This window comes from Pezoporus flaviventris, unplaced genomic scaffold (genome assembly GCF_033815535.1).
Source record: "Pezoporus flaviventris isolate CSIRO_AGI_PZ_B2104156 unplaced genomic scaffold, CSIRO_AGI_Pfla_v1 ptg000002l, whole genome shotgun sequence".
Classification (NCBI taxonomy): Eukaryota; Metazoa; Chordata; class Aves; order Psittaciformes; family Psittacidae; genus Pezoporus; species Pezoporus flaviventris.
In genome coordinates, this window is record NW_026892550.1 from 75,254,782 (window position 1) to 75,324,818 (window position 70,037).

General features: G+C 44.0%; 5 protein-coding genes across 7 annotated transcripts; 1 reads left to right on the forward strand and 4 right to left on the reverse strand.

Annotated features, from left to right (window-relative positions):
* The first annotated feature begins 2,051 nt into the window (after nt 1-2,051).
* On the forward strand, nt 2,052-12,879 carry LOC133274534 (alpha-fetoprotein-like). The gene is made up of 14 exons (XM_061463879.1): nt 2,052-2,166; nt 3,593-3,653; nt 3,885-4,023; nt 4,615-4,817; nt 5,354-5,501; nt 6,354-6,451; nt 7,023-7,152; nt 7,543-7,757; nt 8,448-8,580; nt 8,697-8,794; nt 9,589-9,727; nt 10,892-11,115; nt 11,650-11,782; nt 12,754-12,879. Exons 1-14 carry the CDS (start codon nt 2,082-2,084, stop codon nt 12,796-12,798), a joined length of 1,851 nt encoding a protein of 616 aa, XP_061319863.1. The 5' UTR covers nt 2,052-2,081; the 3' UTR covers nt 12,799-12,879.
* Nucleotides 12,880-13,794: 915 nt separating this feature from the next.
* On the reverse strand, nt 13,795-33,223 carry RASSF6 (Ras association domain family member 6). 3 transcript variants are annotated; one of them, XM_061463596.1, is made up of 11 exons: nt 33,021-33,223; nt 28,421-28,510; nt 22,118-22,196; nt 21,536-21,687; nt 20,248-20,339; nt 19,744-19,928; nt 18,920-19,021; nt 18,187-18,238; nt 17,261-17,379; nt 17,078-17,175; nt 13,795-16,334 (listed from the first exon to the last, which is right to left on the reverse strand). In XM_061463596.1, exons 2-11 carry the CDS (start codon nt 28,489-28,491, stop codon nt 16,259-16,261), a joined length of 1,026 nt encoding a protein of 341 aa, XP_061319580.1. In that variant the 5' UTR covers nt 28,492-28,510; nt 33,021-33,223; the 3' UTR covers nt 13,795-16,258. The 3 variants fall into 3 exon arrangements, with proteins under 3 accessions (XP_061319580.1, XP_061319563.1, XP_061319572.1); XM_061463579.1 differs by having other exon boundaries at nt 13,795-17,175; nt 33,066-33,215; XM_061463588.1 differs by lacking the exon at nt 33,021-33,223 and adding an exon at nt 29,236-29,365 and having other exon boundaries at nt 13,795-17,175.
* A 12,146-nt stretch (nt 33,224-45,369) lies between these two features.
* Nucleotides 45,370-48,406, reverse strand: LOC133264079 (interleukin-8-like). Its single transcript, XM_061443991.1, is given in 5 exon segments — nt 45,370-45,871; nt 46,426-46,509; nt 47,248-47,383; nt 48,142-48,211; nt 48,213-48,406. Coding segments are annotated over 5 exon segments (402 nt in total). The 5' UTR covers nt 48,294-48,406; the 3' UTR covers nt 45,370-45,840.
* Nucleotides 48,407-54,440: 6,034 nt separating this feature from the next.
* Nucleotides 54,441-57,910, reverse strand: LOC133264984 (interleukin-8-like). The gene is made up of 5 exons (XM_061445179.1): nt 57,881-57,910; nt 57,071-57,176; nt 56,185-56,323; nt 55,109-55,192; nt 54,441-54,516 (listed from the first exon to the last, which is right to left on the reverse strand). The coding sequence occupies exons 1-5, from the start codon at nt 57,908-57,910 to the stop codon at nt 54,441-54,443; spliced, it is 435 nt and encodes a 144-aa protein (XP_061301163.1).
* A 1,280-nt stretch (nt 57,911-59,190) lies between these two features.
* On the reverse strand, nt 59,191-62,321 carry LOC133275799 (interleukin-8-like). The gene is made up of 4 exons (XM_061465984.1): nt 61,796-62,321; nt 61,319-61,454; nt 60,447-60,530; nt 59,191-59,878 (listed from the first exon to the last, which is right to left on the reverse strand). Exons 1-4 carry the CDS (start codon nt 61,857-61,859, stop codon nt 59,848-59,850), a joined length of 315 nt encoding a protein of 104 aa, XP_061321968.1. The 5' UTR covers nt 61,860-62,321; the 3' UTR covers nt 59,191-59,847.
* Between the last annotated feature and the right edge of the window lie 7,716 nt (nt 62,322-70,037).

Genomic DNA, 70,037 nt, shown 5'->3' on the forward strand with positions numbered 1-70,037 from the left:
ATTTATAAAGCCCTTTAAAAATATCAATGTCCAGATTACATATACAGTCAAAAAAAGACTGCACTTTTGGCAAAATACACCCACTCAGGACATCATCTTCAGGTCAAACTGAAGTTTATAAAGGATTTTGGTATAATTAGCCATTTGCAGGGGCTGAAAAGAGTAATTCTTGCCATCAGGTTTCCCAGCATAGTCATATACTGTTAAATCAACTGCAGCAATGAAGTGAACAACTTGGATTTCCTCCTTGTGTTGCCTCCAGGCTATTATGCTGGAAAAGATGTGCTGACTATACAGGTAATAGAGTTTTGTATAGTCCCAAGCCACACCTTCAATTCTGAGGCACAGATTCAGCAACAAGTGCCAATACTGTCAGAGGTCATCTTAAGACAAAACCTTCCACTCTCTTCACTGAGCTTCTAAGTAGACCCTAAAAGCCAAATACAAGACTCTGATCTGTTTCTGTAAGCCTCCCATTGCAGCACTCCAGCCAAAGGCTCCCAGGTGAATTTGGCTGGGTCGAGCCCATACTGCCCTGCTATGTGTGGTAAACTCAGCATAATTTAACAAGAGGAGCCGAGCATATTCCGAGTTCAAGAGCAGTAGGAGATGTGTGTGAATAGGATTCCAGGAGGGCAGAGGACTGTTCTTGATTTTTGAGCTAAATATTTCGAGCAGGAGAGACTCAAATATGCTCTATGAAAGTGAGTTTTCTTAGGGAATCTGCTATTAACTAACCAAATAACATGGAAATCTGAAATGGTTTTGGCTTCCAGGGGAAAATTCCATGTGTACAACCACAAAGCAATTGCTGGAAGACAAGGAGGAAAGCAAGCAGAGTTTTCAATGAAAAATGAAAACTAAACAAAGCAAACCTGCAAAAATGAACCAGTCCTTTTTTTTTTTTTTTTTTTTTGGCATATAAAACAATACTTCCAATCTTTTATTTTTAAATCTATTCATTACAATTTCTTGTTCTTCAAAACAAGGAATTATTCCTTATTTCCAAAAAGGCAGAAGATTCTGCAGATAGGGCAGAAGAGCTGCCACCCCCATCCTAAGAGAACTCTGCTAAACACAGACAGTGACAGGCTCAGTCCCACAAAGACAGAGCTAAGTTATGGATAAAGCCTTAATGAGCAGTGTGTCATCCTCAATGCATATGGTTTCCCCTTAGATTTCAGGTGTGGCCTGGTGATCATGCTCCCATCTTCTCGCCCAGAATCCTTTTCCATTTGATACCATCTCATGTGATCGCAAGTAACCCTCGTGTTCCGCCAGCAGCGCAGAACAAGCAGCTATTGCCATTTTCTCTGGAAACAAATGAAAGCTCTGTCTTTGCCCCTTCCTTCAGACTAAATACACATATCCTTCCCCACCTACCACTGTGTTACACATACCTGTGGCTCTCTAAAGCCATTCTGTCTTCAAAAATCTGACATTTTTTGTCATGCATCCTATTCCAAAAGTAAATAAAATAACTGTATTAAGTGGAATTATTCCCTTCATTTTACAGTTTGAGAGTTGATTTTGTTTCAAAATTTGGAGACTTTTGATGCTGCAAAATATCTTATAGGGGATACTTAATTCAGCCTTTTGACCATGACACCTTGGAGCAAGAGACAGCTTGTGCAGCAAGGAGGGATGAAAAGCTGAATTTGGGGTTTTTCCATCAACAGCGTGTTACAAAGACATCTTCTTTGCAGCAATCACCTTTGAACAAATTTGCAAGTAGACAAGATCCACGTGCACAGTAAAAAGCCCAAGGAGTGTTTAAACTTCTTATTTGAAGTCTGATAACTTAAAAATGTCTATTTGTCTAAATCTTAAGGGGAAAAAAAGGGATCTCCAAGGTCCACCCTTTGCAACAAGCTGGTGTATTCATCCTCCTGAGCAAATAATGGGATGTCTAAATATTGTGAGAATATTCCAAACTGGCTAATGTTACATGTGACAGTAAAAGGGTTTTGATTAACCAGAAATCGTTTGGGAGAGTATAAAAGTAACTGTTTCCCATTACTTCTTTCTGCCTTACCCAGGTGAACCAAGCTCACCCCAAGCCCCTGCCAAAAACTGACAGGATGAACTGCAGAACAGTAATTTACGTGATTTTACTGGTGAGCCTCCCCATAGTCATAGCCCTGCCTGGAAGTTATCGGGACATAGGTAAGAATGTATCTTATTTTTTTACTCTATCTTTTTGTATAATGCTGATGGCTGCAGCTTCTCACACATGGTTACTTGGTATCTTGCTTTGCCTCTGCTAGTTCTATGCTGGTGTTTTCTATGGGTCAAAGGTATACAACAAACCTCAATCTGTACAACTTACTGGTGATCAGCCTCAGATGTGTGGCTTCTTAAATGCTTGAGAATCTATTTAGTGTGCAGGACAGCCAGTGGTTACTGAGAGGAAGCCTTGCTGAAGGGGAATTCCATCCACAGGAATGCGGTTGTACCACTGGTTTTAGGTACTCCAAAACTTGTTGAAGTGAAGCCTGTGGCCTTCTGGGCTCCCTCTGCAGTGCATCAGGAAGTGAGATAGAGGAGGCCCAAGAGGGATGCTGCCTCCATCGCTGGTGGCTGTTGAGAGTAGCTAAGTTATGCTATTGCTCTGTGTTTTCCTTTGGAGGGGGTCTTATTCTCTCTTCATTGACTCCTGAGAGAGCTTACAATGACCAAATTTCTCACTAAGGCCTAAAAATGGGGCCTAAAATAAGGCGCTTCTTTCCCATTACATATTGTCTTCATTAGTCAGCTCTTTTTTCACCCGTATAAATTCCACATGCACAAAATGGCCCTACATGGTACCACAGACCTGATGTTTGTGTTATTTTTCTCATGTTTTCGTCGCAGTTGACACCCCTGTGTTACTCAGAGGGATAAGCTGGCTTGTTTCTTTGATTTATTTGATCTTTTTACACTGATCTCAGCCCTACTGATGCGAGGGTGAAACAGTAACACCTTGATTTGGGAGCAGGCCCCTTATTTTAAAATTAATTTCTGCGTATTCTCAAACAGACAAGGACCTTGATAATTCATGACATTTAGATTTGCCCATTAATAAAGGTGCAGTGGCAAAGGAAGAATATTTGCACAGGATTTTCACATAGATGGGACACATACTTTCCTCTGAGACAGTTCGTAGCATGGACAGAAGAATGCAGCTCTGTGGATTTTGGAGGAGCTTTGTGTGCCATTGTAGTTCTAATTTTATCCCATGTTTTCTGCACGGAAAATCCTTCATCAGTAGCTAGAGTGGTCAAGTGCACTTTAAGATAGCTAAGGCAAGGTTAAAAGATGTTTTTAAGGTGCTTCTTTAATCATGTGCAGCATCAAAGTAGCTGAACACCCCCAGGTTTTAGTGTGTTCCTCCCCACAACATTTGTGCTAGGCAGGGAAATTATATTGGCCCTAATGTATTATAGGTCAGAAACAAGTAGATGGGAAATTACATCTCAGGCCTCGGTGCTCCCACTTCTACTACCCCAGGCACTGAATCATCTTTCTCCTAGCCTCCATTACCAAAAAAAGAGAAGGTATTTGATGTAGTATTTAGCAAACATTTTTTTACTCAAATACTCTTGTTTTTCAGAGGGAAAAAACAGCATTGGCCAACGCTTTTTACAGCTGCAGAAGAATAATTTTAAAGCCATGTAAGTCATCCAGATAAAGCTTCTACTTGCAAATTAGCTGCCACTGCACAGCCTTGCACTGTTTGGAACACACAGCAAGTCAAATGCTCACCAGTTCTGCCAGCCCAGAATGCGTTTGTGCCAACTCAGCCCCAGTGACATGAATCCTCTTACTGTCTCACATGTAAAAGTTACAGAATTAGTTTCTTAGGTAGCCAGCAACAGGTTTAATGCTGTGTGTTCTTCTCCTAGGGCCCTGGTCATGTTTGCTCAGTACGTGCAAGGAGGCACATTTGGCAGAGCAGTTAAAATGGCTGAGGATGTCACAGACCTCGCCGAAAGGTGTGCTGCTGCTGCAGCCAGGGACAATCCAGACTGCCTGAAGCCCTTGGTAAGCACATTTACGTTCCTAATCTGGCAACTGTTTTCAGAAGTGACTTGTCATGTCAGAGCCCTGATATGTGTATTCCCAGAGAGGCATGTTAGGAGACTTCCCTAGGTATGTGTGTTTGGCCTTAACTGACTCTTTGGTTCTCCAGGCTCCCATCTACAAAGTGTCTCAAGATCGGTGAAGGAAAACAAAGGCCCTCTCCTCCCTCCATCCTGAATAGCACAGCATCTGTACCGGCAGCCATGACCTGCATTTCAGGAAAAGATATTCAGAAAGATGTGCCTTTATGGCTGGGGTAATCAAGAAAAAGAGTCTGAATAATGTTGTAAGGTCAGACTGTTTAACAACCATTCCACTTGGAAGCATGTCTTGGCATAACAATAGGTACCAGAGTTCAAGAAATCATCACCCAGGTTTTAGAGTTCAGTTTTAGAGGTCAGTCTGATTTTCACTGAAGTTAAAGTAGGAAGGAATTAAGAAAGAAACAGCTTATGCAAGTTGGGGCTTGTTGGCTTGAAGTAGCCTCCTTGCAAAGCTCAGAGGAGTAAAATGGAATCCTCACTCAAGTTAACTTTTTCCTAATTTTCATAGGACAAGATCTTCCTTGACACAATATGCCAGGAGGAAAATCTTACCGGGTTTACTGACTGCTGTGCTAAAAAGGATCCTGAAAGAAATGACTGCTTCCTCACTCTAAAAAATTCATCGAGAGGGTTCATTTCTCCTTTTGAAAGGCCAAATGCAGAAGCTGCCTGTAAAAATCATTCACAGAATCAACATCTATTAACGGAACAGTAAGTCATAAATTCATTGCCTAGATAAGACAGTTATGAACCTTCAGACAGCAAACACAGTTTTCAATGCAGCTGTCAAGTTCTATCTAAGATTCTCTGTAATCCTGTGCTAGTTCTTCTTCCTAATATGAATTATTTACATAATTCATCCAGCTGTAACGGTCATTCTGCAAAGCCTGTTCTGCCATCTCCTGCTTTGGATACAAGTCTATATGTCAAACAATCTGCCCTGGTTTATTGTAGTGCATGTAAAGGCCTTACCTGAAACCAGGAGCCTCTGTTTAGTCCTTAAAAGCCAAGCAGAAGTTGTGCTGCTTCTGAACCAGAACTGGCAGAACTTGAGATTTCCAGGAAACTGGCCACACCATCAGCAGTTTCCAAGATAAACACCACACTATGTGGCTCGTCGTTATGACAGTAAAACAATCAATTTTAGCTGCTACCATTTTAATTTCTGGCAGAGGCAGCTATACCACTGCTGCTCCTGCATGTAGGGGCTTACTGGGAAACTAAAGATGTTTTTCCCTGGGTTTCAGTTTTATTTATGAGGTGGCCAGAAGGCATCCTTTCCTCTATGCCCCCACCATCCTTTCTGTTGCACTCCGATATGACGAGATGATGAAAAACTGCTGCAGAAGCTCTGAAGACCTCACTTATAACCTGGAGGAATGCTTTCAGAGACAGGTATTCCATCACAGGCTACAGATAGCAGCCACTTCTTCAGAGAATCATAGAAGGATAGAATGGTTTGTGTTAGAAGGGACCTTAAAGTTCATCCAGTTCCAACCCTGCTGCCATGGGCAGGGACACCTTCCACTAGACCAGGTTGCTCCAAGCCCCGTCCAGCCTGGCCTTGAACACTGCCAAGGATGGGGCAGTCACAGCTTCTCTGGGCAACCTGTGCCAGGGCCTCACCACCCTCACAGGTGAGTTCTTAGGAAGAGTTCATCTAAATCTCCCCTCTGTCAGGTTAAAGCCATTCCTCCTTGTCCTTTGCCTACATGCCCTTGTAAAAAGTCCCTCTCCAGCTTTCCTGGAGGCCCCATTAGGTATTTTAACACTGTTATAAGGTCTCCCAATGTGGGGTGTTGGGCAGCTGAAGTTTTACAGTGAGAGGTCAAGGCAATCCCCATGCCCTGTGACAGCATCGCTGTCCTCCCAGCTCTGCTCAGAGAGGACGAGGTGCTACACAGCGTACAAAAGCCTGATTTGTTTCCCTGTTAATAGCACCTCGATACAGCTCCTGCTTGTCTGGGTATCTGCACTGCAGAGACATGCCCCACACATAACGCATGTTAGAAATTCAGAGCACACTACCTGTCACAGTGGAAGACAAGGATTAAGAGCATGGAACACTTGTTTAATAAATTCAGCAACTAAATAGCGAGCACAACAGTTCATATTGCAGCTTGGACAACGTTTTTCTTTCACTATTAAAAGGTCCTTTTTTAAAAAACAATCACAGCAGTAGTTTTAGTGCAAAGCATTGCCTTGTCTTTTTATCCTCTTTCACAGTCTGCATCTTCTTTCTACCAGGCACCAAAGGTGGTGAAGCCAATAAAAGAAGATGGCCTAAGGCAAGAACACACATGTGGAATCTTGCACAAGTTTGGAGAAAGGACCTTGAAGGCTCTGTGAGTGTTCCCCATGTCCATCTTATTTTGAAACGAAGCACGGATGTTGTGTGTTAGCTGTGGGCAGCTCCACACCTGCACACAGCACAGTGACTCAAATACCAGCAGTGTCCTTCTCATATGCAGCTCAAAAGCAGCATCTAACAAGGAAGACAGATTAGAAATACAAATTTAGACATGACAGCTGTCATTGTTTCCTTAAAAACTGCCATTACCTTTCAAAATCTAAACCCAAAGTCTGAAAGGAATACAGCTCTCTGGAACGAAAGTTGGAGCGATTGTGAGCAAAATACAACTCATCTCTCTTACCTAGTTTTGACACGAGGTTGCTCCTGTGATTTTTTTTGCGCCCACCTACCACATTTCCTTCCACCATCTCACTGTGAAAGTCGCCTGGGGTCCTAAGACAACCCTGACAATCTCAGCTCTTGCCTTCAAGGAACATTTATTAACGTAAGCAGGGAAGAGACCATTCCTGAGCAGTTTGGATACCCCCTGCACAATAAAATGAGAGGAGCTATCACAGCCTCACACTGTGATTTGAAACAATAACTGTTTTTCTTTGTTGTAGGAAACTTGCTCAGATAAGCCAAAAATTCCCTAAAGCTGATTTTGTTACTGTTAGCAAACTTGTGATGGATGTTGCTAACATGCACAAGGACTGCTGCCGCGGAGACATGCTGGACTGCATGCATGATAGGGTAAACCTCATTTAACATTTGAGTGTTTGCTGAAATGTAATGCTATTTTTGTGTTGGTTTCAGATTTTTCTTCCTCCTGTGCTTCACTGATTGCTCTCTGAAACTGGAGATTAGCTCTGCAGTCTAAAAACCTGCTTGATTTTCCCATTTGACTTTTTAACCCAGGAGGACCTTTTGCACAGCAAGCAAGAGGTTGCACCAAATCGATCAACAGGGCTTGAGTTTTCTTCCCTGTTGTACCAGATTTGCGTGGCACAGCTTTGATCAGCCGCCTCTTCTTTTTGGGAGTCACCCCCTCTGTCTGGAAAATGCAGATAAAAACACTGATCAAAAAACCCTACAAAGACCAAAATCTGGCAAAATTTCCTTCATTTCTTTTCTGCTTTACAGGAAGAGCTTCTGCACTACGTCTGCACCAACCAAGACATCCTATCAAGCAAAATAAAGCAGTGCTGTGAAAAGCCTCTGTTACAAAGAAGTGAATGCATAGTTAATACAGAAAACAATGACAGACCTGCAGACCTGTCCCCCCACGTCAGGGAGTTTATAGAGGACAAGGGAATATGTGAACGTTTTGCCCAGGAAAAGGACACACACTTAGCCAGGTAACTTCAGTCTTCCTCAGCTCTTCTATTTTCTTGTTTCAATACTCTGGCCGCAAGATGACACTTTGGGCATAAAAGTTCAGCTTATCAGCCTCAGATTTGTCTGCTCTGGGAGCATGTAGGCTTGGGGTACTGGGCAAGTCGATCTTAGTGAACCGCCACTTACTCCTAGAAGGTGTGAATGCAGAGCAAATGCATTCTGCAAATTTGGAGCAGAGCACGACTGTTATTTCAGAGGCAAAATTGAAGAAATGCCTGTAAAATTTAGGAGCCAACAGTTCTGATTTCAGGTGCCAGCTACAGCTTTGATACACTCCTCAGTGTTGAATTCAAAACACTTAAGTCAGACTCATGCCTCGATTCAAACGGGATCAGCTGGTTTCTGTTCTAGACATGTTCCTTTGTGCGATGAAGCCCTGATCCTACCTGTAGTAAATGTAGGCACAAATGCTCCATGATGCAACAGACACAGCATCAAGTCCCAAAGACAGAGAATTAACTTCAAATAACATACATCAGGTCTAGTTATGAAAATATATTGGGTTCAAACTGCTGTGTAGAGTAACTGCTGAAGCAGAACTCATCTTTTCATTGCCTACTGAGAACTGAGTCTGTTACTGCAAATTATTTCACAACCATTAGGGAGCTCTTTTGGCTCATCTCTAATTCCTGGTACTCCACATATTGCAGGTTTCTGTACGAATATTCCAGGAGACACCCTGAGTTTTCTGCCCAAATGCTTTTAAGAATTGGTAAAGGATATGAGGACCTACTGCACGAGTGCTGCAAGCCTGGAGCTCCAGAGGACTGCTGCAGCAGAGGGGTGGGTGCTGTCAGCCTGCACACCGCATACTGATGTCCAGGCTTTATCTGGAGGGAGTGGGGCATTCTGCATTCCCCCTGCTACAACAACTCCACAAATTAACTTCTGTTTTTCAGGAGGAGGAGCTGAAGAAACATATTTACGAAACTGAAAGTGTGATGAAGACGAGCTGTGACATTTACAGGGAGAAAGGAGATTACTATTTCCAAAACGAGTAAGACTTTTTTACATGCTTGCATTACTCTAATTACAGTAGGCAGAGCAAACCCAGAGTAGCTGAACCATATACTGTGCACAAACACAACATGCAGGCACAAGCCTCCTGCAGGAACTTTGGGCCTGATTTGCATGTTAACAAGCGCATGCCTAACAAAGTATGTACACAAACTTAACGAAACCTTTAAGCTGCTCTCATAGAGTTAGGCTTCAGCTGGCCTGCTCTGGGGAGACACACTGAGCTTTTTGCCCTCCTGTGTGTGTTCAATCTTTAAAAGACGCTGGAATTACAGGCTTCCAACAAGCCTGATGGGCTCCTTCTGCCTGTTCCATCACTGAAGGCTTTCCTGGCCACAGTGGTTAGTAAGCACAGTTTTTGAAAAGAAAAAAAACAAGTAAACTTCTTTGAGCTTATCTTCTGCCCCCATCTAGTGTGCCAAGAAGACACTCAAATCCAATTTTGCTCTTAGACAAGCTCCCTATGCTCCCAGAGAAAAAAATAACAAGGGGAAGACATAGCTACCATCTCATAAAAGGGCCCACTAACACGTAACTGGCAATTCTGCTGCTAATTCTATTTGTTTAATCTGGTAAGAAACTGGTCAGAGAAAGGAGAGAGGTCAAACAAATAAAGCAGGCTTGTGAGGTTCTACACACCAGGCTTAGTCCTGCTGTTGCACTACTGAGTGTTCCCTGCGGTTTGGCTGGAGCTTTGAACATGTGAAGGCAGAGGCTTGCTCACTACTGCCTCATGAAACAACATCACTGACTTCAGAAAAATTACCTTTTCAGGCTCCTCATGAGCTTCACCAAGAAGATGCCTCAACTGACATCTGCAGAGCTGATCAAGTTCACCAAGCAGATGACTACGATTGGCTCCAAATGCTGCCAGTTAAGCCTGGACAAGCTGCTGCCTTGTGCCGAGGAAAACGTGAGTATTGCTCCTCTGGATCTCAGTCATACTTCTGGAAACCCTGTCACAAATTCTGCTGCCAGCAAGGTCCAAGAGTAAAGGTAAGTGAAAAGAATGTTCACTGAGCTGCTGAGTTGACCTGAAGGTGTACTTCCATGCCTGAAGGAAGCATAACTCCATCTCATTGAAGTTAAGGCTGGAATTGAACTACATAAAAAAGGTTCAGTCCATCCTCCAGACACCCATCTTCTTCACCATCCCCTTAACAAGAGCAGCCACACAGACCCACAGGTGCCCTGCTGAAGACAGCAAGTCCATGCAAGTGTGCTTTATGAAGAAATCTGTCCTCAGTTCAGCTGTAGCAGTCATTTTTCTCCTCCTTAGTAGCTGGTGCAGTGCTGCATTTTTGACTTTCAGCCTGGGAACAATGCTGGTAACACACCGATGTTTTTCTGTTGCTAAGTAGCGCTTACTCTGACCAAGGACTTTCTGAGTCTCATGCTTTGCCAGGGAGGAGGGGAAGCCGGGAGGAAGCAGAGACAGGACACCTGACCCAAACTAACCAAAGAGGTATTCCATACCACAGCACGTCATGCCCAGTATAGAAACTGCAGGGAGTCACCCGTAAAGGCCCAGATGGCTGCCGGGTAGGGCCGGGTATCCTCTGGCAGGTGGCGAGTGGTTGTATCGAGCATGACTTGTGTTTATTGTTTTCCTTTTCTCCTTTTAGTTTTATATTCTGCCCCTCTGTTATTTCCCTTATCATTATTATTATTGGTGGCAGCAGTAGTGATTTGTGTTATACCTTAGTTACTGGGCTGTTCTTATCTCAACCCATGGGGTTCACATTCTTTAGATTCTCCTCCCCATCCCTCTGGGAGCTGGGGTGAAGAGAGGGAGGAAAGCGAGTGGCTACGTGGATCTGAGTTACCGTCTGGGCTTAAACCACAACAAAATCACTTGGTTTCTGTGCGCAAAGGACAGTCCCTGGAACCACAGAGACATACTTCTGAAAAATTATTTCACTGACAAAAGCCAGCATTCAGTCAAAAATAAACTATTACCTACGTTACAAAGTTTAATTTAAGCTCTCTGTTATTCTTTATAACTTCAAGAGCAGTCTGTATTTTTGACCATAAAAAATTTAAATAATTTTTTTTTTTTCCACTTCTCTTGGTAAAGCTGGATCTTGTGCTTGGAGAAATATGCAGAAGACACCTGAGGGACCCTATAAACCCAGGCGTGTGCCACTGCTGCAGCAGCTCCTATGCTCTCAGGAGACCATGCATAGGGAAACTGGAAATGGATGAGCATTACATGCCCTTATCACTGACTCCAGGGCTGTTCACTTTCCATGAAGACTTGTGTACAACTGAGGAGGAGAAGCTACAGCACAAGAAGCAAGAGTAAGGCGTGCCTCTTCTAGCCTGTTACCTTCCTGTTTCTTATTTTTACCCTGGCCATTAACTTGTGCTGGGGTGAGCCCAAACTTCCTGGACCCTCTGGCGTGATGCACAACACAGACAACACCTGCCACTTAATTCATGGGTAATCATAGAATCACAGGCTTGTTTGGGTTCGAAGGGACCTTAAAGCTCATCCAGTTCCAACACCTTCTACTAGACCAGGTTGCTCCAAGCTCTGTCCAGCCTGGTCTTGAACACTGCAAGGGATGGGGCAGCCACAGCTTCTCTGAGGTGGACCAATGCTAAAACCCTTCAGATATTTTATTTCCCAGGGGAACTGGGCATGTCTTTGCTTCCTACTGCAAATACCTACCTGGGTGGGGAATAAAAATGAAAAAGCTGTAGAAAGAAAGTGGGCAGTAGCAGAGGGACTTTGCAGGACTAGGGTTGGAGAAATGCACCATAAGCCGTGTGCTTTGGAGAAATGTACCATAAGCCATGTGCTTCCTCTGCTTTGCTCTGCTTTCCTTGCAGAATGCTCATCAACCTCATCAAATACAAGCCCCAGATCACACAGGAGCAGCTGACAGCCATCACGGCTGCCTTCACCACCATGAGAGAGCAGTGCTGCAGAGGAGGCAACCCCCAGGCCTGCTTTGCCAAAGAGGTGTCCTTTCTGCTTCATCTGACCCACAATGGAAACAGGGAGTATATGCAGAAGGAGGAATTTCTCCTTTAAACAGCCAAACCAAGTCTGGCTAGCCAGAATTCCTGCAGTTCTGTTTCCAAAAGCAAATCGGATTGCCTGCACATTAGATATCAGCACCAGTTAATTCATCACTAGATGACTTACCTAATTAGTCTTGTGTTTACATGCAGTAATTGATAGATACAGAGCTCAGCTCCATCTGTTTCCTCTGGGGAGCTCCTGGGACTGGGCCTGTGAAGGACATGGACAAAGGTCTTTCCCTGGCTAACAGCTCTGAAACGAACTCTTAATTTTTTAATTCTTAGTTCTGAACTGGATTTCACTTGAAAAGTTCCTCAGCAGTAGAGAGAGAAAGCATGTAGTCACCTTTTAGGGTCAAAGTATTTTCCCTGTTTGTATTCCCTACCACTGTTTTCCTCTTCTCTTGGCTATGTTCTTGTAGCTCATTGACCCTCACACTGCAGAGCTACTTCAGCTTCTCTTCACCCTCCAGCAAATCTGCTTTTGTCTACTTCACATCTCTCTCTCTGATGTATTCCTTCACTAAGCTTAAACCCTCCACAACCCTTAAGCCTGGCTCTCTGTTTTCCTCAGCCTTCGCCTTGCTTTAAATGACAAAATACGAAAAAAGTCTCTCCTGTGATTTCCACCTCTGAACACACCAAGCCAGCCACACACCTGCAAAGAAGCATTCTGCTACCTCCTCCCAAACATCACATCTCCAAAGGCAGCCTGAGCTGAACAGGAAAAACAACATGTTTATTAAACATAGTGGTAAACATATCTTTACTCTGTAGAACATGGTGTGTACACAGCTTGCAAACACAACAAAACACTACCCACTGCTGCCACAGTGGGTAGTGGCAGCTTGCTTGTTCACAAACACATCACCTTTCTGACTAGCTCATAGATATTTTGCTCTTTTCCAGGGTCCAGAACTTATAAAGAGAAGTGAAAAAATGTTGTCAGCATGAAGAGCTCCCGCAGTGCATTGGACAACACTTGCCAACCTAACAGCAAGCATATATTTTCTGATGTTCATGAAGCATAAACAGGAGCATGTGATTTGTCAGAGTGCACAAAACTACCTTGTGGCTCTTTACTCACAAATCTAGGAAAGTCTAGATGGTTTTACACCAGCTACAGTTCATCTGCTGCTGCAAACAAGGGACAAGAGGCATCTCAATAAACCATATTTTCCATAGGACCTGCTGGGCTGGGGAACTGCTTTTCAGTCATATGGGGAAGAACCCACATACGAACCTCAGCTCTGGTTCCTGTCACAGTGATCCAGAATTGTCAAGGAGATGTAAAATTTAAACCAAAGCAAGTAACTTAAAGCCAGCTAAATTTCTTAGTTGTTCAGGATCCTTAAACATACAAGCCTTAAGTGCAAAGAGAAGGCTCATCACCTTGAGGAAATCTGCTGAAAGAATAAGTTAAACGGATGGAAATTGTCATTAACAACATAAATCAGACCAAAACCCATTTGTTAGGTTTGTGGCTGACAGCAAGGTGGAGCCAACCTGTTGCAAACCCCTTTACAATTCTTAAATGTCAAAATCACCTTGGCAAATTAGAGAGACAACCAAGAGGAAACCAACTCTATTCTACCAGGACACATTTCACGCATGACACAGGAACAATTAAGCAGCTGTACCATTTCACTACAGGAGAAGTACTCACTGGGGAGCTGTGCAGGTCACCATGTGGTTATAATGAACCACAGGCCAAGAGCCATCAACAGCTGGCTGCTGATTCAGGTCTAACTTATTGCTCATATACTGGCGGCATAAGCAGAGCAACAGCTAAAGCAGAACAAGGCTTTACCCAGGTATCAGTGGTGGTTTTGATATCCAACCAATGATCAGATGGGCATCTTGGGCTTCTCCAAGCACTGCAGTTTAGAGATGCAGATTGACATCAGTCCTCTGTAATCTGGGGTGGTTTGGGGGCTTTGTCTCTTCTTCTTTTTATTTTAAATCAGTGATGACTTGAGATTTTCCTCAAGGGGAAGCTCAGTCATACAAATACAAGTAAGAGACAGATTCTCACTGCTGTCTGTATGGTTAATGGCTTAGGCTCCCCATCCAAAAGCAAGGCCCCTTGCCCCTGTCCCCTCTGCTTTTCACTGCTGTGTTACCTGCAATATCCAGTAAACCTTTGGAATAAATTTTCTGCCTGTTCTCACCTGTATTTGTCAGAAATTATTCCTTGTATCCAGCAGAGCAAGGCTAAAGCTTTATTGCAGTAGCTCTTCAAACCCAGCAGGCTCCAGTTGGTCTACGCATTGTCCCATAGTCATTTCCCAGCATACTTCTGTCCCTGTCCAGCCGGACAAGTGAAATGAAAGTATTTCAGCACCAGAAGGTGGCACAAATGGCTCGGTTTAGGAATTGCGCTCACGCACAGAGGACTGAAAAGCCTGCTTGAAAACATTTTTTCTCTTTTCCATATGGTCTGAGCATTGATTTATCTTTTAAATTCCTTGCAGACCAAGGAATTATTAATATTTCATATTCCAATGTTCTCATAACTTCACCTTCACACAATTACTCAAGCATTTAGGAAAATAAATATGTAATAGAAACACCCTGTTCTGAATGAAAATACTCCAATACCCTTTCCTGGTTCAAATGAGAAAGATGCTACAGCACAGGCCAAGATCTCTGTAGCACTTGCCCTTTCTCAGTGAGTTCAGACAAGCTATGTCCCTGCTCCTGAATTTGATCTAACTGAACATTGCTTTGCAAACAGGTTCCAACTTGCCTTTACAGAAATTTAGGTGGAACCAAGCACAGAGATCCACACAACACTCTATGTCTGCTCTAGCACCTTTTCCATGGTGCATTGCTATTGCACCTGGTGCTCAAATCTCACCTGGCCTTAGAGGAACAAAATCATCCACCCATGACATGGCTGAAACAGCCACTTCTGCTTGGGTTTGGCTGAGAACTTGGCCATGGTCTTCTTCAGACTGCACAGAGATCTGACATTTCATGACCTCTGATGGTTTAGGGTAAGTTTCACGCCTCCAACAGCTTGGGTAACAGGTACTTGAGTGGGCCGTGGGGACATGTCCATGATGCCTGCATACACGCTTCTGGTGCTTCAAGGAACTTAGATTTGCACCTGTAAGGCAACTATTACTTAAAAATATGCATCTTAACTGCTGAATTACCTTTATTTCTCCCCTCTGTGCTCCCTTGCCCATAATTATTTTCTAGGCAAGACTATAATAGACTGCATCAAAAAAACCCTTGGCCCAAACCACAATATCTTCAATTATGACTTTCAGTTACTGTCATTTTTAAATCACCATCATCTCAGACAATGTCATTTTCCATGTTTGATTTATTCTATAAGATTCAGAGGCACCATTTCTTGTATGGTGATTCTTTTCTTCTAACAGTGTTTATCTCACTATCTGCATCAGGTAGCTGATGCAAAGCACAGATACCATGTAATAGAGACAAACTAACACAGGAGGGCAATTCCTCGGGCACAAGTCAGATTTTATTTACATTGCTACAGTTTGAGCTTTAGTATTAAGCAGGACCCATTTGGAGAAGACCCAGCACTCTGCACAAGGGTAGACTGCACACACTGCACTGAGGCCATGAAGTCTACCCCTCACAGACCACTTATTTACATCTTTAGATTAAAAAAATCTAAGGAATTAACTTGGAATCTTTTGTTTCAGCAACAAAAAAATCTGAGGTGCCTCCCAGGACCCCATAAGCAAATTCAAGTGTTTAGTTTGAGCTCTTAGTTGGCAGTTCAAGGGATATTGCAGACATAAGTTCATCCTTTTGTTGAGGAACTGAGAAGCTATTAGGTGGGAAGGTTTCCATTTGTATTTTTCTAATCACAGCTCAAAGCTTAACCAAGTTGAACATCTGCTGTTCTGAAGCCGGAGGGATTTCAGTCTCTTGCACAGATATTTTGGGGGGTTTTAATTTAAGTGAAAAGCTTAACTGCAACCTTAGATACATAAATATCATTTGCCATTTACCTCTACTTCTAACGTAATTCAACATTTCTCTAATAGAAGTAAACCCATATATATAATTCTCCTATTTCCTGTACAATTAACACACTGGCTATTGAAGGGGTTTTGTCAGATGCCAGATTTTTCATAATGGTCTATAAATTCATAGGTTTTAAAGCCTTATGCTTTTCATAGCAATTTTCCCCTTATCTTAAGCTATATTAAGTCTTTTGGGGGATCTACTGCATCTTCTGGGGTAGTTCCCAACTCATGTCCAGAGCTGCAGGGGAGCAGGCTCAGTTTCAGGTGCATAATTATGAAGAGAAGCTTCAGCACATAGAACCCCCCTGTACTGTCAGGGCTCTGAGGTCCCATCCTGCTCACTCCAGTGTGCTGACCTTCCTTAGGCAGGAGTGTGGGGCGTTCACAACAGGCCCTTCAACTCAAACTGTGGTCTCTGTTCTTCGAGCACTTCGACTGTGAAGGTGCTGACATATCAATCTCTTCTCTCTCAGGTACCTGAGATGGAGAGAGAAAGAGAGAGAAAAGGCATTTCAGCAACACAATCTTGCAAAACTTCAATCCAAACTCTAACAAGGCAAGTTGAATGGCTGAAAAACATTGTCATGAAAGCTTTTCCCATAGCAACTGCCATTCTCTATTTTTTTTCTATATATTTCCTGGCCACTTTGATTCAAAAAGAGATTATCACACAGTCAGTTCCTAACAGATCCACGGCTGGTGCAGGCTCCCACTGCTTTTGTGCTCAAGACCCATATACCTGTTCAGAAACACCACTGTGTTTCTAATGTGTACTGGTTGTGCATTTTGAGCTACGACCACAAGAACTTGCAACATTTATCACAAGTCAGGTTTTAAAGAGACACTGAGAAATTAGCACTAAGCTCCCTTAAATGCTGTGCTGCCCAAGTCCAGGGAAATACACAGCAGCAAGTAGAAACCAAGGAACCAGTGTGAGGCTCAGAAAATAAACCAAGTAAAAATAAAAGTGACACTGAAAGCCAGAATCTGCTGGAACAATCACCCCTTAAATGGGTGGTCAGTATTTATTCTTCAGTCTTTAACAGCAGCACCTCATCTGGTTATGAAGAATATGTAAAAGAGGATAAATCCCACCAAGCCTCACTTAAGTAATTGCAGCACTGTGACTCTGCTACAGAAACCCATTCCCTTCTCGAGCCAACCCCTAATTGTGAATATTCTCCCAGCTTCAAAGTGACCCCACTTTTCCTTCTATTTGCCTTGAAATTGTCTGTTGAATCTCCTGTTGTTCTTCTTCATTTATTCTATGCAGAATCGATTCCAAAAAGGGAAGATGAAACTGAATATATTGAGCAACCTAGCAAGAAGACAAGAAATGCACGTTAGCAACCACACTAACTGGGAAAAATGCTGGGAGCTACTAGAAGTGGTGGGATACGTACATCACTGCTGATCTCTTCTACATCTCTGTCCATGAGGAAGAACTTGGCAATCTTCTCTGAGGGACCCTGCAGCAGTCTGTGCAGTAAGGGGACATCCCCACTCCTCAGTTGCTTCTTCTCTGGGATTCAAGAGAAACATGGTGATGCACAGAACACACAACAGCACCTCACACAACCAGTAGCCTTTTTTCTTGACAAAGGCCCTGAATTCAATCGACGTGCAATTATTAGATAACAAACAAGGCTCCAACACATGTTAGGAGGAGGATGCGGCACCTCACTTATGCTATGCATGGTCAAAGAAATAGGTAGATATACAACAGAAAGGACCTGTGATTCAGGTAGCCACGTAAGCATGATCCAGGCCCACCAGCTTGACCCAAACTCCCTAAAACAAAACTGACTTCACATATTTCAAACATAATTTCAGCTTCATATTCTGACATCTAAGATACATGCCCATCAGTTCTTTCTCTCATTCTTTCAGGCATTCCTTTTAATAAGGATCAAATTTCCTAAAGCAAGAGTATGTTGCAGAAGTAAACATTTTCCATCAAAAAAAAGGTCATTTTAAGTAGACATCCAAAACTATCCACTAAAGTATCCCACATGCCATGGCTGTCACTGTTCAGAACAATGGTTACGGCAGCAAAGCTTTTTAACATGGCCTTGAGAATACCAAAGGCCTGTTTAGCCTTCCATAACCAACTACACCAGCCCACAGTTACTCAGATTCTCCCCTCCACCGGAAGGCCACACATCCCTAAGGGGTCTCCAGAAGAGCCATGATGCCACACAGCTTTCACACTGTCCAAAATAGGACAGATACCCGGGATGAACCCTGTTACTCCAAGTCCAGCCATCCGCACACACACACATGAAGGGTCACTAGAGATGAAGGGATCGCGCAGCAGTGTCCATCTTACCTCCAGACGCGTGGATAATATAAAGTGCAAATTCATGGGGGCTGTTTTCTATCTGTGAAACAGAAAGAGATGAGATCTTAGGAAGTTCTTCGTTGTGAGTGTGGTGAGGCACTGGCATGGGTTGTCCAGAGGAGCTGTGGCTGCCCCATCCCTGGCAGTGTTCACACTGACCCATTTCACTGTCAGCAGACACTCTGTGCTTCTCAACTCAGGTATTTAAACCAAAACCCTGGGATCCACTTGCCCATACAACCACATTCAGCAAAAGGCAGCCCTTTTGAACAATTACTTTTCAACTAATCTCTTCAACTTCACAATCTGCTCTGTAATTCCATTCCTTGTGTTATTATTCAGAGAAGTCAACTTCTCTTTTTAGTATCACACCACAAAGTCTTACTAAATGTATGAAGCCATTCTGTCACAGCAAAGTGTTCACGCAGGTTATAATAAAACAAGGTAGTTTCATACAGCCTGGCACTCATCTTGAGCACAACTTTTAACTCTGACTGTCTGGAGCTTTCCATGTGCCCAGATCTAACAGGGCCCATCTCTCAGACCCTTGGGGTTAGAGCAGAATTCCCAGCTGTTTTGAGCACAACACAATGGGCAGGGCCTGTCACTAGAGGGAAGCATGGCCATGGGCATTACACAAACCCATCTGTGCTAGGAAAGGCTCCAAGTGCAGCTGGGTTTTCCTCTCCTGGGCCTCAGTTCAGAGAGAAGTGGCTCTTACCTTAAACTTCTGAAGCAGTTGTTCTATTACTTGTCTTGTTCTCATCTGGCTGTTGATTCTTATTTTGGTTTCTGATCCAAAAGCTGGAGTAAAAACTGACGTCTAGGAACAAAACCAGCAGCAAAAGGGCATGAGCATGAGGGCCGCTGAACACAGCGGCACGGACCACAAAGGATGTGAACCAGCACAGCTCTGAGACAAAGCAGGCTGTCAAGTGTGGCTGAGTGAGCTGGGCTTGTTCAGCCTGGAGAAGAGAAGGCTCTGGGGAGACTTAGAGCAGCTCCCAGTGCCTAAAGGGGCTACAAGAAACCTGGAGAGTGGCTTTTGACAAGGGCCTGTAGGGACAGGACAAGGGGGAATGGCTTTAACCTGACAGAGGGGAGACTGAGACGAGATCTTAGGAAGGAGTTCTTCCCTGTGAGGGTGCCGAGGCCCTGGCACAGGTTGCCCAGAGAAGCTGTGGCTGCCCCATCCCTGGCAGTGCTCAAAGCCAGGTTGGACAGGGCTTGGAGCAACCTGGTCTAGCGGAAGACCTAGTGGAACTCCCGTGGCAAGGAGCTGGAACTGTGGGAGTTTAAAAGTCCCTTCCAACCACTCTGTGATCCTATGACAAAGCACAGGTCATGCTCAGGAGAGCACCCTTGGTACCAGGACTACTGTGGACCCCATCATTCAGGGTTGAGTTCAGAGCCCACCAACACCATCCGGGCCATACATGGGGCCGTTGGAGAAGTGCCCATCAGCTTAGGGGCCTCCAGCCACTTGCGGGGAATTTTGAGCTGTCCCGGTACCCAACCTCAGGTGATGGCAGCAAGGATTTGTACCTCATGATTATAGAAGTGGCCATTAATTGAAAACCTGTGAGTTTCTGCTTCTGCCCTGGCAATGGCAGGTAGCCAGGTCCTGCTCCGCAGAGCCACCACGGTGCTGCCAGCCCGGGACAGGGTGGCACAGTCCTGGTCCTGCTGGCTCCTGGGTGTCAGTGTGCGGCTTTCATAACAGGAATAACCTGGACAGAAAAACCCGATGAGCTGCTTTATCCCCACTGCCAGAACCCCACAGCTAGGAGCCTCTGGATGGTAGGTTTTCATTATTATCATCATCATCATCTTTATTATTATTAGCACAGCCCACTAGAAGTGGCCATTTGAAAGGATACTCGCACAGCAACCTTTTCACTAACCAGCCACACATCAGTGTTTCACTAGCATGGAATAGATGTTCAGAGACAAAGATAACCCTTTGCTGGCAGGGAAGGCCTAATGTGTCAGATTATATTTGCAGCCACAGAAAGAGTTTTTAGTGAACATAAGAGCACCAACACTAACTTTCCTCAAGGTTTGCCTTTTCTTCAGCAGATTTCAGCGTTTCCCCACTAATGTGATGGAGGTCATCAAATTCTCCCCAGCGTGTCATTCCCCTGAAATACAAAACATACATTTATAGTATGTTTTACTATGCAGTAATCTATGCAGTACAGATTACTATTCGTTAACCAATTTATAGGAAAGCATTAAAAATCCATTTCCTATATATATATATTTAAAACACACTCAACTAACTCCAATGAACATGCCAAGAAACAACGTGAGTTGTGTTCCCTGCATTTAAAGAGTCCATTTAAGATCAAATAGCCAAGCTGCTCTGCATACCTTCAAGCATGTCAGGACAGGTTTACATTGTTCTGATCACGAATTAATATTTGCTTTAAGATTCAGATCTCCACCAGTCAGAAGTATTTTTAAGAAATAAAAGGCAAAGCATAACTCTAAATGCCAGACTGACCCCATTCTACAGGCCAGATGCACCCTGACCCAGTAGACCTGGTAAAGGGGAACCAAGAGAACCAGAACTGCCTCAGACTCGAGTTCCTCAATGGTTACTTCTGCCAGGTTACATCCCTCAACTTCCACAGCAAGAGACAGGCAACAAGACTGTCCCTGACTTTACTGGAACTCCACAGCTGCAAAGAAGGCAGAATTAAATCCACAGTTCTAACATGTACCACATGGAACCTAAACCAAGGGATAATTAAGAAAATGAGCTCTGAAATACAGAATTTATCAGGGAGTTACTCAGGGTAAACATTGGCCCAGCCTCCATATTATACATTACTCAGCTTCAGCTCACCAGACAATTCAAAGTTCACCAACCAATGCTTGAGAAATACTGTTCAAAACAGAAAGAAGAAATACTCCGAGAACCTACATTAGTTTTTAAAGCTACAGCAAATGTAGCAGTAGTCCCATCAGTACAATGGACTTGATGGGCAATGCCAGAGGTAGGAGCCTGAAGGAGCAGCTGGTGGTGTGTGTTTCTGAGGACGTTTAACATCAGACTTCGCACAGACAAAGCCAGTATTCATTCCCTGGCTAGAGCTTTGGCCTAAGAGGCAACTCTTTCTCACCTGAGGTAACTTCCTCCACCTTCTCAACTGCTCTTCAGCTAAAAGCCAGGCAAAAATGCAAAAAAGGTGCACCTTTCTGCCCAGCAGAAGTTGCTGAAGGACCACCACAACCTTTGGGGAACCTGGGATACGCAGCCAGACACATCCATTGAACATGAGCTGTTTTTAAATACTACTGTGCCTCTTTCTGATGGAGGTTAATTCATTACCTTTTACTAGGGAACAAACCCACATTCTCCAAAGACTTTAGGGTTACAAATGAGGGTATCTGCTTCTCATCCTGAATTTTTAATCGGATGGGATGTCGGATGCCCCAAAATATTGACAAGATTCCTTCAATAAATGGTTTGCTTCCTTCTCGCTGGGGAAAAGAAAAAAGGGAAGAAGAGTAATAATAATAATCAAGTGACAATCATTTATTTCCCCTCAAACTTAACAGAAAAATGGCGAAATCATTAAACCAAGAGGAATGCAGCTTGTGGAGGAGAAGCAAGTCCAGACCACTAGAACAGAGACTCTGTGGTATGAGAAATGATTCATGCTTCAAGCCCTCCTTCAGCTCCATAGAGGATGCATTTCTGGGGCTCAGCTTCCCAGCATTTTTCTGCACTAAAGGTTCACACTCCAGGAGAGAACATTAGTCTGTCCTTGATAGGGTGACAGTCATCCTACCACTACACACCAGGGGTTAAAGTGGAAGAGTGGGGGAATGCACCCCACAACATCTGCAGTACAACTCCCTACAATATCAGTGCCCATTAGAGTTTTTCCTGCTATTACATTGTGCTTACCTGAGTACGTGACAGTTGCAGGTTTTCTTGGTCAGAATAGTAAGAGTTATAAGTCTTCAGAAGTGAACTGAGTTGCTCTCTAGAACAAAATATCACAATGAAAAGAATCATGTTTTTAACATCCATATTACTGTAAAACCCCGTATCTCTTACCCACTGCCTCTTTGTTAATGATTAATACCTCATTTTCCAGAAGTAAATTTGTGTCAGGACACTGGGTTACTTTTAACCTGCCTCTTTACAGGCCAGATACACAGAGGAAATAAATCACTTGTGGTCTGCTGTGATGCTCATAACCCTGCCCCAGAATAACTTGTACTTTGGACTTCTGCTGCAGTCATGGAGGGAAGAAAACAGTAACAACACTCCCATGCACCAGCACTGCAGATGACTGCAGTCAGGTTACCAGTTGTTTTCCCTGTATGAGGGCTTTGTATCTTTTTCAGATACATTTCTTATTTCAAAATACCTCTAGTATGCCTAGAGAAAGCATTTCAGTTTCCTTCTGCTTGAGACATAACAGCTTGGCACTAAGTCTTTGCTCAGAAGAGAAAGGATGGAGTTGAAGAGAACCTCTGCCGACAAGCAAGGGTTATAATCCTGCCCATCATCTTTTATTTCAGAGATTAAGGATGCAATTACAAAAAGCAGAATAACATCCTGCTTTGAAAGTACTGCACTGAGTCAGGAAGGCAACATGAGGCACACTGGTGCTAGCAGTGTTTAAAATTCAGTATTTAAGAACCACCAGAGATAATTATGCCTGTCTCCACCGTTGACAAACTCACATATAGCCCTTGTGAACAAGGCAAGGGGCAATAAATGCCATGTTGCACAAATACAGGCTCGGAGTGATTGCTTTGGCACTGATGCTGGGGAAAAGCACCTTCTGGCTACCACTAAGCAGCTGCTGGTCCCAAGCCAGCTGTGCCATGCTGAGATGGAACCAACACACAAGGAGAATATCCTCTTCAGGGCAAGGCTGCTTGAATTACAGCCCAAGGCCCGCTTTGGTCAAAGTACTCTGCTTTCTTCACACTGCTTTTGGTGAAAGATAAACACCAAGTTGACAGCATCCAAAGAGTGTGGAAGTGATAAGTAGCATCAACCACAAAGGCAAAAAGCAAGTTGCGACTTGAGCTAGGGAGGACCAAGGCAGAATTAAGTAATATACAGAAACATAGAATAGTTAGGGTTGGAAAGGACCCCAAGATCATTCAGTTCCAACCCCCCTGCCACGGGCAGGGACACCTCACACTAACCATGTCGCCCAAGGCTCTGTCCAACCTGGCCTTCAACACCGCCAGGGATGGAGCATTCACAGCTTCCCTGGGCAACCCATTCCAGTGCCTCACCACCCTCACAGTAAAGAACTTCTTCCTTAGATCCAATCTAAACTTCCCCTGTTCAAGTTTTAACCCGTTACCCCTTGTCCTATCACTACAGTCCCTAGTGAAGAGTCCCTCCCCAGCATCCCTATAGGCCCCCTTCAGATACTGGAAGGCTGCTATGAGGTCTCCATGCAGCTTCTCTTCTCCAGGCTGAACAGCCTTGGCTTTCTCAGTCTATCTTCATATGGGAGGTGCTCCAGTCCCCTGATCATCCTCGTGGCCATCCTCTGGACTTGTTCCAACAGTTCCATGTACTTTTATGTTGAGGACACCAGAACTGCACACAATACTCCAGGTGAGGTCTCACGAGGGCAGAGTAGAGGGCCAGGATCACCTCCTTCGACCTGCTGGTCACGCTCCTTTTGATGCAGCCCAGGTTACATATTTCAGGACCACTGAGAATGAAACACTGTTACACCAATTAAACAGCAAAAATGATTTAGATTGTAATTCAAGAAAGCAACTTCTACCAGCAGAGATAAGTAAGCTTGGGAAACAATTGCATGGAAGCATCCAAATTCTTCCTCATGGACAATCTTCAAGCATCAACTGATATGACTAACAACAACGCTGTTTAACATCCTGCCTTGCAGTGGGGAGTGAAAACACCGAGTGTGTTTGCAAATAATGACTCTTCTTTCCATGTTTTTGTCTAGCATGAGATACAAGGCCTGAACCATCGGCAGAACAGACAGCACTTGCAAAGTCTTCTTACAGCAAGTTGCACTGAGATCTACTGAAACTGTTCAAGATCCATGTACCATCAAAAGCGCTGTTACTGCTCCTACACCAAATTTCAGTAAAAAAAAAAAACAAACAACACAAACAAAACCCGAAACCACTCAAAACCAACCCCAAGAATTGACTTCTAGCACCATTACTGAAAATCAAATCACACCCGAGAAGGATGCTCAGTAGAAAAAGCATTTTACTACTTCAACAGTCAGAGATCACCACAAACAAAGGAATAATGTGGTATGTGTAGGAATTTTTCACAGTTGTTTCCCTATAACAGCCATAACACACCCAAAACATGAGGAAGTGATCCATGGTGACAACAGCACCCTTATTAGAGATGACAAAGCTAAGAGCGATCCCTCCCCTAGGAATGGAATCAGTTTGTCCATCACAGCAAGCAGTTCAGAAAGATAACTTCAAGGATGAATACCCAGCACATCTCCCTGATCAGACAGTGACTCAATTTAGTAAAACTGTTTAAATGGCTCTTCAGTTGACTCTGTAAACTTAAAAACAAACAAATAAAAAAAAAAAAACAACCAACCAAGCAAACAAAGTCAGTGAGTCAGGGGATCTCAACTATGATACCAAGAAACGGCTTTAAATTGACAGAGGGGAGATTGAGATGAGATCTTAGCAAGAAGTTCTCTACTGTGAAGGTGGTGAGGCCCTGGCACAGGGTGCCCAGAGGAGCAGTGGCTGCCCCATCCCTGGCAGTGTACAAGGACAAGTTGAATGGGGCTTGGAGCAACCCAGTCTAGTGGAAGGTGTCCCTGCCTGTGGCAGGGGCTTGGAACTGGATGAGCTTTAATGACCCTCCTATCCCAAACCAGTCTGGGATTCTATGAAACCAGTGCAAGAGAACAGAAGGATGGATTACACAGAGAAACACAAGTAATTTTGTTTGGAAACTGCTATGTATGATTTTAAGTGTTCCAGTGAAAGTATGCTCTCTCAGGACTATCACTGTCTTACTCCAGCAGTGTACACCCTCTTCTGTATTTTATGACTGTGTTTCTCAGCCAGCTCTTACCATAAATGCATACCCACAGCACCTGGACAATGCAGTATCTCTGCGTAATGCTAAGCAGAACTTCACCACTGCACGTCTTTACATAGGATACGGACCTGCAGCACCTGCTTCTTCCTTCAGGACTTACGAACCTAAGCCAAGCAGAGTGCCAAGGTGGCTCAGATGGACATGGCTATGTTTGTGGTGGAGGGGTAGGCAGAGTGTGCCAGTCTAAAGTTTCCCCTTGCATTCCCTATCTTTGCTCCACTTAAACTGAACTTGGCAGTGTCCTCCTGCCTGATGAGCCTTTTTCCATGGTGAGAAGGGAAAAGATACTCAGGACTTTTACTTAGCAGGTAACATTAGAACAAAGGCTGCACCTTGAAACTCAACAAGGTTAACTGCATTTCCTTCTAACACATTGGATGTAAATTATTTACTGGAACTTACCACGACTCTCAAAAGATGTTTTCCAGTGGCTTTATCAACCAAACATGGGGCACCGAAACAGCATTTTCAACAATTACTTCAACTCTTAAACCCTAGTAATACAGCTGGTGAAAGCCTTTCTTCCTTTGAGCTGGAACAGCTCATTACAGGTTGTCTCATGAACTATGAGGATTGTATTCAGGTCATCCCACCAAAAGGGAAAGTTCTAATAGACATAGCTATGAATCAGATAGAAGCAAAATTGGGTTCATATTGGCTAAAGGTAAACAAGATTAAGCATGTCTCTGCCTCATACACAGGCAAAATCCAGATGCTATGTGAGATTAACATGCAAGTAGGAGAGAGGGAGTTTTGTTTGACAGATGTTGTGACAGACCTGCTGATCCTGCTTGCACAGTGCTTGAAACATAGGTCATCTTATACTTTGCAGCCTAGTATGCTTGGCAATCATTTTATTGATTACCAAGTTGTCATTTTGCAAGGTTTTTCCAAGTAGAAAGTTGGATGATCAGTTTCCTGGAGACCCAGATCATACTCTGAGGCCCATTTATTACTTGTAAGCCATGCAAATAAAAAAAGCCTAAAGCAAATAAAAAAATCACAGGCTAAAAGCACTTAATGTGTGGTAAGAGTTATCTCTGAAGCAGATTTCTGTTTCTCTCAAGATTTTTCCTTAGTTTCTGGTCTTGTCTAGAATAACTTCCCATTAAATGCCACAGGATTCTGGTCAGATAAATTTTTCAGGTTTCAGTCCTGCATTAGTGCACCCAACAGTGACGAACCACATGAGCCATTACAAAAGCCCTGAGGGAGAGATTTAACAGGATTCACTGACTTGTTTGACCTTGTGTAGTGGGGACAGGAGGAAAGGAAAGATTTTTCCTTCTTTTAAGCCCAGAAATGAGTAACACATGCACCACCCTATTAGTTCCAGAAGCCTTTCTGTAACATATCTTTAATTACAAAGGCCCAGAGACTGCCCTAACCAGGGGGCATGTGGTCATCTCTGAAGAGTTAAGCTTGACAGAAAGCCAAGGGCAGCCAAGTTGCAAGACTGTTCCTCATAGCACAGCTCTGGGACAGCAGCCAAATCCAGCCATTTCTGGAAGCCTGAGCTAAGTAACTGGTAGAACTACCTAGAGACAAACCGAAAAAGGTAACATTTACTGCAGAATCATCACCTGGTTCAGTAATGAAGGCAGGATACAAAGGAGCTGTAAAGTCAAGAGCCCTAGTGGTAAAACCACAATATAGCCCAGATTATTTTCGCTTGAAATGCCAACACAGGACAGTTCACCTGTGCCTTCTCTCTCAGTGCCTAGACACTTATCCATGGATATTTATGGCAGTTATTCAGAAAGACAGTAGTTCAGCCAGCCAAATGCCCTGGCCATCTTTTTGATTCAGCCCTTGTGCAATTCCCAAACAGCAAGCTTGCCACATCAGCAAGATTCACACAATTCAACTGGAAGAGGCTTGATGTAACAGCCAACCAAAGGTACAGATGAGGGATGATAGTTTGGAAACAGCACTGGAATTGTATGCTCAAGTGCATACCGAATATGTCAATGATTCTGGAAACACTTGTTATTTGGTGGGTTTGGTCTGGGTTTGGTTTTTTTTCCAAGGCAAAGCAGCTTCAGCCACACTTTAAACCATGACTAACAGAAGGGTCTCGACCATGATTCACGTATCATTACTTGAACAGGCAGTAAAAACTCAAGCACATTGGTTCACCTGGCACATTTCCAAATGACTTTATATGCCAAGTATATAAAAGTTCACACAGATTAATTACCTTTAACACAAAGTCACTATGTCCCAACAACGCTTTAAGAGGAGGAGGAGGATGCATTTACTGTCTGCATGCTTTGGGCAAAGCTCTGACACACTTAAAAAGGGAGAAATTCACAGCACTACTTATGCCACATACAGAAGTGTCAGGATTCAGATGCAAATACCTATTACACTGTGAGAATATCTATTACAGGCCTCATCCCCAGATGCGTGTGTACTTCACTTCTTTGTGCAGGAATATTAGGAGAGGTGGAAATGAAGTAAGAGAACAGCCCCCTCATCAGCTCCTATGCTCTGGTCAACAGGGGAAAAGCTATTTCCCTACAAACGGGATGGACCTATACAGCAGAGAGCTCTGGGCTCATGGCAGCATTAGGAAAAATTCATGCCATCCAGACTTAGCCAAGGGAAAGCATCCCATGAAAAACTGTTTGAATGCAATTCCAAGCTTTGTACAAGGAGGTTAAAGAACCACTTCACACAGAATAGAGCTGGGAGCCTGGCAGATCTTTTGCCAAGAAATCCCTCATCTGTAGCCACAGACTAAACCATGTGCCTCAAACAAGTAGAGCTCAAGTGAAACTCTGGAACTCATGTTCAGTTCTAACAGATTCCAAAAATAGGAAGGTCATCCTTGTTAATTTGGAATTTTACTTCAATATCCTCTAAACGTGCTGTTCTACATAAAAAAAAAAAAAATCTATAGACCAAGAGGTTTAATGCTTGATTCTTGAAAATCCTTATATAGGGCAACTTTGTTCTGGAGACATTTGACAGAATGCAAGTTCTAGGAATTGCTACCGCTACAGGCTCAGCTCTCTAGAGGATTCCCTGTTAATGAAGAAATACAGAGTGATTTGAAAGAAAGCAGCCAAATCATTAAATGGTTTTGGGTTTTTTTTTTTAATAGTTTACCTGGTTATGAACTTCTCCTCATTGATGGAAACAGAAGGTAGATGCTGTGCTTTCATAGTCACTTTCTTCATTTATTCCAAGGAGATGAATCTAAACAAAAGGTTAAAATAATAATTATAGCCACTAATGCCACTAAGAAAGATCAAGTGGCAAACACAACCACAAAGCCTTAGTTTGCCAAGTGAAACAGGATCAGACACTCAAGCTAAGGGTTAACTACACCGTATTTTGACCTCTTTGTGCTCAGCCCTAATACACATATATCCCACTCCTAGTAAAAAAAGCCATAGGCCATCCCCACCAAGTACATTACAGTACCTTAAACCATGTAATCCCAGACTGGCTTGGGTTGGAAAGGACCTTAAAACTCGTATAGTTCCAACTCCCTGCCACAGGGAGGGACACTTTCCACTAGACTAGCCTTGAACACTGCCAGGGATGGGGCAGCCACAGCTCCTCTGGGCAACCTGTGCCAGTGCCTCACAGGAAAAGACTTTATCCAAGTACTACATATGCCAGGACTTTCTCAAGTAGTTTTAGGACCACTCCACAACTCCATGATGACGCTTCACTCGTTAGCAGACAGGCTCCAACTACTGGGCATAATTCAGTAGTTAGTTACAGATAAAGCATTGCCCAGGGTCACCAAAAAAACCCTAAGTGAGTCAGCAAACCAGTCCTTAACCAGGGCTGTAGAGCTAGACAAGAGAAGAAGTGCTGATCGTCAGCAGTGTCCGGTAGCACACAAAGAAAGCAGCTGAGAGATTAAAGAGAGCATAAGGCTATAATTAAAGTGATGTAGCAATATAATTTACAGATCTCCATGTTGCAATTCCAGCACATTGTGTAGGCAGCAAGCCAGCCCCTTGAGACTCCAACAATGCATTCTTCAATAAGCTTAATTACGGAGTCTTGTCTGCCTTTATTCCCCCTCAGGTATTAGAAGAAAAGGCTGACTGAAGAAAGTAACTGAAGAGTCTCAGACTTAAGACTGGCAACAGATACTGCACTAAAAAACTTAGTCTCAGCCCAAGACATGGCATCACACAGAAAGGCTGGAGGGTGGGGAGGGGAAAGAAATGGACTCCATGGAAAACAGCAACATCTCCAAAGGCTGCACTGGAAGTAGATCTTTCATGTCTAGATATTAATTGTATTTCTTAATGCAAGAAATACTTGCATTCAAAATTCACTTAACCGCAGTTGATGACCTTTCTCCCTCATGCTCTGGACTTGAGCCCGATTTCAGACTGTGTGGACAGAGTCTGGTGTAACACCTCTGAAAAGCAGTTTATTGTCTACAGTAGTAATACCAAGTAGCCTTCAGGAAATCAATTTAGAAGAGAAATCCAAGCTTGGAAGTCTCATTGCTAGCTAAAGAGTAAGTGCCTAGCTTCTTTTCAAGTGATCCTACATTACTGAGCTCCTGGTTTAGAAGTTCCCTGAAGTTTTCATAGTCATACAGGAATAACTTCTAAAATAAATGTGGACAAACAAGAAATTGTGTAAAAACACAGTACCGTCACCCTACACAACATCTGGGACATCTTTTCACAACCTCTAAACCCAGAGTGCACTAGCAAAGTGAGCTTTATGCAAGCAGCTGGGGTTTCTAGCAGCACTGTATCAGTAGCTCACCAACAGAAGCAGGAGGGATCCCACATCTCGTTGTTCTTTGGGTGACATCCATCACAGCAGAAACACACCTAGAGGCCAGATAACCCCAGGGACTTCTGTACAGCCAAGAGTTTGTACAGAAAGAAGAGATCACTGTATATAATCAATATAAGCTTGCTCTTTCTTTGCCTCTGAAGTAAGCTGAGTTCAGAAACCACTGGACACCTCTTGAAATCTGTTTTTAGGTAATTTACAAATACCTCCATCTGAATCAACTGCCTATGACACAGTATTTCAGACCAAATTTAAATGATGCAGAGGAACTGACGTACATTGGCACCTGGACAACTGGATGTACACTTTAGCTTCCTACCATCCATCAGGAATCAACATGTTAAGAACAGCAATAACCAAGTTACCAGTACCACTGGTAGAGCAGCAACTCCAGCAACCGCCTGCACTACTTCATCGCTGGTGGTAGCATTGTTTTCAGTACAATCTGACCTTCAACAGATTCATATGAAAGAAAAGCTCAGACTGAGAAGTGACCTTTACACAAAAGATGATAATCACTGACCTGTTTTATTGCAGGGAATGACTTTTGCTAAATTATTTGCCTTAAACTTGGGCATATCTTAAATCAGCTCTAAATGGCTTAAAAACAGCCATTAAAATGCTGACACTAAAACAAACTGGAACAGTAGTTGGTGATGGGAACAGTTCCTCACCATGCCTCCCCCTTTTCCTTCCATCAGTGCCCAGACAAAGACTGGCCTCTTCTATAGCTGGTGCAAAGCACAAAAAGCTCATTACAGTGACGTGACCAGTTCTGCTCATCAGAGTTGTACAAAACATTTCCACACCACCAGCTCACCCTAGAGATAAAACATTCCATGTACCCTTCCTAGAAGCTCACACATCTCACAGCCCTCATTTTTGGTTAACCCAGAAACCTGCAGGTTGGGAACATGCAGCGACTTCCCCAGCACAACTACTGGACACCACAAATGACAGTATATTTACATTAGTGCTCTGTAAATTCCTGTCACATATTCTATCACCTCCTGGCATTTTCTTGTCTTCCATGTTACTCTCCTGCGATTCTTTTGATGAAGCAAACAGAGTGAAATGGGTTTTTTTTCCACTGCTCTCTATCATTTAAACTAACAAAAATAGGCTGATTTTCCAGTTCTTCCAATGATACATGGTTCAGGCCACCTATTTGTCTATTCAAAGCAGTCTCCTACCTTGCTTAGTGTTAGACAAGTGTCTTCATCATTATATTAAACTGGACTAGAACCACAGAACCCCCCCTCAGATAGGCAAGAACTTAAAGAAGCTAAGACTAACCTCCTGGCCCGAGACTTCACTAAGAAACTTAAAGCTCCAGGGAAGAGTGAAGCCTAAAATACTTTTGAAAGGAGAGAAAGAAGCAGAAGGGAAAGACAGGAGTAAATGAGAAGTGGGGCAGATAGAAAACAAGCAATTCCAGAGGAAGACTGTTAGTGGAGAGGCAGATGAGAGGACTTGTTTCATTTCAGTAAGTACAGTGATCTTGAAGTTATTTGCTTAAGGGGACAGCAGAGGGACAGGACAACCAAGGAATGACAAAGTAAAGGTAACAGCAAACTGCCACACTGATTTTTACACAATGACAAAAGGAAGCAACTGTAGAGAGGAGGGCTGGAAGGAGAGGGACACCCTACATCCAGAGCTGAGCCCAGCAGGAGCAGGAAAGCAACATTTTAATTTGTACGTAAGAGCCTGGATGTGCTTTTTGGCACATCTCTATACTATATTATTGCCAAGCAAGCAGTGCACTACACACAGCTCACACCAGTCTTAACAACAACTAAATGCACAAATCTCCCCCAAAGATCCCTAGGCATATTGACCCAGTGCTTCCCCAGGCTGTCATAAAACCACAGGAAGTCAGAATAGGGTGAACCTTCTCCCTTTTGTGTGTAGAAACCCCAAGGCTCAGTTTTCTTTACTCATACATACACATGTACAGCATAGTGAGCTTGGCACTGTAGTCACAATAGCACCTATACCCAAGTCATGTTTCCGGCTCAGAAGCGTCTGGTATTCAGTCAAATTTTGGACCAGATAAAACCAAGTTAAGGATTTATTCACATACATGAGAAATGAAGCATCAGCAGAATATTCTTCCTCATCTTTACCTAGTCACACATTGTATCAGCCTTCATGTTGTTTCCTTTTTAAGTTCCGTCTGTGTCCACACCAGTAAAAGCAAAGGTCTAACCAAAAGAAAGCACTTAGTCCAAACACTTGCATTTTTCCTTACTGAAAACAAGGGTTTCTTTGGGTTTTTTGTCTTGCAGACTCCTTTACTGTTTACTTTAAAAACTAATTGCTGCAGTACAGAGGAGTAACAGCATGGCTTGAGTACAAAACACAGCTCAGTCCCCCTGCTCAGGCAGGATCAGAACAGGCTTTGGTGGCTGAAACCAGAAGTAAGTCAGCGTTAATCAGTGAACACGGCCCCCTAACTGAGTGGAGGGACAAGACACACAAGCTCCCTCCCTTCACACAACAAGAAAGCAGGGATTGTAGCAAGTCTATTCCCAACACTAAGTAATCCACAATTATGAAGAGAAGTTACTTTTATTTTTTTTCCAGGTCCCTCAGGAACAATGGCTTTTACTTGCCAAAAAGGGCAGACAAGGTCACTAATGTAACCTTTGCAATCACACTGAATGAGGAGCAGCAGAGGCTTGTGCCCATGAACACGCTGATCAACAGCGGCAGCACTTCCTATTCCTGTTTCAATCACAACTGATTCACACAAACCACCTCAACTTCAACAGCTTCTGACCAAATATTTCTCCCTCCCTCCAGCACCCCAACCACCCAGAATGAATTCAGCTGGAGTTCTGGGTGACTGCAAAGGACCTTACTTCCCACTGACACCGCACTTTGCGCAGCAAGCAGAACAGCTCCAGCGTCACACAGCACTTACCTGCACACAGGGTCAGAGCAGAAGCAGAGGAGGAGTTTCACATACCTTGCACTGAGCTCTGGAGAGGCATCACAGCAGCACACTGCTGACAGCTACCTCTGCCACTTCAGGAAACCCACAGAGCTCTCAATTACTGTTTCGCTTCACAAACTGGGAGCGCTGGGAACCCAAGACACTCCCCGCACCTCAGAGCATGTCGGGAATATTTACCTACCCACCTGCCTCCCTCTCCCTCCACCACGCAGCCGACAGGAGCTCTCTTAGTCATGGTTACACCTATGGAGAGGCTCTGGTTAACACTTTAATCTCTAACTTCATAGTGAGCGGTAACCTGCTGACTCCTGGTAATTATTTGCCAACAGGGCATACCCTGAAACATCCTGTGCTGGAAGAAGCACTGTTAGGCTTTAACCTCTTCTCTGTTTAGCAATCCATACGATAAAGTCAATTTCCTTCTCCAGATAAATGCTAATCTTTGGTGGAATAGCCAAGCCACACAATCACATCATGCTCAAGTAGAGACCTATGGATTTATAATGTAATAGAAATGGTGACAACACAGCTTCATCATTTAATCACATCCAGCTGCATAATCAAATCTTTGCTTAACTGTAAAATAGCCTTACGGATATTACTCTGTGGGCAAGAGCTGTGTCTGTAAGAGAACACACTGATGCTCAGCAGCTAATTGTATAAACAGATGTTTAAGCTGTAAAAAAAAATTTGAACCAACACACACCTTCTGAGCAAATTCTGTTTGCCCATCCATTTATAGCAAGAGATTTATTCACAAGATCAAGCCTAAAACTGGAAGTCACTGGGCCACAGAGAGAAGAGCACAAAAAATCCTGAGCCCCGAATAGCCTTCATACTCACCTTACGGCTCTGGGATTTAGATCAAGTACTTCTGCCTTTATATAGTGGTGGACTTGGCAGTCCTGGGGGAATGGTTGGATTTGATGATCTTACAGGTCTTTTCCAACCCGGTTGATTCTGTGATTGTATGTTAGAGAGGCAGAATAGACTCATGAAAGTTTGATTCCTGCTCACATCTGTACCCCCCCGGGGCACTCCTTTCCAGAGCTTGTGCACACAACACAACATACTTGGTATTTGAGATTATAGTTTATGCTGCATTTTCTAGCTCAGCACCTGAAAAATAGTCAAACAAGGGTTTCACTGGTGTATATATAGCATTGAAAAGTCTCTCACACCACAGGAAGGAGCCAACACACCAGATTTTTGCTCAATTCACAACAGCACAGAAGCTCCATGTTGTGGTAGACTTGGAACTTCACACCAAGCTCAACCCCTGGAGCTGCCCCATCTCTTGTGCAGTTGTTTAACAGAAATCCATACAACACCCCAACTTGCTTAAAACCAGAGGTTTGATTTTCTTCTGGCACACCTTCAGACTCTGCCTGATCCTCTTGGGATCAGAGAGCAAGCACAGCCTGGCACCTGCAAGTCTCCAAAGCAAGATAACATTGGATCTCTGACAGGCACATGCCATGTCACTAGACACTTCCACTGTTGGGTACCAGGAGGTATCCAAGTATTTCTAGATCTGAAGACAATAATGTTAGCTTACAACAGGGCAATGACACTTAACCCTTCAGTGTAACCCAGGCTTCATCCTGACTCCCAGCTTGTAAGGTTTTATTTGGGTTTTTGTTTTTTGTGGGTTTTTTTTGTTTTGTTTTGTTGGTTTTTTAAGATACATTTAAGTTCTTCTGAATAAATTTTCAAGTTTAGAAGCAAGTTTTGGAAACCCAGTGCTTAAATTACTTTGACACATGCAAAGATCTCTCTGTAAGAAATTAATACAATAAAGCAACTAAAAACCTAATTTGAATAAAGGACTAGAGTTCACACTTCCAGTTAAGCCAGGCTTATTAAAAATGGCTGTTTGTTTCTCTCCCACTTAACTAATCCCACCAACAGTCTAGTTGTGAGGGGAAAAAAGCTTTAGGGACACATACAGGAATTAGTTCACTGTAAGCTCCGAGAAAGAGTTTGCTCCTATTCCTTTCACAGGAAAAGAATAATCAATGCACACAGAGGTTTGTGGGTTTTTTTTTTGTTTTTTATCTAGCATAATAAACACAGTTTACATTTCCTGGAAATCTAAGAACAAGCCAAAACATGGCTATACTGTTTCCCCCTTCAAATGCAAGGGTAACAATGATTTCTTCAGCACAGGCAGGGAACATGCTGCTTTGAGTCTTTATAGACTGTATTAGATTTCTGGCTCCTTGCATGACGAACATTCAAATCATTTTAAGTTAATTAAGAATTGGAAGTTTGAGGTCAGCTGTTTAATAACTTGGCCTCAAATCATTAACAAACAGACTGCTGGAGCTAAAAAGATCTCAAATGGGTGAAACTAAGACTCCTGCTCTATTTTTGTAGTACCCAGTCACAAGAAGCAGTCTAGCCATTGTGAGATCCTACATGGCTGCTGGACTCCAGTGGAAGTGTTCTGATAAACACAACAGGATACATGAGCTCACAACAGATTGCTGCGCTTTACGGTGAGAAGGAAAATCCATAACGTTGTTTGCAAACAGCTGTTTCTGGCCAACTTCATTAACCCCAAAAAGAAAAAAAATCCATCATGGACTTTGAGCCAGCTACTGTAATACAAAGGTAGAGCCCCATCAGGCAAGATCTGAAACTAACTTAACCAAGTGATCAATTCTTTCATTTGTATTACAAACATTACCAAGGGGTTGCACTGATAATAGCCACAAATCAAGGAATTTAGAACTGCATTTCCCCCACAAAGGAACTCCCATTCTTCAGCAAGATGATTTTCTGTCATCACACCAAAGTGCCAACAGGTGTGATGCCAACTTGTGTGCCAGGACATAGTTTGGAGACACACCTGATAAGGACAGAAAACAAAGTAGGAAGCAGAAGATTATCTCAGTTTAGTAGATATACAATGCACACATCCACTGCTATGCCTTACAATTTATTATGTGCCACAATCCCCCGCATACCATCTTCTGAATTTTGGGGACCACAATTTTTTAAGGTACAGTAAAGAAGCAGAGCTGATGCTTGTAGCAGCACATGTGCTAAATGGTATAGGGTTTTGACATCACTTAAAGAGCTGGAACTTCCCAGCTACTGATTTCTACCTGCACTTTGCTTGCATACCTCACTCTCTTTGCCCTCATGAACCACCTTCAGAGGAGCAGGTCTGTAGCACCATTAGTCATGCACCATGGCTTTGCATTGATTATACACACCCATTTAGTCATCCATTTGATATTACAGAAAATGACAAAGCCATACAAGAATTTTCATTGCCTGAAGCTAGAGAATATTTTACAGGGCAGAACCAAAGGGAACTGCCCTGTCTAAAAGAGTCATGCAGCTCCTCACTCCCATTAGAGCATAAAATCACCATCTCACCACACCCAGCCAATTTACACAGCACTTAACCAGCTGTAAGTCTTCCACAGTTAAGATTTTCAGGCCCAGATTTCACTCAAACCCCAAGGTATTCTACAAAACACCACTTTCACAGATTCCTTTCTATGTACCACTCTACATCTGTACACTTCTGCCTTCAAGAGTCAAACCCCCTTGTCCACCTTGCTTCTGTAACACCACAAAAAAAATCTCACAGAGTCAGGCTCCCCCCCTCCAAACCTCCATTCTTTTTCTTTCTTGTACTATGGGCTCCTTTTATGCTCAGGTCACTGCACTGTAAGGGCCAGTTGAGGCTCATGTGACTGTGGCACCTAAGCCCCATTTCCAACATGCTAACAATTTTTCTTTAATTACTTCTTTGTTAAGGCAGCTGAGCCATCACATGGACTGTCTCCTATATTCTGTTTCTCTTAAAAACATCCCTCCAATCCTCTCTACAACTAAATGGTCATACAAGTCCTAACCTACAGTTTCTGAGAAGCTTCAGGTCTTGATCCTGACTTGAAGCTATTGCCATAATTCTGTGAAGGTACATTTGGAGCTACCCTGGCAAAACAACCAGTTAATTTTTCTGCTACTTCTACACTTGCCTTTAGGTTGTGTACGAATGGGAAGATTCAAGCTGCAAAGCATTGTATGATTAGTTGAGGTGTGGGGGGGGGGGGAATTACTGTCCTCAGATTATATCTGAAGGGGACCTACAAGGATGCTGGAGAGGGACTTTTCATTAGGGACTGCAGCAACACAACAAGGGGTAATGGGTTTAAACTTAGAGAGGGGAAGTTCAGGTTACATACAAGGAAGAAGTTTGTTACTGGGAGGGTGGTGTGGCACTGGAACAGATTGCCCAAGGATGCTGTGGATGCTCCATCCCTGGCAGTGTTCAAGTCCAGGTTGGACAGAGCCTTGGGTGACATGGTTTAGTGTGAGGCCTCCCTGCTCATGACAAGGGGTTGGAACTGGATGATCTTCAGGTCCTTTCCAACACAAACCATTCTGTGATTCTATGATTCTCCTCATCCTAGGATGTAACAAATAATAAAGCAGACTTCAGCAATAACCTAATTCTAACACATTTTGGATCACAGACATACATATGCAAGTTTATATTTTCTCCACAAGCAAAAGGAAGAAACGGGAAATGTCTTTTCTCCACTGAACAGCAATCCCACATTAGAAATACAGAAAATAGAGTCAGAAATACCCAAACCTTACACAAGAGTCTACCAGTAATCAGTCTGAGCTGAATTTCTGATGAACACAATGCAAATCATACATTGTTTCCTTGACTTTGTTGCAGTACATGGCATTGTGTCATGAACTTATGAATTATCTCTAGCATACAGCCTTGCAGCACTGTCTTATTCCCTGTTGAACATGACCACGTGTGGCTAAGTTCAAGGGGGTTTGAGAGGCTTTTCCCTGTCATGCTGTCAGTGGTTACTACCCTACCAGTCATACCTTCAAAGGTACTACCTTTTTTGCCCCAGAACTTCATCATCTGCAAACTGACACAGTTCCAGATCCTGAGATGCTCTGAAGAGATCTTTGTGGCTCCTTGGGTGTCTCTAAGAAAGTTCACCTTTTGACAGAGACCCTCCTCAACTCTGCTTAATCTTCTTGCTGAAAATCACTGCTCTGGGTGGCCCCTATCCTTCCATAATGCTGCTTTCATATTACAACATCAAATAACCCCTCTGGACATTCAGCTGTCAAGCTGATTTTACCAAAAGTAGATACATCAGTGTACTCACTGTGTCATATTTATATTCTATTCATGAGTGTCTGATTGTAGGGATCACATATTTATTCCCAGTCAGATATCCAAGACCCAGACTCTTCAGAGTAGGGTCCCAGAGCACAGTGAGCTCTGCATGCTGCCGATGGCAGTTACATGTCAGCTCAGTGGCAGAGGCGGTGGCATTCCAGTGGTGTCAGATAAAACAACAGCCTCTCTAACACTGAAAGGCTCAACCTTCTCTCACATTTACACATGTACTCTGGGGTTCATGGGAATGAACAAGGCTAACAGTTGATCTCAGTGCTGAGGACATCTGATTGCCTTTGGATGAACAAAACCAGATGAGGATGGAGGTATATGGAACACAGTGGTATATAAAATCACTATCTGATTTGGACTATGAGCTCTGCCTGTTCCTGTTAAGGCAACATAAAAAGTGAATAGCTGTTTAGAAGATGCTGAAATTCTAGAAAGCTTCTTCCCTGTGCAGTTGCTGGGAGGGTGTGTCTTCCAGTTTGGAATTTGATCCATCTGAAACTGTCATTCTCAGCCTTGTGGGCGATACCTTGCTTCTAGCCATTACACATGTCCTTACAAGTGAAGAATCTGAACAAGCTGCCCACTGGAAATGCAAATTCAGGCTCTGAAATGGTATTGTCCCAAATGCTACATCACTGGGAATGTACCACGCTGGCGGGAGGCAATCCCCACTGCAGGAATTCAGTCAACCAGAATGGTTAACCAGCTAAAGAGCTGTAGAAGAACAGGGTTGTCTTTTGGCCTGTGGGCTGGAAAATGTGCTGGCCCAGGTCTGTGGAGAGCACAGGTTATAACTGGTGCAGGAATGAGAGTAATTCCAGGTGTGAAATGCTATGCAAAAGTCATTGAGGAGACAGGAACTGCATCTGAGCAGTAAAAGTCCAGCTGCTCCTGGAGGCATATGGACAGGGAGCTGGATGGTCCCCTCCTGGAGTTCTTAGTATCTGCATAGGTCCTCACTGGACCCTGTGTGCTCTGCAGTAGTCAGCTTACTAGCACTGCAAAAGCTGCTTGTTACAGCAAATTCAGAGCAAGGTACACTGAATTTCATAGAATCACAGAATCACAGAATGGTTCGGGTTGGAAAGGACCTTAAGATCACCCAGTTCCAACCCCTGCCATGGGCAGGGACACCTCACACTAGACCATGTTGCCCAAGGTTCTGTCCAACCTGGCCTTGAACACTGCCAAGGATAGGGCAGCCACAGCTTCTTCGGGCAGTCTGTGCCAGGGCCTCACCACCCTCACAGTAAAGAACTTCTTCCTTACATCTAACCTGAACTTCCCCTCTCTAAGTTTAAACCCATCACCCCTTGTCCTATCACTATAGCCCTTGATAGAGAGTTCAAGCCTTCATTTACAGTGATGAATTTCAGACACCTGTGTAAAAAATTAAGGAGTATCCGTCAGATAGATAGCTCAAAGCCCTACCAAGGCCAGTTTGGATGGGATTTTGAGCAACCCAGTCTAGTGGAAGGTGTCCCTGTCTGTGGCAGGGAGTTGGAACTGTGTGAGCTTTAAGGTCCCTTCCAATCCAAATTGTTCTGTGAGTCTAGCACTCTATGATTCTAAATCCCCTGAAATTGAAGACTATTAGATCAACAACCATTTTTACATGATTGATGAGAATGATCAATCGTGTGAATGACTAAACTGCTACCAGGGAGGTACTGGAGAAGGGTGCCTGCTACTGCTAACTGATTTTGGGCTTCTAGGAGTCCACAGCCCAGTGTGGTGGCCTTGCACTGGCCCCTGATAGCTGCTGCAGCATGATGTGTGCCCCAGAGACCTACTGTGAGTAACAGCTGCTCCTACTCTGCTTCCCAGGGTGTCTGGGACTGCCACTTAATAGATTATGATATATATCTATTAAAAAAGCTGTTTTTAAACTCACTTTGTCTGCTTTTCTTTGTTTATTACTAAGAGCAAACTCAATTGTCTGTGTAGTTAAAGAGCTAAGACACTCCAATCCTCGTGCCTCACATGTGCATGTCACTGCAACACAAATTTAACAAGCTGCCAGGGCCTCTGTAGAGTGAAATACTTTCAACTATATGGTCTTCAAATATTTTCAGACTAATTTGTCTAATTAATGCAGTATCTGCTCCAACACTGATACTTACAACTCAAATTTTGTAACTGTAAATTTGTCTTGCAAAATATAACCTTTTAGACTTAATTCCCCAGGTGAAATAAAACCAAAAATGGCTCTTGGATATTGTCAGAAGTTGCTGTGAACGTGCAAATCATGTCTGCCAGCTCTCTCTTAGCTCATCTGGCCTCATCTCCTCTGATTTTCTTCACCACTGTTTTCCACCAAGTCTGTTTCCAGATACACATGTTCCTGCAAGCCTTCCCTGGTACAAAAACTGAGTAAAGGCTGTTGCCTTCAGAAGTTTGCTATAAAAATGTATCCTAATAAAAGTAATTTCAAATGCTCATCTGTTACCTTACACTGGGTTTGTTTCGTATTCACCTTTTTGTGACTGTTTTGACTTTGAACACTTCCGGTGACACATTTTTCAGCCCTCTTCCATGTCTCTCAAGAACTAACAAAAATCACTAGTCCAATGTAAAGATTAATAATTAGTTGTTAATTTTATTATTAGTTATTAAACTTTTTATTATTATTAGTTATTTTTAAAATGTTATTAAAGTGTTTTTATTATTAGTTATTAAACTAATTGAAGTCAGCAACACTAATCTAGGAACACAGCTAGGAACCCTGAGTAGGCCCTGTTCTATAACTCCAGGATGATTTAGGATGCAGTGGAGTGGAAGTACCACAAGGTGGGAGGCAACCCCAAAGGCTTTTGACTGGAGCCTGTAAGGACAGGATAAGGGGGAATGTGCTCAAGCTCATAGAGGGGAGATTGCGGTGAGATATTAGAAGTGCTTCCCTGTGATCCTTAAGGTCCCTTCCAACACAAACTATACCACGATTCTGTGATTTGAGAATCTCCGTCACTCTCCACTTCTCCTCCTTCCAGATCTCTGCAGATGCTTGGAGAAACCGATCCTGAAAGTCATCTGCTGATGATGCTGTCAGTGGGCAGCAGATGAAACGCTGGAGAGAACAAATGTGGATCTTTTGTCTTGGGACGTGCCTGTCAGTCCTGCCTCACATCAACCAGGCGAGGCTTGTAGATGGAGGAGTGTGACTGGGACGTGAGTACCAGTGGTGTCCAGGTGGGGCAGGATTAACAAACTCTAGAGTAGAAGAGGCAGCTCAGCTGTCCACGAAGTAAGTTCAATGTAGAACAAACCTGAGTTCCTAAACAGTGGCTTGTTTTTCCAGGCTGCTTTTGCTAGATACATATCACTATCACCAAGGTGTTAAAGCATATTTCCCATTTCACTACTGTGAAGTCTTTTAGAGGGACACGTAGTTACTGGCAGACACTTGCTTCCTCAGGCTGCAGTTGCTCTTTGCTTAGGAATTCGTCCAGTGTTCACATAAAAGTAAACAAAGGAGCTGAATGTTGCTGTTGGGCTCCTACTGAGCTGCAGACTTGCGTGTCCAAACACCGGCCTCTTGCAACGCTGTGTGAGAACATTTGCAAAGCACTTCCCCTTCAGTGAGGGGTTATGTTCTAGAGAAGCGTGTGTTGTCAGCCTATGGATCCCTTGGGAATGGGATGCTGCCTTTCAAGCAGAGAACTGGGGAGACCTGCAGTGCATCAAGGCTGTCTCGGGACGCTGCGATCCAGCTGTGTTGTGAGTCCAGCCTGGTGCTGGAGAAACCGCAGTCCTGGATGCTGTCCATACGTGTAGTACTGACCTGCAAAGGGGAGGCAAGGCAAAGGTGAAATGGTTTTGAGTGTAAAGGGGAAGCAAGGTGAACGTGATGACTATAATCGTGAGAGATGTCCAAAGATCCCTGGTCTGTGGTAAGGATCTTGTTCTGTTGTTTGCTGGTAGAGCAGAGATGTGAATTTAAAGAGCAGCTGGAAAATCAGCCTGTTGATGCTACTAGAGTTACCTCAAGGCCTTTAAGAAAGTTTAGTCTTCCCGTTCCCTTCCCTGTGACTATTGTAACATGCTTTCTGTTTCTCCTTTACTTTAGCAAATGCCTCCATCAACAGGAGGTGAGGATTCTCTGGCCTAATGGATGTAGGAGATCACACAAGATGAGCTGAACAGTCTCCTCTGGCCTTGAAAGCCCGTGGCTCCCCCATTTGTTTTCTCCTCTCTCAAGACAAGGATCACTGTAACCCCAAAGCTTACGTGGCTGTTGATGGGATGACCAGAGGCGCAGTCCTTGTGGCACAGGTGCAAGGGAGCTGTCAAGAAAAGTCTTGCTGCTGATGGTGCTCTGCTGTGACCCTCTCTGCCCCCTCCCCAGTCCTGTGTGTGTGAAAACAGACAACAAAGCCGAAGTCTGTAAGTCTGGCCGCTGGGCAAGGTCTTGTTGACAAATCGTGGTGCTGAGAACTTCCTTGTGGGGCATCAATCACTGCCCAGGATGGTGTGGCTGGGAAGGGATGAGCATTCCCTCTTGTTCCTGGTGTGGGCAGAGAGGACAGGCACCAGAGCAGTCTAGAGTACAAGTGGCCTGTTGTCCAGCAGGCCGAGTATTCATAGAACCCTGGAGTGGTTTTGGTTTGGAAGGGACCTTCAAGATCACCCTGTTGCAAGCCCCCCGGTTCTGCACTGCTCTGCCAGTCTCGACTGTATTTGCAACACTGGTAGCCAGTCACAGTCTGTCTGTGACGGACAGCCAGCCACTGGCCTCTGGCTGGCAGAGGGAGAAGTGAGGCTTCTGGCACCATCCCAGGGGCTTCTTCCTGGTGGCAGGAACAGCATTTCCTCCAGCCTGCTATAGGATGGAGTACCTGATAGGCAGTGAATGATGCTGGCCTTGCATCCTCCGTGGCTCACACCAGAACTGCTGCCCACTCATGTTTCTCTGTGTTTCCAGGTCACAAATTATGACAGGTCTGCCACCGATCGAGCTGTGGAACTCAGTGGGTGAGGAGGGGCGTGTGTTGACATATGTGCTTTTCATCACTGTTAGAGTTCACGATTATACAGGCTTTTTATTGTTTAGGAACTTGCTGATGTTTCTTGCTAGTGGTTTGTTCACCTTTGCTCTTTCTGTGTTCTGTCACCTTCCTTTAGGTGGTGTCCATCAACAGAACTCTGGTGGCACGAGGGCTTGCATAAAGAGCATAAAGGGCATGAGGGGCTTGCTAGCTGGCTTTACTACTAGCGGAGTAGGTGTCAACCCTTGATAACACTTTCTGCAGAGAAACAAGAAGGAAGAAACTGTTTTCTGCACTGTTACAATTATTTTGGCGAGATCTTGCCAGAAGCCCCCTTTACACCCGAGTGCGAAGTCTTGTGGTCCATTGAAACATGCCAACTGTTACCATTTCACTTGAAACACATCCGTCACCTCATCTTGGTGAAAGGCGCGGTGTTAAAATCCATCAGGACAGGTACCGTGGCTTTAAAGCAAAAAATCCTCCCTGGCCTCTCCTCCAAAGCTGAATGGAAAGACCTTCAAAACCTTAGGGTTCACTTGAACCTACAAAATGCCTCTGAAACTGTGGTTGCATTTTGTTCAGGGTCTGTAGTTCCCCATGAACTTAGCATCTGCTTTTCCTAGAGGTTACATTGCTTGCCCTTGTTTAATGGGCTCTGCTTATGAAATTAGTCATAGAATCACAGAATCAACAAGGTTGGAAATGACTTTTAAGATCAACTCCAACCATTACCCCGTGTCCTCGGTTCAGATGTGACATTATTTTTCTCCTTCTTACTAGCTGTGCAGTGCTGTGATTTCAGCTTTAGTCTGAGAACAGTGCTGGTAACATACCAATGTTTTAGGTGCTGCTAAGTAATGCAGCAGCTTTTCAGTCTCTCGTGCTCTGCCAGTGAGGAGGAGCACAAGAAGCCGGGAGGGAGCAGAGACAGCACACGTGACCTAAACTAGGCGAATGGGTATTCCATGCCACAGCACGTCATGCCCAGTACATAGACTGGGGGAGTTACCCGGAAGGGACCCGATCACTGCTCAGGTAGGGCTGGGTGTCAGCCGGCGGGTGGTGACCAATTGTACTGTGCATCACTTGTGTTTATTTTTTATCCCTTCCCTTTTTAGATTTATATTCTCTCCCCTTGTTATTTCCCTGATCATTATGATGAGGAGGAGGAGTAGTAGTAGGTTTGTATTATGCTTTGGTTATTGGACTGTTCTTTTCTCAACCCTTGTGGTTTAAATTCTTTCGATTCTCCTCCATGTCACTGGCTTTTGTTTGGCCACCGTTGCACTTTGAGCTGATGATTCCAGAGAATCGTTGAGCATGGATGTTTTCTACTACTACTGTCTTCCTAACTGTGCTGGGACTCCACCCCAGGTATCAGAATAGGAAGCAGGTGCTACGCAAGGGCAAATGCTGGATATTTGGGGTACCAAAAGAAAGGTCACAAATTCCCATTTTGGCAGTCAGTTGTGTCAGTTGTGGCTTTTTGATGCAGTAAAGAGTTACAGCTCGGGGGCTGATCATTACAACTCTGGCATCTGAGGGGACGATGTGCTTGCCTGCAAGGTACTTAAGTAAGGAGCCTTGCCCTGCAGCCCACCAGTCCCCAGGCACCGGGACTTGCCTGCAGAGAGGAAAGGGAATGATTTACTTTACCCTAAGAGTTTGTTACTGCCTTCAGTAATGTCAGGCTACCCTAACAGGGTGAGTTATTGTACTAGGTATGAAACATTTCCATTTCAGTTCCAGAGATCAGGCTGAGGAGGTTAAAAAGCCGTGAAAGCAGACCGTTTCCAAATAAAGCTCATGAAAATGTGAAATAACAAACAGATAACAAAGAGATTTTTTAATAGAAAACATTTAATAATACATTGTTAGGAGTAATGACACTCTCACAAGCAAATTCTGTGTATACAGGGTGGAGGTTTTTCCCTTTAGCAGAGTAAGGAGCTAATTTAGCATACAACCAAGTCCTTGTACAGAGGAATGAGTCTGTGAATAGTTCTTAATAAATTAATAGTAGGAATGGAGAATCCAGCAGAAATTAAATAAATTATCATTATTTTCTCTCTTGTATCAAACCTACACAATAAATACATTTATAAATACCATGGAAATCACAATAAATAAATCTTACAGATTCCATAGGACAGATACTCCAAGTGAGAAACCCCAGCTCTCAGCACAAGGCTGGCTGTGGTTCAGGAACCTGCTGTTGACACAACATACTGGCGCGCTCCAGGGGAGCAGGAGGAAATATCAGTTTGCTGGGTTTTAGCAAAACGGCGTAAACGGGCCGTGCTGCGAGTGCCGTGCACTTCCCCAGGTGCGTTCGGCTGAAGTGGTTGCCAAGGATCCTTCACTTCCTTTATCAAACCACTTTTCCTATTCAAGCATCTTCAGTGTCAATGAGCAGGCGACACTGCCCATTCCAAAAGGCTTTCTTAAATAGATGCAGTGAAATCAATCAATAACCAAATCCGCAGGAAACAGAGCAACGCTGATGGAGGAGGTGGCAGATGCACCCTGTTCGAAAGATGCTTTTCCCAAATGCTTCTCTCAAGGGAGGAGAGGGGGCAGGTCCCAGATTTGTTTGTCCTGATGTTTCTCAGAGTGGCGAGTCAGAGTTGAGTTGAGCCCTAGGAAGAGGTGAGGGAAGAGAATCATTTAAAGGGAGGTTCAAGGATAGTTACCACCGCTTAGCATTACCAAACAGTTGAGTGGTCTGTTTGCCACTCTATGGGCTGTCCTGAGGCAAAAGCAATTACTGAAATCCTAGTGTGTGCATATCTGGTGCCCAGCTAGGAAACTGCTGCTGCAGGAGTTTCTGCATTTTCTTGCATCAGGAAACTCATTGTTTCAGAAATAAGATTTGTTAACATACGGGACTGTGAGAAAGGAAAGATGCGTTTTTTTAAGCCTTATTTTTCAAAGGGAGGCAAACATTTCCGAGTTCCTTTCCTTCCAGACCAAACTGCAGGTACTCAAAGGTTTAGTATTGACGCATCCGCTTGAACAAGGACCTTGCGGCAGTCGGACTCTAGACCAATTCTGAGACTAATTCTGTAATTAATCAGCAAGTTTCCTTGGGTTTTTATATCTGATGAAGAGAAAATGGGAAGTACCACTAAGAACTGGCCTTTTGGGGAGGTTTAGCCCTCAGCTGCCCAAATGGAAAGGGAATGGGACTTACTTGGCCAAAATTGCCTTTATGATTATCTGCACCCAGGGAGCAGTGGGCTCCAAGCACACCTCTCTGCCATCCTTCAGAGTAGCTCTGCAAAACAAAGATTAAAGAGAAGTCAGGAAACCACTGCATGGGTCGGTTTTACTCACAGAGTGTAATACTGCATTTGTAGGTGAGTGTAAATTCCCCCCAGCTGCTCTAGGTTAGGCTTGGCCGATTTGGTTTATGTGTTCCACAGCAGAGGAAACTAAAAGCAGCCAGGAGCTGTGTGACTCTGTGCCTGCTCTCAAAGCAGCCACACATTCCCCACATCTTCTTCAATATATATGGGTACTTGAATTGGTTTACGTAAGTGACTGAAACCTCCAGCGCTGAGGATGCCTCAGCAGGACAAGATTTCAACCTTTCAGTCCCTCCTCTGTGCTATTTAAGACCAAATTAATTTCATTTCTTTCCCTGTGTCTGCTTGTGGGAACTTACTTTTTCCCTCTGAGACTGACCCAAACTGTTTCCCAGGAGTATTTTTGCTTAATAAATAAAGGTAGCATTTAAAGGGCACTGTTGTCTCGTGTATCAAGAACTGCCCAGTCCTTGAAATTAATGTTTTACCCCCAGAAATATTTAATATGTCCAATGACAGATAAGTAATGATCAGTTTGGGAATACCTAAGGTCATAGAGACGATGAAGAACATGGTGTATTACTTAAAAACCGCCTCTCTCAAAAGAATAACCAAATCTGACCCCATCATGTCATGGTTATGAAGTGTGAAAGCCCCAGAAGCAGGAGGAAGGTGAAGAAGAAGAAGGTTCTTGCAGAGCTACTTACATGACTTCAACATTCTTGCAGTGGGGGCCGCTCTGTGTGAGCTTCACATCTTGAATGGACTTAGGAGGGATGAACTTGGAATGAGTGGCTATGCACTGGCAACGTAGCTCGGTTCCCATCCTGGCCAGGGTCCTACCTGTGAGCAGGAAAGGAAGGACATGGTTGGAGAGGTGCTCCTACCCATCGCTGGGTCAGACATAAAGCTCAACTTCTCTGGTTTATCCACATTCTCAGTTAAAATACAGTATTTGTCCAAGCTGCCTAAATCAGTCCTTATGGAATAAAGATGAGTTGCTTGTTTCAAAAGGGATGATGCCCAAGTACATTGAAAACTAAATGAACACATCCTTTTAAAGTAAACTACATGGCTTGTGTTTACTTGTACTGGCCACACTGTACGGTTATGGCACCATTTCAACATGTGGATTGACAAACTGGCAACTACACAGAAGACAGAGCCCCTGAGTTTTTCATTACTGGAGGCTTGTCCATGGTTGTGTGTTCATATCTGTTCTCTGTTCCCAGCTGTATATTACTTGCTTGAGGCAGTATGATCATTAAGTAACAAACATGAGGTCATAAGCTGTTCATTATGTGGGAAGGAAGTGAAACATTCAGACACTTAAGAAGGAGATCCTGTCTCTCTCTGCTAACGCTTGGAGTGAAAAATAGAAGCAAGGCAAATTCAAGCTGCATCCTTAAGGTTTTTCCCACAAGATGTCAGTAACTCATCTGCACAAGGGCTATGTGAAGCAAACCTTCGGACTGCAGAGGAGTTGCTGCAAATCTCCTGAAAGAAACTTCCCCAAACCAATGCAAAGCTACCTCAGTGCAAGGAGAAGCATCTCGGAGATGCCTACACAGCGCTATGGTCCTCGGGAGGGATTCACTCACCCTGAGAGACAGCCACGGATATCAGGCAGAAAGCCAGGACAGCCACGAGTTTGCCGTTCATCGTTGGGCAAGGAGCCGCTGCTGGATGGGTTCTGTGGAGCTGTGAGCTCTTCTGTCCCGAAGGGTTGCTGATGCCTCTCAGGGCGATCCATGTGGCTTATATAGGGCTTTGCGCCCCTCGCCTCTGCTGGGCTAGCATGGGGATTGCGTGAGAGGAATTTCCCAGATGCAGTACAAATGAGTCACATGACTGTTGTGAAACGGCTTCCTAGATGACGAGGAATTATTCTGCCGAGAATGATAGAATGTGTTAATTTATCAAAATATGTAAATAATAGCCATGCATTCCTATGCCTGGTGTTGGCTCTTGGAAATGCCGTGCTTTTCCTAATGCATACCCTGATTGAGTAACACAGCTCTGTGATGGCCTCAGTTACATCCGTGTTATAACTTTTTATCACAAGGGAATAACTCTTCCCTGTAGAGGTGCCAGCTCTGTATTTGAGACAGTGAATTTCTCATCTCCATTTCTGCTGATAGCTTCCACTTACCTCATCTTAAGCCACTGGAGTGGAAGCGGGGCAGTGCTGAAATCACTGACAAGATTTTTCACTGGGCTCAGGATTTACCTTGGCGTTATTTTGATATGAATGACTTTAATTCCTTGCGCTTTTTTCGATGTTCAAGGCGCATTTTACAAAGACAATTTATCTGTGCTACTGCCAGCTCAGGACAGGACCTGAGGCTGCAGTCTTCAAAGCTTCCTGGGGAAAGCAGATGGTAAATTCTGAGCAGTTTTGAGAATCCTCCTGCATTTGTCATGTCACACGTATTAATGAATGATGAACAGAGGAAGCTTTGCATGCAGGCTAAATAGCATGACCTGCGGAACTGCTATTGCTTTTGGTCCTTTGTAAGTCTAGATATTTTTAATGAGTCTTTTCTGCCTTCTTTTTCAGTGACCATAACCATAGGTCTTAGCAAAAGGAAATAACAAAGCATTACAGCACTGCTGGAGATATTTCTGCTCAAGAGCCTTGTTGCATGAACACCAGCTCTTTACTTGCTGGGGCTGGTAGAGATACTTCCTTTTGAGGGTGACAATTTCAGGGGAACACTTGGAATTAAATCATAGAATCCCAGACCGGTTTGGATTGGAAGGGACCTAAAAGCTCATCCGGTTCCAACCCCCTTTTGCTGCTTATCTCCAACCTCAAAGCTTCATGTTTTGTGATCTGTGGATTTATGTAAGTGCTTCTCCCCAACTCTGGGGAGCTCATAAAGGCTCAATTATCATTAGCATGTACAGCATTATAAGTTATTTATAGTAATACTGTAAGAGCTTGCCCGTGATTTACTATGGTTTACTGTGTACCATTTGTCATAAACTTACTTGAAAAAGGACCTCTGTGATGAAAATCCATCTGTTTCCCAGCACTGTCTCAGCCGGCCCAAGGGAAGATACCACCAAGTTTGTCTTTCCTGCCTAGTGATTCCAATTCTGACTTCTGAGCTGTGCGCCTCAGAGAGCTTTACGTGTATTCTCTGAAGGCGTGCCAAGGAGAGGATTTTACCAGGTACTGAAGGTTGTGTTTTATTGTTCATGTCGTCATGCTAAATTCACAGGACGGTTTCACTGGAAGCAGGCTGTAAATGTTGGAGCTTTAACGAGTTTACCTGGAACAAGGTTCTGCTGATTCTTTTCCTGTGGGCTCTCTGTTTCTCTGTGTCTCTGCAGATGCATGCACACCCGCAGGGCAATTAAAGTTGTATTAGGGATCCCACTTTTCTCTGCTACTGTTTGCAGCTTTGTTATCTAATCTTGCAGTGTGACACAATGTCATTAATGTCCGAGGCAAAAAGAAAGAGAATTCCCCCTCAAATCCCCAGTGAAAACCAAGGATCGCTTGTCCTCCTGACCACTGGGCTCAGCAGTTTCCTGAGCGTGGCAGTAACGGATCTGCAGAAATCCCCAGGCCAGAGGGAAGCCCGGAGCCTGTTCTACCTCTGTGATTAACCCTGCCCCTAAGCGAAGAGATCTCTTCAGAACAGGATGTTTCTAATGACAAAACCCACCATGTTTGCTGAGAGCTGAGGCATTTTCTCTCCCTCCACTTCTTCTCTGATGGGATACAGCTCCATTGGGATTATGCGAAGGGGGTGTAATAGAGACGATAGGGGCATTAAAAGGTGAGACATGAGAGCGGGCCCAAAGCCCAGGTACTCCTAACCTGGATTCCTTGGGGTGCCCGAGTCCTCCCTCCATCCTGTCTACTCTTTGCCCGGGATCTCACCCCAGCCCCAGCCTATGGGAACCCCAACTCCATTATCTCATTTTGGCAGTGTGAGTTTTCCCACCAAACAGCAGAGATGACTTGTGCAAATGGAATTGCTGCTCCTTTTGCAGGGTAAGTCACTGAGTGAGCTGATACCGCCGCAAGCAGATACCTTCCATGACTAAACCCGTTAAAAGCATGTCGGTAACCAACAAAACAACAGTTAGGCAATAGTTCAATAACTGAAAGACAGCTGAAAAGGGAAGTAAATACTTCCCTTGGCTGTCGTTTGAAGGCAGGGTATAGGATGTGTTCTCATGATGCAGGAGGGAAACTAGTGGGTTTTCTTTTTCCTGATTCGTAGCCCTGTCTAATGAACACAAAAGTCAATCTTTTGTGATCTTGTAAAGGATCATTTAGAGCCTTTGTATGTAGCGAAGGACACCCAAACACAGCGGGATCGGTGGGGGGGATTCATGTGTGCTCTTGTGACCACGATAATCAGAGAGATGAGGGAAGAGCTGGGCTTCAGCCCCTTCCTCGTTCCAGCCACCCGGTTCCAGAGGACTGCTCCAGCCCGTGGGCTGCTTCAGTTTCTCTCAGTAAGAAAAGTCAGAAAGCCCCTGCCTCGGTTTAGACAAATGGAAGCCTCTCACCTGAGCAGCTGTGCGCACAAGACCCCGGCAGCCTGGGACACAAAGCTTTTGCTCAGGCGAGGGTTCAGCCTGTGCAAGGCGACCTCTGCCAACCCCTGTCTCCTGGGCGTCCTCTCTGCAGCCACTCTTGCTCCCCAGGGAAAATAAAACCCTCTCTGCCTGCTGAAACCACCTCCTGTTCCCCGCAGAGGGCTTGGCATTCGCCTGCCGTTCCTCTCCATCTGCCAAGAGCCAAAGGGTAAATATCGGGCTGGGAAATAATCCCTTGCACTGCTCAGGAACTGGGCACAGTGCTGTGCAAACACTTGCGAGGCACGGCAAGGGGAGCAGAAGGGCTCCTAAACATCTGCCTTTGGCTTGCTCTATGAGGAAGTGAGAGCGTAGAAAGGAGAAAAAGCCTAGGTCAGCCTGTGATTTTCCGTCCAATGGAGTGTGTAAATACAGATGGTGACGTGCCCTCAGTCAGATCCTGGCAAGTTCTGAGCCCCTCTGCACTCACAGAGCAGCAGTACAGCTTTGTAGGTGATTTGGCTTTTAACTGACGTGTTTATATATACAAGAGTATATATTTATGTGGCTTCATATTTATTTGTGATATGTATTTCATTTCATATTCACGTGTTCTCTGCATGAAAACTGTCTATTCTCTATTGTAGCTTCCAGTTAAAAAGCTGTTGTGGGTTAAATGAAATGTTGCATTCGATCCAATTCAGTATCAGAAGGCACTGATGATATTAATGTAACGTATAGAGCAATAGCAGAAAATGATACGTTAATATTCACTATAATATTGACATAAAATATTACCAAATATTACCAAATCTTAAAAATAAACTGGATCGACTTGGTTTTAGCAGAGAAGACACTAAGTCCAACCCGTGAGTTGTTATGGATGGGCAGCTGGAGTTCTTGCTCATTGCTTTAGCTGCGTTTCCCTGTCCTGAGCTTGGCAGGAAGTATTTTCTGGCTGCGGCAGTAAGATATGGAAGTGACGGGATGAAACTAATGGGAAGTTTTGAGAAGTTTATACCAGGAACTTCTGAGTCAATGAGAAGTGGTCAGCAGACATCATGCACATCATGCATTCATGTCCGCCTCTTAAAGGGTCACTTGCTGTAACCCTTACTGCTTACTTAAACTCTGTGAGTCCATCATGGTCTTTTTCCCTTCAGTCCACCATCGCCATGACCAGTCACCTCTGAGCTGATAATTGCTGCTAGAATCCCCATTTAAACTTCTTATCCTCAGGAACTAGATTATATTGCCAGGCATAAACCACAGGTAGCAAACCACGATGGGAAAACATCTTTAACAACCTTTTTGACTATTGAAAGAAATTAATAATGAGTGCAATGGGAATTAATGCATTAAACTGATGTTTAATGGCAAATGCTTCATTCCTGGCAGTGTCCAAGGCCAGGCTGGACAGAGCCTTGGGCAACATGGTCTAGTATGAGGTGTCACTGCCCATGGCAGGGGGTTGGAACTGGATGACCTTAAGGTTTTTCCCAACCCTAACCATTCTATTACTCTCTGATTTACCATAACAAATATATACGCTGCAAAATCCTTTTGCAAAGCAGAAAAATGTGTCCTGTTAGAGTATCAGGTAGAACTAATATGAAAGAAATAATATTGCCAACCATTTCCCATTTTGTTAAAATAATGTCTTCTCTTCAGACCTATGACTTCTGAACTTCTTTTTATATATATATATACGTGTGTACCTCTACCTCCATCTTCCTAAGTGAAAATACAGCACAACAGATACCACTTCAGAAACAACACAAGGAATTTAGTGTCTCCAATTTTAGATGCTCCCTTCTTAGAACAATTGATGAGACATAGTGAAGCACCTCGCAGGTGGTAATTTAGGTGTCAGGCCACGCTTGCTTGCAGCTGTGCTGCAGGTACCTCCAGTCAAAGACTGCTTGGCTAAAGTAACTGATAAAGACACCCCATTTCCTTCACTCAGTCACATTTTAATCAGCATTCCCCATGCCAGTAAGTGGCACATCTCATAGATCATTTTACAAATATGTTGCCACAAAAAGTTCTTTTCTGGGTATAGAAAATGAAACTTTGGTCTCTGTAGAACTCATTGCTGCAGCTGCCAGGAGCAGCTGGTGCACGATCTGTGCCACTTCCTCAATGCTGGTTCTTTCATGGAGAAGTGGATGTGAATTCACTTCTCTTCTGGCCACCTAGAGGCATCACACTTTTGAAAGAAAGAGATCCAGTTTGCTTCATCGCCTCCTGTATGGAGCATCTGTTCATCTTTGTGGCATTACCTTCAACCTGTCCCAAATCTAACGTGTCTTCTTGAAGATAAGGAGCCAGGGGCTGCACAGTGGGTGAATCTTGAAGTTACTCAGTGGCATAACAGAACCTGGTAGCTCTTATTCAAGCCCTAGTAACTCCTACCAGCATGTTTGCATAGGTCGGGTTTCTGGGTAGTTTTTGGTTGGATTTGAAGCTTTTTCACTGCTGAGCCCTGACGTGATGTTCCTATTGTGCAAGTAGGCATAATCCCAAACGCTCTCTCCCATGCGCTCATGGTCAGCCTAGAATGCCTTGTTTTCAAATGGGCTTTGTAATTTGTTCCTATGTCAATCACTTTGGCTACTTTGTGAAGTGAATTTCACCTGGACTTTCTTGCCTAACCAATGTGTCTCCTACAGTTCTTCAGCAGTTCTGCATAGTTGAGCCTAGTTTTGCCTGCTATCATCAGAATACTTCAGCTCATAGTGAATGACCTTCCTAAGCCAAACAGGACCCCACCAAGGTGGTGTGGGAATCCATGTGTGATGTCTCTTTATCAGAAAAAGCTGCCTTTTTCATTCTGCCCTTCATTTCTGTGGATTCACCTCTTAGCTATCCAAGTGTTCCTCCTCAGCCTCCTTATTTCTAATGTTTGGTGAGGCTTGTGAAGGGATTTCAGCATGACAAATTGACTGCGGGGGACCTGCGGCACCCGTAGGCTTGTTGTCACCTTCAAAGAAGTACGTGGAAGCGTACTTCAAACAAGTACATGGAAGCCTTCCTTCCAAGCTATGCAGACTCTTCCTTACTATGTGTTTGTTTAAGTGTTTACTAACTGTATCCTTTCTATTTCTACTTTAGGTAAGGCCTTTGAAGGGTAACTAATTTGAATAAATTAATAAATTGTCCTTACAGCACTAAAACACGTTCATTGAGCTTGAACTCCTTGATCCATTGCAGATAGCATTTTAGAGATAGATAACAGCAAAGGAAGTAAGTAGAATCAGGGGAAAAAAGCCCACCAAGCAACTAATCAAGTGTAGTACAGTAGCAGAAGGGGGGGTCTGTTCCTTGACATTCTCATCATCAATGGCTTCTTCTCGTTTCATATCCTTGAAAAACTCCGAGGTGTATTTTTCCTTGACTTTTCTTTGAGGGGTGATTCAGTATTGCCTCTGGCCCTGTAAGCAGATGAAGTACAAAGGGAATTCAGAAATCTAATAATGAAATAATTTTCATTAATATAAGCTACAAGGAGAGCTCACAAGTTGTTAATGACCTATTTTTACTGTATCGACCCAATACGTACGTGCAAAGACAGCAAAATCCTGTGTTTACGCAAGTGCTGCTCCAACAGAAAGGAACTCCATAGGCCTGCGTCCAAAGCGCGCTCAGTAGGAATGTGATTGTCCCCATTTACAGCAGTAAAGGCTGATAAGCGTAGAAATGCCAGCTCTACAGAAAGAGGAGATGAGTCTTCTAGAACTTGGTTTTTGTAAGGGTCAAACGTGCACCCAGATTGTGCCACCTCTCACAAGGTTTTTAGGTGCATCATTTAACTCTGGCCTTTTAGGTGGCTTAACACACAGGGCAGGTGTTAAAGTGAGGAACCGGTTTTAATCCTCAGGCATTTAGGAATACAGATTTAGAGAGAACCGTTGACAAGAATTCCTAGTGCCTGAAGAGGGAGAACAGTTTCATGACAAGAAATTCAAATATGCCTTCTAAAACTGCGTTTCAGCTGAAGCAGATCCAGTAAAGAAAACATCTCACCTGGCCAAGATAGCCCTCACAGCGAGCCGGACCCAGGAAGCAGAGGGTTCCAGGCACACTGGCCTGCCGGATCTCAGCGTAGCTCTGCCAAGGCAGAACAGAGAAGTTCAGGCTAGGGGGGTCCTCGTGGGTCTGAAATCGATCTAGTGATCAAGGAGACTGGTGGCATGTCTGAGAGAACTAGGGAGAATTATTTTCCCACAGTGTTTTCATATGCGGGCATTTGGGTTTTTTCATGAATGATGTTACTAAAGGCACTTGTGATGCAATCTTTTTAATGAGCCTGATGATCTTTTTATTAGGTTTCCTGTTCTCTGTCTCATCATAGTTTAGCAGATATTTCAGGAACTTAATTATCTTGGAAAGCTATTTCCTTTTTTTTTAACTCAAACCTGGCTGAAATTCCCAGTTAGTGGTGAGGTGGAACTGGATGACGTGCAATGCTGCACAGAGGGTGTGATTGTACCGGGATTATTTGTGTATGAAACCATAGTGAAAGCACAAGAACCTGAAAGCTCCCCTCTACTTACAGGAATGCATTGATTCAATTCATGTGAATAGCTCCTGATGTACTTGTAAATTTAGCTGACCATGTCTTTTACTTTGTACTCAGTTGGATTTTCCAGTTCCCACTTCTCACACAGGAAAATGCTCGGTATACAATTCTGACATAGGGAATAGCTTGTGGCATTTCAAACTTTGCCACATGCAGACCAAATTAGTGGAAACTGCTTGAATTCATGTCAATAGGATCAAGATTGTATCTTCAATTGATTCTTCATTGTCCAAATTGGTAATCATGCCCTGAATGTGCTATGGGATCTAATTCCTTCCTCTGAAGATGGGTGTAATTAAGATATAAACACAGAAAGAATTCCACAGTACTGTCTGGAAGTGACTTATTTGCAGGGAATTATCTCATTCCCTTGGTAGGTCTAATACCTTATACTTGGTGTCCCGTGATGCCTTTGCAAGGGGTACATTATTCCACCCAAAGTAAATAAGTACCCAGGTTGGGAAGCACCAAGTGGCTTCCTCCAGTTGAGAGCAAGACTGTGTTTTGCAAGAGTGCTCACATGATTTCCACGTTTTGGCAGCGAGGTCCTCTTTGGTTTAATCTCACATTCCGGATAGCCTTGAGGGGGATGAACTTGGAATGAGTGCTGTCACACAGGCACTGGAAGCTTTTCCCCTCTGTCATTGCCAGGGCCTTACCTGTAGAAAAAAAGCAAGTTATGGGAGGAAAATGAACATCATCTCTTGCTCCTGTGAAGTAAAGAGTATTTGTTCCCTTCTGTCAGCGTTATTCTTGTTACTCAGCTCCTATGATGTGCTGAGAACTTCGAGATAAAATTAAGTTACATTTTCGCTGTTGGCGTGCAAAAGCATGTGAAATTAAACTTATTCCTAAGTGAGAATACTCAGATGTTTTCACAGTGCATTTGTGGCTGGCCAAATTTTACACCTAAACTGCATCCCTTGACTAAAATAGCCTAACATCACATGTCCACGTATTGTTGACAAGTTTCTGCCATGATCGTCTGCTCATAGTCTTTATTCTTTTCTGCAAATTCCATGGCCCTTCCTTTGAGGAAGTGCTATCATCAACCGGCTTACCAGGAGTAGAAGTACAATGAGGAGAAAGTTGTCATTTGGAAAAGAGGAGTTGTATGAACACGTTGAGAAAAAAGGTCCTCTTTGAATTCAAACGTTCCTTAAAATCTAGGCTGAGACATCTATTACGGCATAGGACTAAAGTAATTTTCTGATGGAAACATATTTTACCCTTGGAAGCAGCCACGGCATCCTAACAGATGCAAATACGAATGATACTTGTAACTTCTGAATGACGGGATATTGAAGATGCCCATCTCTGGCAAAAAGTCACCATTAACACAGCACAAGCCCTCTTGGGTATATGTATCCGTTGGCTATGTGAGTGCTAAGTAATCATTTTCTTACCTCCTGACCCCACCATGAAGACCAAGTAGAGAACCAAAGCAGCAGCAGCAGATCTGCCATCCGTTGCTGTACGGAAGTCTGGTTGACCAGCGTCCGGCTCTGCTTGCTTTCACAGTAGGTTTTATCTGGGAAGTGTCTGACAACAGGAGTTGCAATAGCACCTGGTTAAAATAAGCACTTGGGAACTTACTGTTTTCTAATCATATGCATTCAGAGTAATCACAGGTGTTTGTGACAGAAGATAAACACATGTCCTAAGTGAAATCATTTGTATTGTTCACTCATTGGGATACTGGATAGTCTGATTTTTGTGAGGTGGAAAAAGGTGATCTCAAGGAAAGAAACTGGCCCAGATTGTGAGCCGCTAAAGTATGTTGCCCATATGAATTTCAGTACTAAAATTAAGAAAGCAATTGGGTTTTGAAAAGAAGGAGCCTGCCAAAGGAGAGCCTTGGTATTGTATGGAGAGGAGATGGTGGCCATAAACAGTGTCTGGCTTTTGCTCGGCAGGGAGTGGGACAATGTTTTGGGTACGTTGGCACACAGAATTAACTAGATCTGCTTTCATTGTTCAGTGTAAAAATAGTTTTCCAGAAGAACTGGGAATTTCATGGAGTCTGACTTCAGCTTCGAAGGGAGAGTATCAGCAAAGCAGAAACAGCATGGAAGATCAGGTAGTCATTGTCCAAAGAGCTGCAGTGCTTCTCTCAGCAGTCTCTGAGAGCACCAAAGCAGGGCTTGGGAGCATGAGGGTTCTTGTGTTCCTAAGAAAGGCATGCTGTGAGGGCACACAGGACCAAAATGCGATACTTCATCGTTTCTAGCCAGCCTCTGAATCATGTCTCACCTATGGGAGAAGAGCCCTCCTGTAGCCATGATTCAGCTCCCACCTCTTCACTGAGATTTTGCTGGTGATAAAGGCAATACGCTTACCGTGCCTGTACAGCAGTAAAGTAGGTGCCAGTCCCTTAGGATGCACATATACTTTTATTGGCACACATCTTCCCACCTCTCCCCATTCCTGGCTGATATTTCTGACATGCTTGCCTCCAAACTAAGTTTCTGAAAGACGCCAGCTTGTAAAAATCACTTGGAAAATAGGAAGGCTTAGACAGGTAAGACAAGTCTGGACAAACCCTCTCCCCCTGAGAACCTTTCTCTCCTTTCCATGCTGAGGATGAGGTCTATCAGGCTGTAGAGCAGTTCTGTGGGACAGTGGCAGCGATAGGGACAGGGGTCAAAGTGGGGTTTGAAGAGTTATCAGTTACCATCCTGCACAAGGTCTTGCTCAAACAAAAACCAGAGCCTCCCTTTTTACCTTGCACTGTTAGCAAACATGAGCTGTTTGTGCAGAACATGGAGTGGATCCTTAGTGGAAAAGGCTGAAGCAAAACAACTATCAAACATTTGCTCAACTTTCCCATTTTCTCAAGTGTTCACTGCTTCTGCTCCAGTCTGTCCCTTGGAAGTCTCTGTGTCACAGGCAAATGTGTGTCCATACAATCAGGCTTCCTCCTGATGCAGTCCTCCCTCCTCACTGCAATTCAGGAGGATGCTCAGTGACCTCCATCATGTTATCAGATTTCCCTGCTTATTCAGGTGAAGGAAAAACCTTGTTCAGTGCCAGGTTCTCAGCTGATGAGCTGTCGGAGCACCTCCACCTCTATGGCCTTGGAGTTTCTGTGACTAACCATTAGTCATTCATTACTTTCTATCTGTGAATTTGATCACCCGGAGCCCTGAAAACACCAAGTCTGACAAGAAAAGAGGAAGAAAGTAGATAATTTTTATAATTCCTCCTACTGGAAACCATCTGAATACACCAGAGGCCGTAATTTACTGTTGCAATAAACCACCCCTTGCCCTTTGGTGAACCCATCCCATGGTGGATGAAAGAAAATACATCCTTTTTTTCCGTTCTGTATTTTAATACAGAAACTAGTAACACACAATACTGAAGTGAAAACATCTCCACAAACATTTATTGGGCGCATATCAAATATGTTCTGCATGAATAAATAATGACATCCTTATGCAAAAGTAAAAATAAATATATAAATAAATAAATAATGTGCCTCCTTCTAACCAAAAGATGGCATTAAAATGTATCTTTAGACCTTCACAACAGTAATTCACAATAAACAGTATCTTGACTATGGTGACACAAGCCCCAGTGTCTCAGAATTTTGATGTCCTAACTCTGCAGGCTCCCCTTTTCGGTCACTAGTCTGCTCTGAGCAAAAAGGCTGAGTAGCAGTGACCTAAACTTGACGCTCCCCTATCGATGCTTTCCTGGAGAGAAGGAGTTAGGTGCTGTTCTTTTCCTAAACAGCAGAAAGGGAAGGTGTCATTTAGCGAAAGCTCTGCGCTGATCCAGCTGTATTTACCAAAACTTATTCCAGGATCTCTCCATATCCTTTCACAAGCCATTTCTTCTGCCTGCTTTTTCCGGTGTCAGTGATTCCTCTCCTACATAATGTGACCTCTGTAATATACTTAAAGTACTGCTGTGAACTAACTGCGAAACCTGGCCTAGTTCAAGAGGTCCCTGCTTATTGCAGAGGGGTTGGAACTAGACGACCTTTGAAGGTCCCTTCCAACCCAAACCATTCTGTGATTTTGTGATTCTAAATCCAGGGAATCCAAACGCTCTTGGTGCTGTCAGAAGTGTGAATACAGGCAGCAGGAGGAGGTGAGCTGCCAGAAGCTGGATGGGCATCTCCATCTCTTGTTTGCCTTGCTGCAGGAGTGAGTTAGGACGTTTTGTCTTCTTTGTCTTAGGACACTGTCTCAGGTTTGGCGTTTGCCCTAGAAGAAAGAAAATGGAAAAGGAGACAATTAGAACTTGCCTGTGGAACAGGTATCACCCCCTGGAGTAAGATGAGATCCACCACTAAGGGTTTGTGCTTCTGTGTCCAAGCCCCTTAAAAGCTGTAACTGAACCTAACGGCTGCTGGTACGTTTTGACCTTTCCACAAGTCCTCAGTGACTGGGGGCTTCCACGGCTTCTCTCGGGACCTTGTGGGCCCACCTTCCCCCACTCATCTAAACGCTGTTCCTTGCTTTCTACCATAGCAAGCAAGAGAAAACCCCTCAGTTAATGCCTGGTTTTCCTGAGCACTCAAGCTGCAGATTTTCAACGCGCTTGCGCCTTACAAGAGGTGTAGCTACCATTCACATGGGGGTGGTATAAGGGATCCAACCTCCTGCTGATGATTAAAGAGCGAAACAATCCGAGTTTATCCCATTAGCGAACAGAAACATCAGTAGCTGCCTGAGGAGACTGAGTCTGTGAGAACTTTACACTGCACGTTCGCTGGCTCAACTAAAACTCAGCTTTTGGATAAGCCACGCTCACTGAGAACAGGCAACTCACTTGTCTAGGATTGCCTTGACGATGAGCTTCACCCAGGGAGCGGTGGGCTCCAGGCAGACTTCCCGGCCATCCGTCAGGGTAGCTCTGCAACAGAGAAAGGAGGAAGGGAAAAGGTCAGGTCTGTTTAGGGAAGTCCAAGGCAATTTCCCTTTTCCCTCCCGACATCATTCTAGGTGTACACTGACATTTTCTTTACTTCAAGCTGCATCAGCTGAGGCTGTAGCCTAACATAAAGGTTTTGGGGTTTTTTTTTAAAGGTTTCATATCTTCTCGTACCTCTTTGAATGCATTAAACCATTTCAGGACTCTCATGCTTTCCAAAACCGATTCTTTCCCCCTGTCCCCTTTCTCCGGCTTGTGATGGTACTAAACTACAAGGGTGAAATCTTTCCATCCTCATTCACAAACTGCACTGCCCAGTCCACAGGAATTTTGCTACAACACAATTTCTGGAATTGTGACTGGATAATATGATCTGTGTGCTAAGGGAGTTTTTTCACTGACGAGTAGAACTGTGATCACTTGATTTGAGCTGGCCATCACATTCATGTTTTGATCAGTCAGCACGGCTCATGCATGAAATTAATTTCTCATCTGCTGGTGGAATTCAGAGTTTTAGAAGGTTCTTTGCTGTCTGATATGAGCTTGGGTTGCAATGTTTGCATGGGGTGCTTGAAAAGTGGAGCAGTCAAGACAAGACAGGCTTTCTATCACATAGCGTGCTGTCTGTCACAGCAACAGCGTTGCTGGTCTGCATTCTGAGCAGCTGCCGCAGGCTCACTCCATCTGTCAGTGAACTCTTACATCACCCTGAGTGCAAAATCGGTTTCCTTCTTGTTAAGTAACTGGGAGGATATTGCAAAAGCACTTACATGACTTCGACGTTCTTGCAGTGAGGTCCGCTGGGGATGAGGTTCACGTTGTGAATGAACTTGGGATGGATGAACTTGGAATGAGTGCCTATGCACTGGCACCGGAGCTCCATTGCTGAGCGTGGCAGGGCCTTACCTGCAAAACAAGAAGGAAAAATAAGGTGCACTCTTTTCCTCTTTCCACAGCAGAGAAACCTGGAATCACAGAATGGTTTGGGTTGGAAGGGACCTTAAGATCACCCAGTTCCAACCCCCGCCATGGGCAGGGACGCCTCACATTAGACCATGTCACCCAAGGCTCTGTCCAACCTGGCCTTGAACACTGCCAGGGAACGTTCACCACTTCTTTGGGCAGCCTCTGTCAGGGCGTGTTCTTTTGCTTGCAGTATTCGAGGAGTTTCTTGCTGCACAGCACAGTACCTCTGCCATCAGCATTTGCGCTTGCAATGAGGAGAGCTTTAGAAAGGATTTCTGTACCTTCTGTTCCCACTGCTGACATGAAGAGAAGGATCAGGACCACAGCCACAGCCTTGCCTGTCATGATGCAAGAGTGTTTCTCCCTCGTGTTCCACAGGCCTGGTGCTGTGATGAGGTGAGCCCCAAAGGTGGCCAGTGCTGGTGTCTTGGGACCTGCTGGGTTTTATACTGCCTCGGCCTCCCTGGCACACATGGGTCGTGCCAATGGAAACTCCAAACCTGTAACATGCTGCTGTGCCATGAGTCACGGGTGAGTGGGCAAGCCCCTTGCCCCAGATGACCATGAAACTGCTTTTCGTTAACGGAAAACACTTCCTTAATCAATGAAATAAATAGAAAAACACAGACTCTGTACACAGTTGCCCTGGACTTAGCTCTCTGGAATCTATAGGGGGGTCTGTAATACCCTTATTTCTTGTCATTATTTTCTTCTGTATCTTTGTCCTTTTGATGTTATTATTACCTTATTCCTTGTGACCTTCCACTTCTAGTAGAAGGCATTCATTCTGTGACTTTCCATCTGTGTCCTTGGGCTTTGATTTCATTTTAAGACACGACAGAAGTAGGAGCTAGCACTTTGTGGAAATGATAGGTACTAGAACTGGATTTTAATGGCCTCTCCTTGTCCTTATATGCAATTACATTCAAAAAAAAAAAACACAACCCTTTCTTATATGCTAAGATAACTTCTGCAGAAACAGTATTTTTGGATACATTAAACCTAGCATCACTGAAACAAGCCACAGAATCCAGACTGACACATATTGAGAACTATTATTATGGTATGATAAATTGCTTTGCCTAATCAGATGGAGGTTTTTTGAGGATGACTGCTTCTTCTGAAGCCAAAGCTTCTTGGCTGTTTGCTGCTTTCAATTTGGGCAGAGGGAAATTGTAAAAGCTGCTGGAGGATTCTGCTTCTGCAATAAATTGGGGCACGTTTACAAATTGAAATTTGATCCTCTAAAGAGATTTCTTCTGATTTTGATCAAATTAAAGGCAAAGTGAAGATGGGATCATGAAGAAGGTTTATTCGCATCAAGTCAGAGATGTACAGCCATTTTTATTAACAACAGAAAATGAAACTAAAACACAAGGCGATCCATTACTGTCATTCCACCCGGTAATGGAGACAGCCAAAGGAACAAAAAAAATGGATGTAGGTTTATCATGAAGGGCACAGGGGGCTCTGTGTGCCAGGCTGAATCCCCCACAACGTTACCGTACAGATGAGTGTCTGGAGTTTTACACAATTAGGTTTATAAATAGTCTTGGAGGACTTGCGGTAAACACAGCTGGAGCAGCAAATGTGAGCAGATAAGCCCTTAATTACAGTCCTCCTGTGTCAAGGCAGAGGTCTGACCACTGAGTATCTTCTCTTCAGTCATGACCACCAGCAGATGTATGGGGAAAGATCAAGTGTCTTTGAGACTTACCCATAGTGTCCCACTCCAAGCCTGGTTTCATTTGATGCCTCCTGATTCTTTTACAGGTAATCAAGAAGCAGATATCGATCCTTATCGCTGAGTTCCACCTCCTTCAGAATTCTGTAGACCTTCATCGCATCTCCAGGCTGATATCTCTTTACAGAATGTCATGTTGCCTGATCGTAGCCAGGTTGTTCATTCCTGTCTCCGGACTTTTCTTTCCCCTTGGCACACTATTTCCATGTACAGCCAACTGTTCACAGAAATGCAAACTAGCCTATCAATGGAAATGCCTTCTGGCCTGTGAACAAGGACAATAGGGAAGTATGCACTGCTATGCCTGAGGAGAGTTTCCAAATGAACACAAGAAACTGGTATTTGTCTTTGCTTTCATTAATGATGAAATTATTGGAGCTAAAATTCCTGCTTAGGTGTCGTACATCTCTCATAGATGACACTACGATTACACTATAACGAATCTTGATATGGAGCAGTGGGAACAACTGAGCAGAGCTGGGGAAGCCATGTTTTGATGTGTAATTTGAGAGGTAGTGAGTGGAAAATCTGGCCCATCAACAAAGGTAACATTCCTTCTGTGGTTACAGAGGGAAGTCAGAAAGGATGAACTTTAAACGAGAAGTTCACATGTTCTGTAGTAAACCTTGTGACCTGGGTGAAAGAGAGGAGCTCCCATTTTGATTTAGTCGCAAGGAGCTAGTTTTGGAGATGTGAAGTGGGTGAATGAAAAGCTGCTGAGTTTCTAATGCATTCAGTCTCTGAATGCACAATTCCTAAGCCTTAAATAGAAGTACGGTAACAACGTCTGGAAGCCTCCAGCAGAACAAACACCTTTTTTCTCACACGGATCATACATACAGGTATCTTCCTAAGGCACTCAGTTAAGAGTTTTGCAGATCGTCTGCTATATGCTTCTCCCCAGCTTTCCTGACCTGTGAGTGACCTGGAATTTACATTTCCATATGCTCCCATAAGCCGTGGGGAATTTCCTTCCCCTGGAGAATCCTTTGCACTGCTCTGTCCTCATCTCCTCAACGATTGCTCACCGGTGTCTTTAGAAACGCTGCCTCATGCCTAGATTTTTCAATCCAAACATGGAAAAGGTCATTTAGGAGTAGCCGAGCAGCTGAGTCGGTGAACATGACAACTCATGTTGGGGTTTTTTTGAAGGATTATTAGGTTCAGCAGGAAAGGGTAGTCCTGCCTGAGCTTTAAATCGCCTTCAGGCAAATTCTTCCTCTTATTTTCCTACACTTCTGTGACCCTGTATGCCAAATCTATGCATAGTCTTAATCTGCAAAGGGGAAATGGGTCAACTTCTTTGTGTCTTTTTTGGGCAGTCTAGGTCTTCAGTGTCATCTGTATTTTGGTGGTGAGAATGTTTCTATACTGAACCTTCCCTGAGACAACCTGACTGACTTGAGAGGGCTGAACAGAGAACTTACAAATACCACAGACAGATGCCTTTTCCTCCTATTTCTTAATTAGGTGGCCACAACCCTTCCCAAGATTTGAAGTTTGCATAGCAAACTGAGCGACTTCTATGTGAAAGAGATGGGCTGAACGGCTGTAAACAGAAATGCAGCCATGAAGTGCAGGTTAAGTACCTATCTGAGCTTCAGCAGTGCCTGGGTCAGCCCCCTACAGAAACAGTCTTTCTCTTTTGTTCAGTTAATATACAGTTCTGAAAGCTTAACTCATTGGGATGAGCCCTTCCTCTTGGGAAAGGCTCACTAAATTTGTGTGGTTGCCTCTGCCCCTCCTCCTGAAGGACACACTGGGTATTTACTGCCACTAACAGGAATGGAAATTGCATCCATTCATTTCTAGACTGAGTGCTGAGCATGGAGTGAAGCGTGTTTTCTGGACCAGTCCTGCACTGAGCAGGTGTTACAAAGGTCACTGTGCGAGTGCTTCAACAAAGGAGTGTTAATTAGTCACACCATTGCACAAAACCTTCTGAGAACAAGGATGAGAACCTGAGCTCTGCTGTACCACAGAGCTACTTCCTCACAGTGCAGGAGATGATGATCCCTATTCCTGTGTTGTCCATGCGGCCCATGGTTCTTGCTGTAGTTGCAACACCTATGCTGGTGAACACTTTTTTCCACTTCCACTGCTGATGAAATCTCTGGTTTAGACGCAGAAGAAGCACCTCCGAGCTGTGTTGCACGCACCCCCGGCACGTGGGTCTCCTTGCAGCACAACTGAGCATCCAGCAATACACAGATCTATAGCACATCTAAGCCATCACTCTCACTTCCTTCTCCCTCCGCTGAGTTTTCTGTTAGCCAGCTTAACTTCCCTCCTTTCCCTTAGCTGTTCTGGGTCCTAGTGCTATGCATTTAACACTCCCCCCTTTAGCTGGACCTCCAAAAGTCATTAATGGTGGTGCTGAGCATTGCTTCAGCAAAACCCTGGAGCTTTTGGGGGGGTTAAGCATTAAGGAATCCCATTCCTGTTGTTCTGCCAGGTAAAGGATACAGTCATAGGAACAAAGCAGAACATCTAAGGTTGACTCAGAACTTTATTCAGAGTTTTCAGCAGTCAGAAGGAATCCAAGATTGCAGTCCTTCCTTTCTGAGCCCTTTGGCCCATTCACAATACAATCGAAAGCCATCTACTGGTTGGGTTTGTTGGAAAATATCTGCCTTTGTATATTCCTGGGGTTTCCCCGTGGATGTAGTAACTGCATAGGAAATGAAGTCATCTCCAGAAAGGGAAGCAGTATTAGGAAAAAAAACAAAAAGAAGAAAAGAAAGAAAATGGACAGGATGCTGCCTGAAGCATGACCAGATGTTCACACTACCAACAGGCAGCAACTTTTCCAAATAAAAAGTGACCACTGTGGTTTAATTGCATTAGCTTCATTTTTAAGGCAAAAAGATAATCGCAGCAGTAGGATTAATCAGGGGCTTTCCAGTATTTCAGCTGATATCACCACATGTTGTCTTTCATATCAAACACATACCTTTTTTCATTAACCATCTGAAGAAACTGAAAACCAGTTACAACAGAGGAACCAAATGGCTCTAAAATATTTTCTTTGAAGTATCTAGGCCAGGACTTAAAGGACTGAGCAGAAACAGGAGCTGAAAATGAGGACAGGACTAAAGAAGCTACTCGAGGAGTAGCACTTGCTCACACTCCCTGCCCTCTCTTTTGCGGTTTCTATCCCCTCAGCTGTGCCTGAACTACAAGTCTGTTTGCTAGGCAGCGTTTATCTCCCTGAGGGAGGGGGATAAAATAATGTCCAGTTTTCCAAAGCCGTTGTATTTTGCCAACCAGAATTAACAACCCTGTGGTACATGGGCAGTACAAAGAAAATCAGTGGAGTCACACTTTGGCATTGGGTCTACAACTGCAGAGAACAAGGTCCCGAGCTCAGAGGCAGGGAGATGATGTGAAGCTCAACAACTAGTAGGAGACAGAAGAGTGTGCATTGGGCTCAAATGCCCATGTGCAAATCATCAAGACGTTTATTGCTGAAGTTTCAGCTGTATGGAGGGAAAATCAGTCCAGACTCCAGAGAGGCGTCTCCTACGCGGGCATTTATTTCCACTGGTGAAGTATCTGCCCTGCTGAGTAAATGGTATCAATTTTTGCAGTTTAATTGTGTTTGTTCTGCTCTGTGGCATGTCGGGTTTGAGTATTTGCCATGGAAGAGATTGTTTTTTCCCTGCTAATAGGTACAAATGAGGATTGCAGCTGCACCCAGGTATTCTGCTTCCTGCTGCTGCTGGTACAGACACTGGACAGATGTTAGGAAGAATGGCTGGGATAGGAGCAGACCCCAGGTCCTGTCTTTTCCCACTCAGTCTTGCTCCTCAAGGAAAAGGAGTAGAAGCAGCACCTTTGGTGAACGCTTCTGTGACTGGTAACACAGCGCTGAAAGGTAATGCTTTTCAGGAGACAGGCTTTCCCTCTTTTTTCCTTCTTTTCATGTATATCAAACTGAAAACCCCAGGGAATACTTTACGCCTGACTTCTTGGCATCTTCTGCTATGGAGAACTTCCTTTAATTCAAAAGATCAGAAGTTACCTGCAGGTCAGACAAAGGCTTTAACTATGTCCTGTTCTGCCTGCTCACACTCCTCATAGATACGTAGCAGCAAACCAGAACACCTGTGTGGCAGGGAGAGTTTGGGAACTTGGGCTTTTTTTGCTCCAAGCACTCACAGGTAGCTCTGGATTTTTTAAGGCCCAGTAGTACACAGTTCATATTCTTTAAGCCTCCATGGACTGTCTGCAGTATTACAGCACTTTTTGAAAGCAACCTATTTGTGTGCAAAGTTGCCCAGATTTTGTGAAATTGAAACGAACAATACCATTGTTTAGCTGTGTAAATCTGTGTCTGACCATCTTGGTAGTTACACACTGAATCATCTCTCCTCACATGCTGAATTCCTAGGGCATTTGCAGCTCACCCTGGTGCTGTGGGGAAAGCGATGAAGCTAATTCTTTAACTCTCCAAAAGGAAATTACTTGACAGTCAGAGCAGCCATTTGTAATCTGACCTAAACACTTCCTACCCAGAGCCGTCTTCTTAATCTAAGGTACATCCTATCTCGGTAAGACTGAGCTGTGTACACACTGGGACTGTGGGTCTGATGTTTACCAAACCACCATCAACCCAGACTTGAGCTTGCTGGAATTGCCACAGTTAGAACTGCAAGCGGTTTTATACCTTTAGCAGTTCCTAAGGTGTGCCCTGAACTTCTGAGAGCCCTAATCTCCCTCTGTCATGCCCACCCTACCCTCTCTTCAGTATCATGCTTCAGTGCTTGTCCTTTTGGCCTTAGATTCTCCTTGAATAAAAGGCATCTTCTCCTATTTGTTGCAGAAGAAGTATTTGTCATTGGGATTCAAGTAAAGATATTACCCTTAGGTATCACTGTTTCTCTTACTTCCACCCCAGAGCTAATTTGCTCTTATAAAAAGTAACGTAATACAGGAATTTACCAACTTCAAATTTAGCATAAACAGCTGTGTTGAAACATACCGTGAGTAGTCAATGCCCAACCCAAATGTCTGAATCTTTACTGTAGATCAAGGATATAAATCTACAGCAAGGAGCCTGATTTTCCCCAGCCCTTTCTTCCCGAAGGTCTTCTGATACCTATTGATAAATCCAGTTCCAGAAGAGTTAACCAGGAAGCCATTCATTATGAGAGTAAGGAATGCTCTGGGAGTAGTCGCTGAGCCAAACATTCAATCACCCACACAAAACAATATCCCTTCCCCATTCTTCTTCAATGTAATAACCACCAAGGAGCTTGGGAACTGGTAAGAGCCATTCTAAGCTGTCCAGTATATCTGTCATCATTTTTATTTCTGAAGCAGCCTGCATGACTGCACACTGACTGTCTTTCTTATGGTTCATCCTGTCAATCACGCATATTCTTCAGCAAAGATTTATACTGCTTCTGCAAAGTCTCCATGATTTCTGCAGTTTTGGGGGACAAAAACTCCTTGGGTACTAAGATGTCCCCCAGGAATGTTTCTCAAAGACGGTCAGAGAGTAAATGAGACCTAGGACCCTTTCTTCTTGGTTAGACTTTATGTTTGCACCTACTTTTTGGCTTTGATGAGGTATAAAAGGTTCTCTCCTGAAAAGATGGTCATCATTTTCTAGTTTTACTGATCTGCCTGAAGCATTTGTCCAAGTTCTGTTCCACCAAATCCACTGAGGATTTGCCAGTGGAGATACTTAAGATACTATGAGACATATTTTTTCTTCTTCATGCTTACTGCATCCTTCCTAGAAATCTTTGAGATGGTTCAAAAGAAACTCTGCGTTGGAAGTACTGATGTCCAATGGCACCGCAGGTGTCATCTAACCAGACATCATTACCCTTTCCTGAGCCAGACGGAGAATCAGTTTCACAGAAGTCATGAGAGAATAAGGTTGGAAGAGCCCTTTGCAGAACGCCCTGCCCACGCTCATACGAATACATACACACACACGCATCCTGCCTATTTGAAGCAAGGTCAACTACAGCAGGTTGCTCAGGACTGTGTCAATGAGTATCTCTAAGGATGGAGACTTCACAACCTTTCTATGCCTTCTTTTTGTGTTAGAGTTTTGTCAGGAGCTCCGTGTTGGCTGATTGCTGGTGAGCACGGTGAGCTCCAATGGTAATTAGTGGCAATTACTAAGTGCCATATTCAAGGCATTTGACTGTCCAGCCTGAGTATGTACGTACTTAGGTACAATTGTGTTAACTTGGAGCCATCTTTGGAGAAAGCTTTAGGTTACACATGTGAAACTGCAGCGGTCCTGTGACAACGCTGCACCTCTTGGTTGTTTCTGGAATTTTTAGATGCTTTTCTGTGTGAGATGAAAGTCACTCAGGTGCTGGAGAGGCACTCTTCATCAGGGAATATAGTGATGGGTCAAGGGGTGATGGATTTAAACTGAAACAGGGGAGGTTCAGGTTAGATCTAAGGAAGAAGTGTGATGTGGTGAGGCACTAGCACAGGCTGCCCAAAGAACTGATGAATGCTCCATCCCTGGCAGTGTTCAAGGCCAGGTTGGACAGAGCCTTGGGCGACATGGTCTAGCGTAAGGCATCTCTGCCCACGGCAGGGGGTTGGAACTGGATGATCTTAAGGTCCTTTCCAACCCAAACCATTCTGTGATTCTATGATTCTATGACTTTGGAAAGAAGTATGGAGACAATAAAACTGTCTAATTGCGTGTACCGTGAGCAGTGACAGCGACTCAAGTGCTTTGTCTCATTCTGTACAAGCAGTGGTCAGTTGTCAAACACTGGACGATTATTAGTTCCTAAGGA

Bases quoted from the DNA above. Each gene is read 5' to 3' on its own strand.
- LOC133264984 (XM_061445179.1), bottom strand. From the start codon at position 57,910: ATGATTCAGAGGCTGGCTAGAAACGATGAA. The intron at 56,324-57,070 runs GTAAGAAAATGA...TTTTTTCTACAG, and splicing joins CTTCATGGTGGGGTCAGGAG to GTAAGGCCCTGGCAATGACA. The intron at 55,193-56,184 runs GTGAGCACTCTT...CTGCCTTGGCAG, and splicing joins TGCCAAAACGTGGAAATCAT to AGCTACGCTGAGATCCGGCA.
- LOC133274534 (XM_061463879.1), top strand. From the start codon at position 2,082: ATGAACTGCAGAACAGTAATTTACGTGATTTTACTGGTGAGCCTCCCC. The intron at 4,024-4,614 runs GTAAGCACATTT...TAATTTTCATAG, and splicing joins CAGACTGCCTGAAGCCCTTG to GACAAGATCTTCCTTGACAC. The intron at 7,153-7,542 runs GTAAACCTCATT...TCTGCTTTACAG, and splicing joins TGGACTGCATGCATGATAGG to GAAGAGCTTCTGCACTACGT.
- LOC133275799 (XM_061465984.1), bottom strand. From the start codon at position 61,859: ATGACAGGCAAGGCTGTGGCTGTGGTCCTGATCCTTCTCTTCATGTCA. The intron at 61,455-61,795 runs GTACAGAAATCC...CTTGTTTTGCAG, and splicing joins GTCAGCAGTGGGAACAGAAG to GTAAGGCCCTGCCACGCTCA. The intron at 59,879-60,446 runs GTGAGTTGCCTG...TCTTTCTTCTAG, and splicing joins GTCAAGGCAATCCTAGACAA to GGCAAACGCCAAACCTGAGA.
- RASSF6 (XM_061463596.1), bottom strand. From the start codon at position 28,491: ATGAAGAAAGTGACTATGAAAGCACAGCATCTACCTTCTGTTTCCATC. The intron at 22,197-28,420 runs GTAAACTATTAA...ATTTTGTTCTAG, and splicing joins GAGGAGAAGTTCATAACCAG to AGAGCAACTCAGTTCACTTC. The intron at 19,929-20,247 runs GTTAGTGTTGGT...TTTTCTGTCCAG, and splicing joins AAAGGCAAACCTTGAGGAAA to GTTATTCCTGTTATGAAAGC.